This window comes from Polypterus senegalus, chromosome 3 (genome assembly GCF_016835505.1).
Source record: "Polypterus senegalus isolate Bchr_013 chromosome 3, ASM1683550v1, whole genome shotgun sequence".
Taxonomy (NCBI): Eukaryota; Metazoa; Chordata; class Cladistia; order Polypteriformes; family Polypteridae; genus Polypterus; species Polypterus senegalus.
The window spans coordinates 279,813,709-279,874,346 of record NC_053156.1 but is presented as its reverse complement, the minus strand read 5'-3'; the positions used below and the strand labels follow the sequence as shown (position 1 = coordinate 279,874,346).

The 60,638-nt window shown below is 36.8% G+C and overlaps 1 protein-coding gene across 2 annotated transcripts; it reads right to left on the bottom strand.

Annotated features, from left to right (window-relative positions):
• Positions 1-12,240: 12,240 nt before the first annotated feature.
• mapk14b (mitogen-activated protein kinase 14b) lies at positions 12,241-58,252 on the bottom strand. Of its 2 annotated transcripts, none has more exons than XM_039749289.1 (12): positions 57,920-58,252; positions 32,858-32,987; positions 30,588-30,646; positions 26,852-26,963; positions 26,708-26,737; positions 26,248-26,295; positions 25,855-25,969; positions 20,697-20,768; positions 17,279-17,358; positions 14,522-14,600; positions 14,138-14,311; positions 12,241-13,992 (listed from the first exon to the last, which is right to left on the bottom strand). In XM_039749289.1, the coding sequence occupies exons 1-12, from the start codon at positions 58,036-58,038 to the stop codon at positions 13,925-13,927; spliced, it is 1,086 nt and encodes a 361-aa protein (XP_039605223.1). In that variant the 5' UTR covers positions 58,039-58,252; the 3' UTR covers positions 12,241-13,924. The 2 variants fall into 2 exon arrangements, with proteins under 2 accessions (XP_039605223.1, XP_039605222.1); XM_039749288.1 differs by lacking the exon at positions 17,279-17,358 and adding an exon at positions 16,704-16,783 and having other exon boundaries at positions 57,920-58,251.
• Between the last annotated feature and the right edge of the window lie 2,386 nt (positions 58,253-60,638).

Here is a 60,638-nt window from a genome sequence, read left to right as displayed (position 1 = left end):
ACAAAAACTGACTTAATCGGTTTTAACGCGAAAAGATGCCGACGGAATAAGAGAGGAAGCGGGCTGCTAAAGTGGAGAAAACAAGAGCTGCTCATGAAGCAGCAAGCTCATCAACCTCTGAATGCTAAACGTACAGAGAAACAGTATGAAAACTATAAGTCAAGTGTATTCATGGCATGTTATTGTGCAGTCTGCCGTTACTGGTCATCAGATAATACAACATACCTTACAAAACCAGCAAGGAAACAAAAATAAGCAGACAAAATTGTTCAGACAATCCACCTCAATAAAAGGATAAGTGTATCACTCTGGTTGTTATGTCTGTATCATTCCTACAGATGGCACATCACAAACATTTGTAGTAATAAAATGCATTGCATTTGTCATCCTAACAGATGACACACTGCTTTTAGGAATCCCATACCAAATGCATATAACGGAGACATATTCATTGCATTTGTCTTTCCAACAGATGGCACATCATAAACATTTGTAGCCTTAAAATGCATTTCATTTGTCATTCCAACAGATTGTGCATCACATAAATTAACAATGCTGTTACATATTCAATACCAAATGGCATATAACAGAAACATATACATTACATTGTGCACTACAAACATTATTTGATGTCAACCCATCTTTGACGGGTAGCACAGCTAATATGTTAATAAATTATGTATCTCAAAAATTACTCATGCAAAAATTTTGTAAATCAAAAGGTCTGCTCCCATGAATAAATAGAACAGATTGCGAAAATCCCAGTTAAATTACATAATTTCTACAGCAGTTATCAGTGGACATACTGAAGGTCAAACCACTTTTGAAGGATATGGAAATTAGCACTGGAACACACTGGACCACAACCATTAGGCCTGAAACCTGTGACAAAACAGACAAGTGTCTATTTTTTTCAGAAGTTGTTCTACATGGGTTTCACCAGACACCCATTCACTCACACACACACACAATACTAAAATCAACTTTTTTCTTGACATTTCAAAAATCATTGAATCAGAATCTGAACCTAACTTGATAGCAAATTTTTGACCCTATTAACAATATTCCATTTACATGGAAGTAAAAAAAAACAACCAGTCAATACTTATAATAATTATATTTAAAAGTTTCATATGTTACTTATATTTTTTCCACAACTAAATAATTATTTTTAAAAATACTAGGGGGCTTTGCCCAGCTACTCACTTCGTTCGCCAATCCCCTAGCCTACACTAAATGATAGTCTCTTTGAGGTTCTGCTGCTCCTATATGGGGAAGCGGATGTACAATTTAAACATATTTTTATTGTCATGGGAATTGTTACATATGCATCAACGCAACGGATAACTGCCTGTGACTGAATTTTGTTTCTTTCTCTCTTATTAAATAAAATGACTTTTTCGAATGTTTGGGTCTGACATTTGTAAATTACCTTTGCTATTCTAATGGGAAATTGTTAACATTTTAATACAAATTGCATATCCAGATTTTCTTTGGTGTCTAATGTTATCCCCTGAAGATGTACTACATTACATTTCTTGAATACATCCTTCTTTCAACGGTAATTTGTGTGTTGTAAGACCGGACATTGTTAACAATTGTAGATATTCTTTGGGATATTGTAAATTGTTTTCATCTTCCACACGATCGCCACCAAATGTTTCATTATAGTCTATTGATACGCATTTAACCAACTTGCCGTATAACTGTTTGACATTTTTTGATGCATTTAACCAATTTGACGTGTAATCGATCAACGTTTTTGGTGTTAATTTGTTTGACTTTCTCGTTTCCCCATGCTAGGATTGTGCTGTACTCATTTTTGATGTTAATAACCCTTCGTGATGAAATTCTTCAATAAGATTTGGACATAATACGTCTTCTTTAATTGGGAACTTAAAGTGAGGAAAACGTATAAGAGCTGAAAGCCCAGGAGTTGTGTCTGACAAAAACATTCACACAAATGAGAGTTGAGGTCTTGTTTGAAAATGTTTGAGAGGAAGGCATGAGTTGAAAAATTCTCAAGGCAAAAGTCTCATCTTGCAGGACTTGAAAAAATCTCTCTTCCAAAAAATCTCGTCGCGTTGAAAGATTTTTTTTTATATAATTGATATTACTTTTTTTCTTTGAATTTTTTTTTTTGTCAATTTTAATCCTTCCTCTTGTAGAACTAGATTTGACTAAGTGTCTACTTAATGTAAGTAATCATTATATTTAAAACAAATATGTTATTTATATTTTTTCCACGTTTAAATAATTATTGTTAAAAATATATAACTCTTTTCTTCAAAATGGTGTTTTCAATTTTAAGTCTTCAAATCTTATAAACTGGACTTGATGGAGCAATTCAGTTGCCAGGATTGGATTCAGATACTCCGATCAACAAAGAATACCTAAGATTTTTGATGGAAGTGATTTTTTTTTTCAAACCACTGTAATTAAATTCCAGATTCATTAAAATGCCTACTGCCTTTAAATTAAAATCCTGGGTTTAAAAATAAAATGTCACTGAACTCTGCCTGCACTTCAGAAGAGGTCGTCCACCTGAAACTAAGTGTGTTTGGACCCGGGCAATACTTGGGTGGAAAAACAACCAGAAAAGGCTTGGGTTGTTGGTGAAGCCAGCAGGGGGTGCTTACCCAGTGGTTTGTGTGTGGATTCCAATACTCCTGTGCAGTAATGGGAGACACTCTGCTGTAAAAATGGTGCCTTCCTTCAGATGAGATGTAAAACCGAGGTCCTGACTCTCTGTGGCCATCATTCCCTGACTGCTTGGGCATCCATCATAAAAAGCAGGGTGTATCCTGATGTCCTGGCTAAATTGCCAACCACGACCTGGTCATTCAGGCCCCCCTAATCATCCCCTGTCTCTTATTAGCTCTTTATCTCACCACTTCACCACCTAACAGCTAACATGTGGCGAGTGTACTGGTGCAAAATGGCTGCTGTCACATCATCATGGTGGATGCTGCACATTGGTGGTGGTTGAAGTGGCTCCCCATTAAGTAAAGCACTTTGAGCAGTGAAAAAAGTGCTATATAAATCTAAAAAAATATTATTATTACAGGTGAGTATCTAAATAGTTTCTAGCGCAGGAGTGGGCACGGGGAAAAATCGGTCTTGGAGGTCTGCAGTGGTTGCAGGTTTTAAATCCAATCCAGTCGCTTAATTAGAAAACAATCCTTCCCAATAATTTAATTTCATGGCTTGTTCGTGCTTTAACTCTGCCATGTCAGGTCATGCTCATATCCTAGATTTTGTTTTCCTTTCTAAGGATATCATCCAAATGATCTGAAGTCTCAGTCCTTTACTTTTTTTTTCTCTTCACTTTCCTTCCAAGTATTTAATTAAACCAAATAGTACACAAATGTTTGTTTTCTTAATTAGTGACCTTTTCTTTTAATTGATTTAATAGATTTGTTCCCCTGAATGTCTTCACCGTTCCTCTGAATTGCTTAATTTCTTTCCTTAAATGGCAGCCAAACAGAAATGAAATGTGAAGTGAGGGAGCCAACAGAAGACCAACTAAGTCAGGGCCTCAAACTCCAACCAGTTGCTTCATTAGGCGCCGATTCTTGTCGTTAACTAAACCCGTTCTTTAATTCCATGGCTTGTTGCTGCTCTCATTGTGCAATAGCAGACATTTCTGAAATTGTTGATTTTCTCTTTTCTAAGAGCTCTGTTAAAATGTTTAGGGGACCTCAGCAGATCAACATTCCTGAGACCTTCATCTTTCTTTATTTTGAGATATTGTATGGTGGAAACAGTTTGCTGTTCATGTTTTGTATCTCATTATTGTTTGGCTGTTAAGGAAAAACAATTGAGGGGTCTGAGTCTTCAAGAGCAAGCCAGTTAAAATTAATTCAAAAGGAGTTAATTAGCAGCACAAACAGGTCACTAATTAAGGAAAGGGTTAGAATGAAAATCTGCAGCCACGGTGGCCCTCCAGGACCAGAGTTAGGGACACCTGTTGTAGAGTCTGTATCGAGCACAACGGCCGTGTTTGAAATTAATCTTAGTATTCCTGGGTCCCATCAAGTGCAGCAGAATTGGCTGAATACTGAAATCCAGTCTGGTGCTATGGAATTTACAATAAACAGCCACTTGTCAGGAGACACACATATACATTCAGAAGCTGTGTGTGCATTGTTAAACGGCTATTTCATCATGTGGATTAAGTTTTTTTTGTTTTTGACTTTCTCACTTACAATTGTAAGCTCCTCTGCTCTCAACTGACCATAGTTCATTCAATAAATTAATGGACAGATAGACACTTATTAAACATAAATAGAAATATCTTATTTTCTGTGTCTTTTAACAAATCTGTAATTTTATGTGCACAGGTTCTGTATTTAATCATTTGTAAAATCTAGACTTGTATTTTAGCTAAGAATTGTTCACAGCACTCTGTGAAAAGCACTATACAAAAAATAAGATGTAATTGTAAGGGAACAGCATAATTTGCAACCCTGCTACAGAAAAGCAAAGCAACTCAGGTTAGTTAGGATCACAGAGGGCAGAAGCGTAATGTTTTTCAAGGTTAAAGAGTGCAAGGTGAATGCTGTCGATACCCCAGTATTACCAACTTCCTTTTCTGCTATTCGCCGAGTTTAAGACAAGCACACTACTAAAGTCTGGATGAGACTTCTATTCACACTTTTCCTCTGAAAGCTCCACCCTCTTTCTCATATTCACTGATGTCACTCATCCATTTAGCCCCACCCTCTCCCTGAAGCCCTCCGCTCCATTAAGAGCGGTCAACTGTTACAATGATCACTTAGTGATTCATACTACACACCTAACACACCTCAATAATCTGTTACTATTGGGCTTCTTCGGGATCAGCCTCATACAGTAGGTGACAGTTACACCAAACATCTGTGCAAGTATCCTATAAAAATCCAACAGGCTTGGTACACCATCAGAATTCATCAGTATCAATTTGAAAGTCAACGTTCACAAGTAGGCAGTGGAATCAGTTGACATTATGGTCGAAGGCAGATGTCACCAAAAGGCCTGTCAGTGTTTGGTTAGGTCACACTCACTAAAGCCTCCCTCAGTCTGTCATTATCAGGCTTATACAGCAATGCAGACATGAACCATTTGTGCTGACACAAGGATTAAATATACTGTAGCAGTCACAACAGCTTGTAAAATGTGTACAAAATGACATTCAAAATCTGTCAGCACTGAATCAGCGGTAACTCATACAACACACATGTCACCAGGCTAAAGTGACACACATCCTGTGTTACAGTTGGATGACTGGAATTCACCAAGTTAGGGTTAGTCTACTCTTACACCCTAACCATTACACACAATCCACTTAAGCACAGATTACAAGTGATGCCTATGACCCATGATACTCATCATTACTCCACAATGAGACTCATTAGTGATGGTATGAACAACACATGGGTATCCCTGGATAAGTACCTTGATCTAAGGTTACCTTGGACCCAGAGAAAACTTAAGACAAATAAACGCTGACACACCATCACTGTGTCCTGAATACAACCTACACCTAAGGATATACAGTACATTTTGATCCCCAAGAGCACTATAGACACATTAACCCAATGTTACCTTGGCCCCCAAAAATACCCTAAACACATGAAGACTTGCACACTTTTACTTTGTTCCTGGAACTAACCAACAATAGACCTAGCGCTGACACACCTTGATCCCCGAGAATAACTTAGACACATAAAGGCTGACAACCTGTGTCCCCAGATATAACTTAGGCCTAAGACTGACAGACCTCGATTCCCGAGAATAACATAGCCAGGTCAGGTCAGATGGACTGCTACAGCTCGTTGCCCCACCCACCACATGGCGAAACCGCTCGGGATCCTGGTTGGCAATCCCCCAAGCAGACACATGGTCCAGTCCAACCTTCCAGAAATGACACTATCTGCTGCAGCCAGATGTTACATGGGTGTACCCTTGGCCTGATCCAGCCACTCAGGCCCTTAACAATGAGGATCCTACGAGTCGGAGCACCCTCGGGTAATCGCACCACTGACACTCCCTCACAATGCAGGTAATGAGCCTCATTTGGGACTCCATGAACAACAGCTCATTCAACACCAAGTCAAATCAGTGGTACCCAAGGATTCTCTGAAGAGACACAATACTGAAGGAGTCCAGTCTTCGGCTCAGGTCACCGTATAGCGTCCATGTCTCACAATATAGTAAGACAGGAAGCACCAGGTCTCTAAAGACTTGGACCTTTGTCCTTTTGCATTGATATCAGGAGCGCCACACACCCCTTTCCAGCGATCTCATGACCACCACCTAAACCCCCCCATGTTTCCCAATCTGTCTACTGACTTCATAGAAGTCACCAGAGACGTGAATGTCACTGCCAAAGTAATAATGAGGTCAACATTCTCTCCGCTGATCTGCTGACGGCTGTAACCAGGAGGTCATTAAAGGCCTGGATCTCGGTTTTTACCCTGGACACTCACAAGCCCAGACACTCAGACTCCTCGCTCAGTCTCTCAAGAGCCCCAATCAGAGCTTCCATTGACTCTGTGAAGATCACAGCATCGTCAGCAAAAAGCAGTGAATTGTTCTTCGCTAACAGATGCCCCACAACCGCTGTAAATGTCATACACTAGATCTCTATGAATAACAGACACTCTACGTTAAAAGAATTTACCAACCAATTCTTGCAAGGTTCACTCTTCTTGAGCCTTAGCCCTACCCTTAACCTGTGAGAAAGACAGCAGCAATCTTCTCACACTAGATGCCCCATGTTTACTTTATTGCTTCAGTCACTCTAGATATAATGGCCAAGTATAGAAATTTAAAAGTAAAATATTACTAATTAAAATAGAATAATAGCAGTAAAAGAAAATATAGTAAAATCTGGATATCTATAGCCTCTATTAGCAGCAGTATCAAAGGAGGATGTTGTTGTGGGTTGCTTTTGAAGAAGCAGTTGGGCTGATACACGAGTTGCGTTCTTCGATTTGCAAATGAAATTGTATCTCAGTCTTCAACGTCGCTCCTATCTTAGTTCCTCACAGGGGCCATTATTTATGTCAAAAATCCACATGGCACTCCGGACTTTTGTGATGCAGACAGGATTGGCTAGCTATCCTGGTGATGGATGGCTCGGCCAAAAAGCTTTAATCCTAGCCATGCAATACCTTGCTGTCTCCATTTTTCATTGTTGTTTGTTTGATTTGTAATTTTAAACTGTGGAGCAAAGGTGTAAATAAAGGAAAAATGTGTTAATAAAATCTCTCTATTATGATAAAAAAAAAATCCTGGGACAAGACAAGTCTCTTTAGCCTAGGATGAGACATGACTTTTTCAGAGAGATACTTTCATGGCCTGCGACACAAGACTTTGTGCCAAGAGATTTAATCACACTCAGAGCCAGAAATAAAAGACAAAGAGTAGATGACAAAGTAAAACTTCGCAAACAATTCAAAAACATTGGTGTGATACGCATGCAGAGCAGGTTAGAGATAATGAAAGTACTCAAATTTGAAAGTCTCAAAAAAATGATAGTAAGGATCGCATTAGCACAAACGGAAATTATTATTCAGTGAAATAACGGAACAGCAAAAAGAGATTGAATATATTGTTTGGATTTAAACTTTAAGTTGGAGACTTGTAGGTCATCTAATTTGTGTTGCTATTAGAGAAAAGTAGTGTTTCTTCCCAATGAAGAGGCGTATCCATGAGAATTTAAAAGATTTGTTGTTTGGTGAAAGTAAAATCCACGTACGCAAGCAGCAGAAACGTGAAGTGGCTGGCGTGTAGCACAGGCCAGGGGGTTGGCGAGCAAAGTCCCCATGTAAATACTTATAATAGAGTCAGTCTGCAGTTTCAAAAAAGGTGATTTTATCCTTCAGGACCAAGCTCACTGAAGTCTGTCTATATCAGGATCTAAGACAGCATACATAACAGTCATGTACGTGAGGCTGAGGCTCACACATGGCATTCAGAACTGGTGTTTGTGTTAATACCCTGCCTAAAGGTAACATACCAATGGAATCTGACAGTATCAGGCTCAAAAGATAACATTCACAAGCAGCTCTCAGACTCTGTCAGCATCAGGACTGAAGGTAGCAGATGTGGCAGTCCGCTAAAATCTATTATCAGACTAAGGTCTGGTAAACACTAACACCCGTACATTTCTTTTGTTTGTTTTGGCCTTCCATTCAAATAGAAACTGCATTTTCCATAATTGAGAGTTTTGAAATCCCTCTCCAAAGTGTAAAAATTTCAAAATGGCAGGTCTCAAGAGTTTTTTTTTTTAAATGGCGATGTATGATTGTCATGTGATTCAGGCACTGACTTTGGCCTTGTCCTGTGATTTGGATTTTTGATGGGGATAGTCTCTTGCTGTGGAACACTTGGATATCTCACTCTATTTACTTTGGCAAGACTCCCAGTGTATATTTTCCAAAACTATGACAACCTTATGCTCTTTTGTAATATTTAAAGCAAATGTACTTCAGCCTCTGTTCACACAAAGAAGCCACTATTTTCTCTTCTTTGTTCAGCATTTTAATTTAGTTTGGGTTTGCTCTGCTGAGACGTGCATGCCCCATAAGAAACATTTACATGTTTATGGAGTATTTTTTTTTTTTTTAAAAAAACAACAATTTTATTTAACTTGACTCCTCTATCTGTTTATTTGTCTGGGTCAAATCTTGCAACTGATTTTAAACCCACTTTTGCCAAAGGAAATTTCTTTAAATTTTGCATACATGTTCAGTATCGATGACAGTACAATAATCTGTCAAAACCAATGCAATTATGTAACAAATTTCACCATAATTAATGGTTATGCAATTCTAATTAATGCACAAACGATGACAGCGAGAGAATCTAGTGCGATACAGGAGTATACAAGTGAGAGATGCGTCAGATTGCCCCCACTTGCCTCTTCCAGTGAGTGGAATTGGTAAATACGTGTCCCGGACTTTACTCTTGTGAAGGAGTAGCCTTGATGATCACGGTGATGAAGTTTTGCCATAAGCTTGCTGTTCTGTTGTCGATTTTTTTTTCCCCACAGCAACTGAGTACAAATCCCGTAAGGGCCTAAACAGAAAAAAGAGACCAAAAAAAAAAAAATATTACATACTGTATATATAATAGAAATTTTTAAAGTAAAACTATTTTATTTACTTGATTTAAAGGGAAACATTTTTTCTTTAACCACAATTTTCGTGGTTACATGTAATTAAATAAAATAGTGGGCCATGCATAAATTAATTGATTCAAACAATTTTTGAACCTTGTTTAGTATGTTGGGGAATTATAGTGTTGACGTGTTTTTTTTTTTTTTAATAATTTATGATGAAAGTAGCTATTCTATTAATTGATTGAATGAATTAATTTATGTGCGGCCCACGATTTTATTTAGTCACATATAACCACGAGAATTGTGATTAAAGAAAAATGTATTTTTTTCCTTTCTAGTGCATTTATAAGTAAATAAAAGTTTTATTTAAAAAATATATATATATATATATATATATATTTTTTTTTATTTATTTATTTTATTATTTTTTTAAACCTGATCTTAAAATAAAAACAGAGCACTACAAAAACAACGGGCCTTGGAGCTATGTATATGAAAATCAGCCCCGGTCTTCTTTTTTAATAATACTTAGTCACAATACATATAGTGCCCTCCATAATATTTGGAACAAAGATACATTTCTCCTTTATTTACTCCTCTGCTCCACAGTTTATAATTACAATAATTCAGACATGATTAAAGTGCAAATTGCAGACTTTGCAGACATTTCAGTTATGGCATGTAGAAACTGCAAAACATTTTCTACTTGGTCCCCCAGTCCCCAATTTTTCAAGGCACCATAATGTTTTAAGACAATTGGCACCACAGGTGTTTGTGACTTCTCAGATGTATTTCATTGTTTCAAAAGATACCTAGGCCTGCTTCTACCCTTTGGAGTCTGTAGTTGCCATTGTTCAACATCAAGAGAAGAGCGGTGCCAATGACAAGTCAAAGAAGCCATTAAGCGGATGAAAAACAAGAATTAAACTATTTGAAACATCTGTAAAACCTTAGGATTACTTACCTGTATATCAACAGTTTGGTATATCATTAAGAAGAAAAAACACACTGGTGAGCTCAGTAATCACAAAGGGGCAGGTAGGCCAAGAAAGACCTCCACTGCTGATGACCAAAGAATCCTCATTTATGGAAAATTAAAAAGCCCTAAAAGATTGTCTGGCAGATCAGAAACAGTCTTCAAGAGGCAGATGTGGACATGTCAGAGGCGACTTTCCGCAAAAGACTTCATGAACAGAAATAGAGGCCATACTGCAAGATGCAGACCACTACTTATAAAATCAGGATGGCCAGATTACAGTTTGGGAAACAAGGATTTGAAAGAGCCTGCAGAATTCTGGAAGAAGGTCTTGTTGACAGACGAGACAAAGATGAACTTGTATCAGATTAATGGCAAGAGCAAAGTGTGGAGACAAAAACGAACTGCCCGAGATCCAAAGTGGACCACCTCATCTGTTAAACATGGTGTTGGGGGTGTTATGGCTTGGGCATGTATGGCTGCCACAGGTCCTGGTACACTTCTCTTCCATTGATGATGGAACTGCTGACAGAGGTAAACAGAAACATATGATCTGCTCAAGCTCAGTAAATGCCTCCAAACATAGTGGACGGCATTTATCCTAAAACAAGGTAATTATATAAACATACTGGTGAGGCAGCACAAAAGTTTTTCAAAACTTAAAAATGGAAAATTCTTGAATGACCATGCCAGTTGGTCAGCTTAAACCCAATTGAGCAGGCCTTCCATATACCAAAGAAAAAACACAACGGGACAATCCTCCGAAACAAGCAGAAGCTGAAGATGGCTGCATTAGAGGCTTGGTGGAGTATCACCGCGGAAGACCCTCGGCACCTGGTGATGCTGATGAATCAGACTTCAAGCAGTCATTGCATACAGGGGATATGCAACAAAGAACTAAATATGATGGCTTTAACAGACATGCCATTGCCATGTCCCATATATTATTGTGCCCTGAAATAGGGGGACCATGTAGAAAAAGTTATTTTTGCATGTGATTTGAATATATGCAAATATGCTTAAAAAGAAAATCTGCAATGTGTACTTTCCCAATATCTGAATGGTTTAATTAGTAATTTAAAATTCTGGAGCAGAGGGATAAATCAAAGAAAAATATGTCTTTGTCCCACACATTACAGAAGGTAATGTAAAACAGGTTTTTGCTATTTGACAACTTCAAACTTGTAATGCAAAAGAGACAAAGTACCTTGAAAAGATGTGAATACTGGATCAGAGACAAAACAGGGTTTTAAAATTTGACAGTATCAAGCTCTAAGGTGTCATTCCCAATTGTCTTCAATCCACTATGACAACATCAAGCCCAAATACAGAAGACAAAACAGGCTTCTGAAATCAATCAATATTGGAAGCAGTGACAAAAAATTGTCAAAATGAAGATTAAAAACTGCAGCACCACAGGTAGCACAAATACAAAAATTATACAACCTATAAAGGTATTTTATAAGTCACCTTTGAAAGTGATTACTGTCACAAGTTGGTTTAAACACTCACAATGAATGCTATATCTAAACAGACTTTACAGGCATCATAAATCTGCTTATACACAATATGTTTATAATTAATGCATAGGCATATCGGAGGCTTAATTGTGACACACATCAGCTTTAGAAAGTATTGAACATGTGATTTCCATTAGAGTTCGAGTTAAAGGCCAAAACAACTTTATAGCACACTAACAGCATCAAGTTCAACATAACAATGGCAGCATTAACCTCTGTTTGAAGACAGTGGCTGAGCTCTTGACAGGAGCCCACTTAATGAAGCCCAAAGTTGACACATTATTTCATTGTGAACCAGAACACGTTAATGGATGGTTTGAAGGTAGTTTAAACACATTTAACATGGAGCAAAAACCAAATTCAGATATCACCACTGTCTTCAGGGTTAAGATACAACTGAAAAATAGAAGCACCAAACACTTAAGAGCTCCAAGCAGTGGGCATGATCAGTCAGAGCACAATCTGAGGAAATAGATAATCTCCATAGCTGGTAGTTTGAGTTAGCAGTATTATGTTTGTTGGACACTAAGTCTTGACAGCAGTCCATATGCACAAATTGATGGCATAGTTTTCTCCTTTATCCCTCTGCTGTATTAAATTCCCAGCATGTCTAACAGAACAATGGACAAACAAAATGAAAAATAATTGGCTTTATTTTTTTTTTCTTGTAAGCAGTTGGACAATGGTGCCACTATACATTGCATTAACAGAGTGCAAGGGGCAAAATTCAATGAGTACAGAAAATAATGACATTTCTGGGTATATAGAAATGTATTTAAAAATCTACATTTAACTCTACAGTGTTGATGCACCCGTCTATAAATAGATTTTGCTAAAGAAAGCTTTTTTTTTATATCTTCCATTTGTGCTATAGCAACATTCCTGTTCCAATCCCCTTATCTGCAGACATTCAAGCTTGTTAGAGATATTGCTTTATGGAATCAAGTATTAAACTTATTCTAAAGAAAATAATAAAAGATAACACCCTAACATTGTATATATTTATGTACATCTTGGAAATATATAAAGGAAAATGATTCTTAAAGGATTTTTGCACAATTTGGCTGCAGTGTATCACATAAAATTAGCCAGACACATTGCCCAACATTCCCTGGGTAGGGCCACAAAGAGGAAGAAAGCTTAGAGATCTTAAAATCAAAAACAAACGGCAATGACAGTGTTACAGATTCTGAAACAATGCATTTACAGGAGACACACAAACTGGTATTAAATCACTAAAACACACCCTTAAGTTAGTTTAAACTCACACAGTTTTAAAAATTAAACAGATATTTTTGAGTTTCAGTAATTAACTGTGTCAAACATAACATTACTATCACTATGCTCCATGCTGAGGTGACATTCTACCGAACATACAGGATCCTGTACAACTATTTGCAGCTTGGCTCTTTAGTCCCCGAAGTGAGTGAATCTTATGTCCTGCACACATTACCTGGCCATTAATCTCCAAAGGATGGTCCTCAAACTGTGTGTGTGATGTTCAGCATGCAATACATAATGATAAGGCAAAATGTTAAAACATTAACTGACAAGTGCTTACACAACTTTGAGAAAGAAAATACTGGAAATCACAGTGAAGAGGAATTAATAAAAAAACAAACTTGAAACACTGGCAGGCAAGCCATAGGAATGCCCATCAGCTTAAAGCCTGAATACTGTAAAAAGGAAAATAGGACAGTCTTGATTAATTTGCAGCTTTTTAGTGCAAGGCAAATCTGGTGGTAGAAGAAGCAGACAAATTTCAAACACTCCAGACCTCAACAGTTAAATTCTCATTAGATGGAGGGCTATGTCTACACTGACCATTTTTCAAAATCTCACAACACTGTTCGTTACGACATCCATTCATAAAACAGTAGATCTGATCAGTCCACGGAGGAGAAGGTTTACTGAACTTTTTTTTGGAAAACCTAAGTGAAATATATAAATATGACTGACACACCAATTCTTAGTTAAGGTGCACCTTGGCATTCCAGTGTCAATATCCAGGAGATAGCACAGGCTGCAAAAGCTGAAGTAAATGCTGATAGGAAAGATTACTGCCGACTTAGCCACATGCAACACTGGCAAATTTATTAATATGGCTGAATCGGTCCCTGTCCCAAGTTTTATCCAAATTCAACCCCACCATATCACGCAATGTTGTACAAAAGGTCTGAAAGTCCATCTGTATTCATCCTCCAGGTAACCTCCTTCTTTGAGACATAACAGGCACTTGAATAACTTTGAAAAAAAGAGGGCCACTGATGATGCAATTCCTAACAATTTTGAAAGAAATCACAGCAAGAAGTATGGTCCTCAAGATTCCATTTCATCTGGATCAGAATGTGGTGGCACAAAACTAAGCACTTCTTCATAAGTTAACCCTGAGAGAACAAAAAAAAAGGTGATAAGCATAAGCAACACTATCAGAATTTGACTGAAAAATATTAAAACAATCACATTTACAGTACAAAGCAACATGTTGCTACAAGCATATGACGGCTCAGAACTCCGTATAAAAACACTCACTCTTCCATTCATCAATAACCAAATCCCTGCTTTCAAACGACTGGTCATAGGGTTCTGCCTCTGGCTCATCTTCTGGATCATGGTACTGCGCAAAGTATGAATGTGCAAGAGCTTCAGCTGCGGTAATCCTTTTATCCGTGTCCAGGACCAACATCTTTTCCAAAAGGTCAACAGCTGCGTAATATAACCCACAGAATTACAATGCTCAGTTTTTATAAGATCCTATTAATATTTTTATACGGTTCAAAAAAAAAAAAAAAAACTATAATCATTGGAAAGCTTACAGTCTGGGTGAAGTATGAATGCTTGCAAATGCAAAAGCTCTTTCATAGAACTGCCAGACAAACCAAAAATAAAGCTTAAGACAGCTCTACCTCTGCTTACCTAATGGATTAGCTCCAATAAACACATCTGCAAAGTTCCTCTTTTTCATAGTGGGAAGAGAATTAATGTAATTTCTAGCCTAAAAACAGGGAAAATTAAATTTAAAAATGAAAAACATTCAGAGAATTATGCCAGCTCAGTCTTTTCCAAACATTGTTCTTTGTGCTAAATTTGTATTGGTATAGGGTCTAATATTCTGTTATCTAGACAAGACATACAAAAAACCTCTCCTAGTTTTATTTGATACTAGGATAAAAAGTAATGACAATTTTTTGTTAAATGTTCCTCAATGGCAATGTAGCCTTCCACTCTCAAATTCAAGTTGTAAAAGACTTCTGTGTTTCCCAACCTCGGTCCTGTGGCCCCCTGTCGCTGCAGGTTTTTGTTCCAACCAGCTTCTGTTTTTAATTGGACTACTGGGCTAATTAAGTGATGTGTTATTTCCCAAGTTCTGTGTTTGGGAACAATAAAGAAATTAGAAAACCAAGTTTGGTTAAAAAAAAAAAAATATATATATATATATATATATATATATATATATATATATATATATATATATATATATATATATATATATATATATATATATATACATACATACATACACACACACACACAAAGTAGTTATATGGGGATAATGTATTTTTTCTTTTTAACAATATTTCATCTTGATTTTTATTCTACTTTTCTAGGTGTTCTAATTGTTTAATTAATCTTTTTTTACTAATTAGTGAGTCTGATGCTAAAGTAGTTGCAGCCTTTGATTATTCAGTGTTTGTCAGCGTGTCTGCTCTGCTCATTTTTAATTGTCATTAATAAGATACAAAGGGGAAAAACTGCACAGAGAAAGGGCAAAATATAATGAAATCAGCAAAAGAGAGTTAAGCATTTAAATCTATAACGAAAGCAGAAATATTTTTATATGTCTTATAAAATGTTAAAATCATGCTGCTGTGCTTTTCTGAATGTAGAAGAAAAATAATGCCAGCTAATTAAATGAGATCAATGCTATCAGGTGTTGTCACTGATTAGGAATCTGGTTGGAACAAAAACCTGCAGCCACAGTGTGCCTCTAGGATCGAGGTTGGGAAACACTGAGTGACTGCATATCTGATAAGCAGCTTTAGAAGTAGCAGATAAAAAGCAAGAGAAAGGCACAAATAGGGGCAGAAACAGCATCTGTTAAAGCCACAATAGGTAGCAAAAAGCCTGGGCACTTTAAATTCAGAAACTGACCAAACCACAGAGGGGGAAAAAAGAAAGCCAGGTTCACTACTGCACTTCTAAACACATCAATCAGCCCTCTTTAATAATAATTAATTCACACATCAGCATTTCCAGGAATACAAATGAAGCATAGTTTCTAATAATCCATGTGAGCTAAAGGATTGTGGCACACAAACCTGAAAATCCTAAACATTTCTAAAATATGACTGACCGACCATGTTTATATGACAGTCAGACACAGGATAGCCTAGAGGCTGTGGAACTGTTTCTAGAAACAAGAATGTTGCCAGTTCAGTCCCTACCAAGACTGTTTGCTACTGAGCAAGTACTTTAGTCATCTTTGTAAAGACAAATGCAACTATAACACCTATGACATTTACAAGGTACTTTAGGTAAAAGCTTCATCTAAATAATTGCAATCTAGTAAGACTTTTAACCCTGCATTGCCAATCAATCCAAACTTTTGAAGCTTGTCACTATAAAAGTCTATATTGTACAACAGCTTTTCAGGTAATATAATTAAGCAGTTTGTTCTAAAAACTTACTAAGAAATGTAGTAGTTTTCAGACAACTCAAATGTACGTCTAAGTGTGCGCAACAAATAGTGATCATAATGACACACAGTAATTAAGGGACTGAGGCATACTCAAAAGCATTCCTCATGCATGCTGTTAGCTGTCAGTTCATATTACTGATTGTTCAACACACTATCATTCAAAACTGAAGTGTTCTGAACTCTTTAGAAACCCATAACCCAACCTTATTGCTTTTCTGGGAACAAATCCAAAATGGTCTTGGACTGACTCAGATATACAATTTTGGGCTCTTTTTGAGCATACAACACTTGTCCCCAAGGATCAAACAATTCCTGTAAATAAAGGGGAAACACTGAAATAACCCTAACAAATTATTGGCCACTGTTCCTTTTAAACAAAGTTTACATAATCTGGCTCACCTCATGACTGGGCATCCTGCTAATTAGAGAGGCAGGGGGTGTTCCTGTCAGCCGCATAATCTGCTGAAGTTGGTTAATATCTTATTCACACCCGGTCAAGGGGATTGTAATTACACACAAAAAGCAGCTAAAACCATAACACATTGCTTTTAGTAATATTCTCTTTGCATTTTATATTTTTTGGAAGAAAACAACACCCAAACACTCTGCAGCTTTCAAAGAGAAAAATGTAGGAAGCATGCAAGGAGTAAATTTCCGTTAGTGAACAGATATACTTAGTGATTAATATTAGTCCCACCATTTATAGGCACAATACCTTCAAAATAATTTTTAGACAGATGAGGTAGGCCTACATTCATAGACCCAGGTCTGCCATAGCAATGCAGCAATAAAATAGCAGGCACCTTTTAAAATACCAAACTAGTTCAAGTGCAGCAGCATCAACACAGATGCACAGAAGCATAGTGACAAGTAGGTTTCATGCTGCACAGGCAAACAAACACAAGTATAGGAAAGCACCACCAGGCGGGCAATTTCAAATGCCACCAGAAAGACAGGCAGAACAGGGAACTCACAGAATCTGAAGATATTTTCAGCAACAACTCAGCATCTGGATTTCCGACGAGCATCAATATTAACTTCAACTGATCAATATCTAATTGAACAACATAAAGGAAAACGTTGTGGAGCCCTCAAAAAAATTAATAAACAAACACGCAGCTTGCAGCACTCTGAACTGTAATAAGGAAACAGACTACTATCAGTTCTGCCCATAAATGGAATGTCAATCTGCTCCTGAGCAGGCTCACACTTTCAGCCTCCACAAGCTGGAAGATGTTTTTCTATAATAAACAAAAAATAATTAATTACAAGAAAGGTCTGGCAGTTGACTTGTGTTCCCAAGTGATAATCCACAGCAGGGAACCATGGGCCACCACAGAGTACTGGTAAAATGTGTTTTGTGAAACAAATGAAACAAAAAGTACACTCCTATTTGTAGGGTAACAGTAGTCACAAATAAACGATGCGTAAATCATCTAGTTTATACTAAGAAAAATTAACAGTAGCAATAGCTTTCTAATGCATATATGACTGGATTATCAATGACTGTGCTGAGCTTTTAGCAACAGCTCTGCTGAATTCACACAATTGAGGGCAGTGACAATTCATTACAGAAAGCAGCAAGCATGCAAACATATACACAGAGCACAAACAATTATGGTTACAAAAAGACCAAACTGTGGTATAATGAGGAGACAGCAAGATGCCAGAAAAACGAACAAACCTAAGCAGAACAATAAGCAATAACTCACAAAGAAAAGTCCAGCAAGATAAGGAAATGTGTGACATTTTGATTATTTGAGATCAGCTTTGCTATACAGCCAGGTTTCAAGCAAGAGCTCATGCAAGTTACTTGTCTTTATTGAGAAGGCACATGCAAAGCAGTCCGAGCTCAGCCCGGTCAAAGCAAGGCAAACTCCACATATAAGGTGCATGTCTTACTTCTCGCTTGCTCCTTTTAGAAAGTTATGCAGTAGGCGGTGTATCTGCAATTTACTAAAGATGCTTTGTAATCTCCAAATTTGCAAATGAAAGTTATCTGTGATTTATGCTGAAAGCTTTCCTTTTGATGCAAGTACCAATCAACTTGAGACAGAGGTTGATTTAGAAAATACTCACCTGAGAAATTTGTGGGACTGGTACCAGGCAGCTTAACAGACATCCATATATGCACAATCATTTTATACTAAATGGTCTGTCATCTGGCATTTACCATCAGTTGATTAAGTGTTTTGTTTGCATCACACCAACTAATAGCTGTAGGCAAGTTCCACCATGTTGGAAAAACCTGTCTTGATCCACTATAAGATAATTCACCCCGCAGCATAACAAGTTAGATGTCATTCATCTAGTTTTACTTGCCATAGTGCTCTATAAACACTTATTCATGTATCAATACATCAATTCATGTTTGATTTCATTTCAATTTCCTCCCACTTGCCCTATACAGTATTGTGAAAACGTATTTGCTCCCTTCCTGATTTTCTCCGTTTTAACTTATTCCTAACACTTAATTGTTTCTGATCTCCAAATAAATTTAGTAGAATACAAAAGAAAACCTGAGTAAACACAATACAGTTTTTATATAAGTACTGTATTTGATTTACTGAAGGATAAAAGTTCACCAATATCTATATCACCCATGTGAAAAAGTAATTCTCCCCTTCGCAAATCAAGAAACCAATACACCATACTTAAATAATGACTTAAGTAAGACTAGACACCAAACTTGATTGCTACCAGTACTATTGACTCTAAACATCACTCAAGGAGAACCTTTCCAACAAAGTGAAGTTGGCTAAAAGGTCTCAATAACCAGCACACCATACATCAAAAAAAAGAAATTCCAGAAGACCTAATAAAAAAAGTTACTGAAGGGTTACAAAGCAATCTCTAAAACCATGGGACTCTAGTGAACAACCGTGAGAGCAATCATCTTCAAACAGAGAAAATTTGGATCAGTGGTAAATCTGCCCAGAAGTGGCAGGCACAGATAAATTATCTGAACAGCGCATGATAGAAAATTCATTCAGGCAAAGTGGTACCCAGACAAACATTTAAGGAACTGCAGGCCTCTCTCAACTCTATTTAATGTCAGCATTCCCAGATTCACCACTGGGCCTAAATAGTATTCACAAGAGAGTTGCATGGTGAAAACTACTGCTAAACAAAAGAAACAAAAGACTTTTCTAACATTTGTCAAAAAACATTTTGATTACATTTGGGATAATGTTCTGTACACTAATGAGTCAAAAATTGAACTTTTTGAAAGTACCTTTACATCTGGCATAAAGCTAACACAGCTTTCCACAATAACAGCATTGTGGTAGTAGTGTAAAGGTGTGGGGTTGCTTTGCTGCTTCAAAGCCTGGTGTCTTGTCATAATTGAGGGAAGCATGAATTCAGCCCTATGCCAGAAAGTACAGAAGAAAAAGGTCCAATCTTCTGTCCATGATGTAAAGCTCAAGTGCATTTAGGTTATGCAGCAAGACAATCAGAAGCACAAGATCAAGTGCATCTCTGAAAGGGCAAAAAAAAAAAAAATTAAGGTTTTGGAATGGACGAGTCAAAGTCCTGACTCGTACCCGACTGAGATGTTGTGGCAGGACCTTAAATGGACAGTGCATACCTTCCAATGTGGCAGAATTAAAACAATTTTGCAGAGAGGAGTTGGCCACAATTTCTCCACAGTGATGCCAAAAACTGGTGTCCAGATACTGCGAGTGTTTCATTGCAATTGTTGCTGATAAAGGTGACAATTACTTTATTAGATGGATGATACAGGTGGTGAACTTTTTTCCTTTAATAAATCAAATGATCATTTAAAAGCTGTGCATTGTGTTTACTCAGGCAATCTTCAGTATTGTAATAAATATGTTTGGAGATCTGAAATAATTGTTATGACTTGGCAAAAAAAAAAAAATATTTTAAAAAAATGCTGAAATCAGGAAGGGTGCAAGGGCACGGTATGTACCCAAATAATATGGTCCAAGCTTTTGATTCTCTTATTGCAGTCCCATGTTTTTTTCCTTAGAATAAAATTACAAAATCAGAAGAAAAACTGGACTGAAAATTTCCTTTAAATTACGTAATATTGTTAACTAGCATCCTATCACAAAAGTTCTACACATCTGGATTTCTGTACACCTTGCTTTTCAGAGGCTTATATTCAACAAGGGGAGCACTAGGGTTTCTTCACAGTCCAAAATGTCTCCCTCACATGTGGAGGGGCTGCACTTCACTCTCTGTATTGTCTGAAGGTACCAGACAACATTACACTCTTACAAGATTTTTTCTTTATTCTTTATAAGACTTGGACATACAGAAATGAAGATATATGTCCAAAATAGGAGCCTACAATAGACATGTACTGCACTCATTTAATGGAGAAACCATAAAGATGTGTAATACAAATATCCAGAGAAAGGATACGATCCGTTCCAGGAAACAGTGTTCTCCCAGTGAGTAGTTCAGCCATGATGCATCCAACTGACCAAATGTCCACTGTAAAACAAACCAGAAAAGAAAGTGGTCAGTCTTTGTTATGTGAACAAAGGTACTAAAACGGCTGTTAATGGATGCAGTCGTTTATACTTGCAAGACAGAGATCCTATGATAGGTTGTGATCAGAGCAAGCACACAGAATAGGTATAGGTATAGTCTTAACTGGTTAAAACTGGGCTAATCACAATTCAACAAATAAACTTTCTGAAATTATTATGGTGCTCTATATGAAATGGAGAATTGGAAGGGATGTATTTTCTACATGATAACCTGCTCTCATTGGGGGTTAAATCAGGTTCAAGTTCAAAATTACAGTCCAGTAAAAATGTACAATAAAATTCTTAATCCCACTGATTAGTGATAGAACAATACCAACAACAGTCAAGGAGAAAAAAAAAAACCCTACATTAAATGCAACATCAGGTGATAGATACGAGAAACTCTCATGTATATTTCAGTAGGTGTGTCTGCTGAGTAGCCCAATAACACATGGGTCAATATATATGTAATCAGTTATTTTGTGTTTTATATTTGTAATGAATTTAAACCACTTTGCAGATATTTGTTTGCACTTTAGACACCAAGGAGTCCTTTGCTGTTGATCAATACCAAAAAAGTCAAATTAAACCCACTGTGATTCTATGTTGTATTCGAATAAAATGTGAAAATATTTTTATAGGCACAGTAGAGAGGATCAACCAGTTTTATTGTTAAGAAAGCATACGTTTCCTACTTCAGATGTTCAAGAAAAGCCTAGACTGTCTTCATTTATGCTCACCAGCTATTATGTGGATCACTCAGGACAGCCAGGTAACCCACATACTGGTTTCTACTTTCTGAAGTCTTGGGCTTCTTTAATGAAATGACTGACTGACTGCAAACACCTCCATTAGCAACTTTCCTGTTTAGTCTCTGACCTCACGTCCACTATCTCCATCATAGCAAACCTCTTCATTCAACGTTTCTCCATTTTTCATTATACGCTTAATCAATGTAAAATATTTATCTTCATCACTTAATTTTTTGGCTCCACACTAATGTTGGATTGGTACTAAAATGTGGTGGGAGACTCCAATGCATTTATATAAATAAAAACGTTTGAAAAATTCTTCCCCCTTCTTTAATTGAGCTTGATGTATTTAAATGCAAGAATCTATTGGTGGGGGAACACCCATAGGAGTTCCGAACCTGCTAATAAATGACTAAGTATGGGAGGTGCTTGGAAACTACTATTTATTCCTGGTATTGAAATTAATGAAATGCTGGTACCATACAATTTTAAAAGATGGGTTTACCACACAACCTTACTCCACACTAGTCCTATTGTGTCTTTTGCATTGTTTCCAAGGATTAAAATGTGCTCAGTTATTTATTGGCAAGCACTCCAACTAAAAAAATGCTTTCCAGTACTTAATTTCTATTAAACTCCTCCCCAATCCCATGCAGAAGAGGACTGCTCTATCTACAAGAGAAACATCAAAAGGGATCATACTATACTATCTTTCACCTTTTTTCAGACATCTATGCTGGATGCCCATTACATTTAGGCATGACAGTAATGTCAAATATTATTTTCACTGAACTCACAAAACTATTAAAATGGTTTTAGGAATACTAATTCAAATGAACCTTTGTAGAGAGCAACTTCATTAAAAGTATGGGTGAATTTCCATGGGTTTACATTAGTAACCAGACAGAGGCCTCTAGAAAACAGAAAATAAAAAATACTACACTACTGAAAACAGTATTTTTTTTTAATGGATTTTGCTGGAAAATGTGGACAATTGCTGATAATAATTTAACTGTTGTACATTTATAAGGACACAAACAACAAATTGATAATGAATAGGCATGTTTAATGTCATGTATGCCTCACGAGCTAACCACAGACAACCTTTACTGTTGCCTTTACAAATGAATGGCTTTAGTTAGGATACTGAAATGTGTACTAGGCTTAAGCACAGATAACTAATTTTCAGTATTGACATAAAAAATTTAATTTTTTCATATTTTTATATATATATATATATATATCTAATATGCTTATTTATTGTATAAACAAAAGACGTGTGTGTGTGTGTGTGGAGCAGTCCACTCTGCTCATGCTCAACCACAGCCACTAGATGGCACATGCATGCACTTTTACATTTTTTCGGAGGTTACATGCACCTCATTATGAAAGATCTGTGTACAGCAAATGCAGCCATGCAACAACGACATTGTGCTAATGACGCAGATGAAGACACACAACTTTAAAATGAAGCAAAGGCTGCAGCTCAACAACGTGCAAGTGAAACTACTCAGCAATGGAGGGCAAGGCTTGAAGTTTTTACTAAAAGCCTTGTCGATCTGGAGGTATTTTCTTGAGACCAAATTTAATAGGACTCGTATGCCAGTGATGCGGCTACGATATGGCATCGCCTGTGTCTTGTTACAAAGGTCAGTCGGGCAGCAAGCACTGGTGGGTCCATGTTCTCTGCCCTGGGTTATTCTTAAGAGTTAGCCGATGCCTCCCCAAGTTCATGAATATAGTAAAGCTGCTAGGGAGTCTTCAGGTTGTTTTTTTTGTCCCTGAAGACCACATACAGCTAGTATCAAACATAATGCACATCTTTGCTATGAATTATATTAGACTCAAATTTTACTTTGTTACAGACAAAGGCACTTTCTTGAATGTAATAATGCAACATGATCAGTGTACAGCTCTGATATATCTCATGTCACTTAAGAAGCACCATGGATGGTTATTATAACACAACAGCTGCTTCTCCCTTCTCCTATGGCTGATTTAACAACAGATCACTTGCATGCAAACAAACATTCAGAGGAAAAAGGGGGAAGTGTCATGAGTAAGCACAATTAGCAAAGGCAATGTAATATCCTGAATATAGGACTTCTTTCTGTGCTGATTGTTTTTGTTTCTAGAATTTTATTAACACTATATATAAATCACATAAACCGATGAACAAATTACAGAGGTGCATAGCAAAGATTAAAAGATAAAGTAGTCGCATTAAAGGGATGAAAATAATCACAGGGAATAACTTTCCAGTCATAAATGAAAATTAGCTAATTTCTTGCCAAGTACTGCTTTTTCTTCTTGCCTGCACGGTGTGGGTTGTATTTTTGTACACTTGGGCATTTACCTGGAAACATATTTCTTTTAGGGTAAGAATAAAGGATATTACTTTAATACATTACTTTACAAGATATTTTATTAGTATACTAGCCATGTGCGCCCAACTACGTTGCGCATGTTAAAGTTGTCTGTTATGGGCTACCTGTTTAAACGCGGCTGCCAGACGTGAACTGGGCCCTTCATCGCACAGCATTATGATTTTTTATAAGGGAAACAAAATTAAAAAAGAAAACCCTTGGATATTGATTCGATAGGAACAGCCAACTCGGAATCACTGTCCGAATAGTAATTATGTGGTGGTGTAGGAGCATTTCTGCTTCTGTCCGTTCACAGTCCATCTCGTTTTCACGACGCTATCGTTTCCTCTCATGATTGTCTTCTCAACCTTTCTCCAATCTCGTAGGTTGCTTTGTGGCAATCCAAAGAGTAAGGCAATATACACGGAGCAATGGTTATTAAAGGGGGACACATAGTTATCCAGGCATGTTAGCATGTACAACTGTGAGACGCGCAGCACTCGCCGGCTACAACGTAACAATAATAATTTCCAGAACGTGCTGTTAAGTTGTCATTCATTTTACCCACTGTCTTTCTTTCAATCATATGTTACGTAGGCACGTACCTTTTATCTTCAGCAATCTCATTCTCTAACCAGGCCTCAGGAGCTAACCAGCGTAACACTGTCCACCACCCCTTTCGTTATTTCGGCACATTGTTGACATCCGTGAGTAACAACAACGTCCTAAACTGGAAGGTGGTCGACGCATGCGTGGAATTCGCGGACAAAGATCAAGATCTAAATGAAGATCTCTTTAGTTAATTCAAAGCACAACAATTTGTTTAGTTGGAATGTCTGCGTTTTGAGGTGTGACTGGAGTACTACAGTCTTTAGTAGTATAAGCCTGGAGGAGATTCTTAATGCAATGCCTATGTTTTAGCTGTCTCTCTACTGCCATCTAGTGCTTCTTCTAATTCATTCGTGGACAAACAAAGATCAAGACCCAAATGAAGATTATATACAGATGCTATGCAACTGCTAAGAGATTTCTGCAGAATGTGATGTATTATTTACCTGAAAAACACTTAACATGATTTACTTTATGATGTTTGCTTTTTAATTATTTTCCAAATATATCACAACTACACTTAAAGGATGATCGAGAAATACACTATCTGAACACACACATTACTAAAAGAGGTATTCAAGCAGGAGAAAGAATGGGTGGTTTCTATACTCCGAAATAAACAGGCACATTTAATCTAGTATTGGACTTTGCTTTGCATCTGTTGCTGTCCCTTTCAGAAGAATTTTCAGTTTTCCATGACTTGGTGCAGAAAAAAGTGAGTTCAGAAAATAGTGTTTGAATCTTGAAAAAAGAAGCAACAGAAATACACTCCAAATGGGTTAGCAGCAGCCTCTTACTGGATTCATAATTTGGTAAAACGGAACACACAGGGAAAGAAACACTTTCTGCATCTACTGGAGTTCCTCAATAGAACAAATACCACTGACAGCACTCCATCAGAAGAATTTCAACATTCCACAAAAAGCTTTTTATAAGGCAATACATGAACAACTTTCACATACAGTAAAATAATTAAAAAATGTCTATCCCTAAAATAAAAACACAGAAGAGAACTTCAACATGCAGCTTCTCCAGTGTTTGGCAGGTCTCAGATACTGGAACATTAAATCAACCAATATAATGAAATATACAGGAACATGATGAGAATGGACAGGAAAAATAATGGTGAACAGAAAGTCAGCACCCATTCACAAAACCTTATTTCCTGCCACAATCTACTGTGAAATCTTCATGTAAAAGCCACAAATGTAGAAATGTTTTCTAGGAGATTAGAGCGAGAGGACAATAAAGATGCAGACATGGCCAATAGTCGATTTACAGAAAGATACCAAAGCATAATCAGGCTAGTATTAAAGCTTACCTGTCATGTTGTAGTGCATCCAGTTAAGCATTATTTCAGGTGCTCTGTACCATCGTGTGGCTACATAACCAGTCATTTCCTCATCAGTAAGCCGTGCCAGGCCAAAGTCAAGGATCTATTAGGAAGACATTGTGTGAATGTGTGTAACTTAACTGTACCGAACGGAGAGACCTTTTACGGTAAATACACCTTAGAGGACTTCATCTTCATTTTATTTTAAACTAGTAATTCTTAACCAAGGGCAAAAATTCAATTATCCGAGACTTTACAAGACTTATCTGAACAGTTTTTTTATCTGTCACTTTATATTAGGGTGGAAACTGCTTTTACATCAAATTCTATATACAGTATCTATCTCTGAAATAATTATTATGAAGTGCAAAAACAGCTCACCTTTAATTCACAATCTTCATTCACTGCCAAGTTACTTGGCTTGAGGTCCTGAAACAAGGGGAAAGCTTTGAATATTCCAGGAAAGCAATTTTTTTTCTTTTGCTCAAAGTTTACAGCATAAAACAGAAGGCTGAAGAGCAGGTAAGTGTTTAATGATCAGTTTAACATGTTATTTTAATTATTTACACAAGCAAGACAAAGAGAGAAGCACATTGGTTTTCCAGTTCTAACCAGATAAAGAAGCAACAAGATCACTTAAAGCCCTGCAAGTATAAACACATTAGCAAATAACCCTAAGAGCACAATTAAAGCTGCATGGAAAGTAGCTTTAATGTGGCAGAGAAACTCTATATTGACCATTCCATTTGATGTGACCAGATTTGTGTTGCTTCATTTGAAGAGCAGAACATTCAATTTTAACAGAGAAAATAAACATACCATGATTCAATCACATACTTACTCGATGAATAATGTCAGCTGAATGAATATACTACCAAAAAAAAAAAAAAAAAAAACAAAGTACAATTGATGAAATGTAATAAAGCATAATAAACAGAATAAAGAAACAACAAATAGAGAAAATATTCTAAGAATAGCTGTTTACCTTTAATCCACGGAGGATCTGATAGATTAAAAACTGTACATGGTCATCTGTGAGTTTTTGGCACTTGACAATGTTGTTCAGGTCTGCACCCATCAGGTGAGTAACTAAATATCTTTATATTGGAAACAAAAAGGTGAAATTAAAGTTAATGTCTCATTATATTAGATTTTTAAGATTTTTAACAGAAAATACTCATAATCAAGAACTCTGGACAGATACTAATATTAAACAAAGTAAAGATTTTATTTTTTAGGAAAGCAAATAAGTTACATTATAAGCACAAAGAGAATCTGGCTTTAAATAACATTTTTGCCCAAGATGAGCAACCTGCCCACAGTTCTCTAAATATAAAGTAAGAGAGGAAGTACATCCTTCTGGTTAAATGCAGTCTTACGTTTTTGATAAACATATCTTCTGGCACGGTGGCCAAATAACTCTATTGTTGCTTTGTCTGTCCAAAACCCATAGTTCCAGAAATCTTGGTCTTTGCATAGGTGTTCGTGGGCAATTTTTAATCTTGTCCTCATGCTTTTTTTTTTTTGGACAGCAAAGGTTTCCTCCTGGCACACTTCCCATACAGATCTAAATTATGCAGCCTCTTTATAATGGTAGACTCATGCACTCTGACATCAACAGTGGGAAGAGTTACCTGAAGATTTCATGGTAACATTTTAGGGTTCTTGGAGACTTCTTTCAACATCCTGCATTGTACTCTTGTCCCTAACCTGGACAAGCTGGCAGTTGTCTCAAATGTTCACCATTTGTAAATGATTTTCCAGAGGGTGAAATGGTTGATTTTTAATTGTTTGCAGTCCTTTATAAATCCTTTCCCAGTCTTACAGGCATCTATAACATTCATTCTGAGGGCCTCAGAGTTCCTTCAGTCTCAACACAGTGATAGCACACATCTGATCAAGAAAAACTGGTAACACAAAACTAAACATCGTAAGTATAAATAAGACAGTCCAGGATCCTCTCTAATAATACTCTAAAAGTTTGCACCCAATTGCTTTTACCGGTATGTTTATTTAAAATATGCAATAGAATACAAAATGTAAATGTGTTAAATTTGTTATATTGTATCACCTTTCTCTATAGATATTTAAATGAAGATGTTTAAATGAAGATCAAATCTTTATAGGTTTTTAATCATTTAAAAACATTTCATTTGGCGCACTCTTCGTTTGTTTATAACCAGAGCACTTAGTGACTTGGTTAGGGTTTAACTGCAGCCAAAAACAGAATAAGAACTTAAACTAAGCCCTTGCAAAAACTCTTTAAGTGGGAATTTAATGGGTCAGAACAGTGTGTTCTGCTTTTACCAGTAAACCCATGATTCTCTAAAGAATCGCAAATCCAAGAATGGCAATCACTTTCTTTTCCCTCCGATCTTTGGAGGGATGAAAAATGATGGATGGTGGGAGCGTCCTGGGAAAGTTTTCATTTAATTAAATAAATATATTTGTACTAAAATTTACCAATTTATTAAAACTAAAATTGAAATGTAATTGTTATATTATTTAAGTCCAAAATGTCTTTGAGTTGCTGCACTTATAAGTAAAACAAATATCGGAGTGCAAAGGTTTAAATGAAGTAAATTTGAAAAAACAAAAAATTCATAAAATGGTAAATTCAAAATAGCTAATCAAAAATGTCCTTATAAACAACATTTTTGGTAAAGATGGTTTCCTGTCCTTGAATTAGCATTCCCTGGTATGGAGTAGTTAAAACATTCACTTTAACGTCACATGAACGCCGGACTCTTGAAAAGGCAACATAAAGTTGTCCATGCCCAAATACAGGCTCAGATAGGTAAATCCTTACTTTGTCCATGGTTTGTCTTTGGGATTTGTTGATCGTCATGTCAAATGCAGCCCTAATGGGAAATTGGTGTCGTTTAAGTTTAAAAGGTAATTTCGTCCCAACTTCAAGGTTTAGATTGTGTTGTGGTAATCCAGCCAAGCTAATAGTATATTAATATTCTAATGGGAAATTAAGATGCTCAGTTATGTTCAGTATCAACACTGTCAGTACTTAGAAAGACGTGGCTTTCTCCAGGAAGCAATCCAATTACTTGGTTATTTATCTGGTTAACATCAATAGGTTGTATATGCGGTGGTGTGCGCGTTCACGTTCGGGCGGCGGTTGTATTGTGCACAGCTTGCTTCTGGCCTCTGCCATCCGTGCAAATTTACAAACAATACTAAACGAAGGTTGTATATGCAGTGGTGTGCACATTCGTGTTCAGGCGGCAGTTGTATTGTGACCTGAAGTTTAGTTTATAGGTTAGGTTGTGTTGTTTGGGCGGCACCTACTGACTCTGCGAAGCCTCTGGGTTTGAGTCTGGGGCACTCAGGTGCTGTGTGCATGTGCTTTCGGTGCTGCTGGCCTCTGGCATCCGTGCATATATACAACCTTCGTTTAGTAATATAGATCATATGTACAAAATTCTGGAATGAATAACATTATTTCAAAGGATGTGTTTTAAGAAAGTGTAACCTAAATCAGAGATCCCTGTACCTAAATTAGAATGCTTATTACATCAGCATAAAGTTTGTCTACCTTTCTTCTTTGTTGTAGAACTATCACGGTTTTAAAGTGATTGCTTACTTCAGTATAATTGGAAATTCATAAAATACAGCCTACACAGTGCTAATAAAGGACAGTCACTGGCCTTCTGCAGCATAACCTTGTAGTTTTCTTTGCCATTGAAAACTCTGAAAATGTATGTGTGATTGTTCTAGATTACACCTTTTTCCATGGGCAAACTACAGCAGTATGTTTTATGCTAAATCACTTCACTCAATGGCAGCTACTTCCAGTTGGATCAGAAAAAAACAGAAGTGTGGAAAGACCCATTCTTACACAATCAATGAGCAGATTTAATTATAAAAGAGAACAGTTTATTTTAACTTACTTTCAGCAACACCACTGACATTTTCTCAACTCTAATGTGAGCAAGATTCAATATAATGACAAGTGCTTCCACGACTTTACAAAATATTACAAAAATTGTATCATACCACAGAGGAAAATCCATGCAGACACAAGGTGGTCATTTAGTACATGGACTAGCACAATCCAACTGAAAGCACTGCTCTAGCATTCCTTGTCTCCATTTATTTAGCACAGTTTCTGATTCCATGCACTTTGGGCTCTGCTCCAGTTTTCTAGTTGTGCAACACTCCCCGAAGACCAGATCCTCTCTCATAGTACAGCTTAACAAACAGGATTTCCTGCTCAGTTGAATGACAGATCAAACCAAGCTGAACACAGTATATGAAGAGTATAAACTCAAGTCAGAAAAAAAAATTATAGACATCCCAATCAAAAGTTGGTATTCAGTAGCCATTGAACAATAACAATGTGCTCCTAAGTTGAAAAAACAAACATATTTCGTCAGACGCTGTGATACATCTTTGCACACAACTCTTGCTACTGATAAACACATTTTCAAGGGCAAAGTTCTGATACACACCCATGTAGCTGAAGTATAATGGCAGGTGAAGATATTCAGCTCTTCTAGGCATCTGTGTCACTGCCCAGCATTATAGATTTATTGTAGCTGTCTCCATTAAACTCAATGTAAAAACAATTACTGTATACATCTTCTTTAAAACTTCATTAAAAGCTGTACAATGTTAACTACTCATTATATTTAGCTCATTTGCCCTCAAAAAAAATTATAATGAAACATCTTGAAAAACAAACATTGTAGTTTATATCTGGCACTTACACATCGTTGAACTCTTCAAGGTTATTGGCTGGGGTGAACACATCAAGCAACCCAATCACCTGTTGAGAAGGAGACATATTTTAGTGCACTACTGGCGTCAATCCAAATACATTTTGATTTAGCAAGGCCGTAGACAGAGCAGTTAACAGATTCCTAATACTTGAATTTCAAACAAAGGCAGCAGAGAGTTGATACAATTCCCAAAATTGCAAAGACTAACAGTCCTCTGACAAGTCCTAAAATTCCTAATTATAGACCATGTCAGTCTGCTCCTAAAAGACTCTGCTCGGTAAACATTAAGATATTGCATGTGTATAGGTTTACTGGGTCAGTTTTGTCATGCGTACAGAGTACACTGGAAATTAACCAATTAGAAAATAGTCTAGGTAGACAATTTTTACATTTCATGCTAATATATTGTTTAGTGACAACCCTTGAACATGTTTTAATTTTACTCACTGTCTTTTGTTTATGTAAACCTTAATTAAAAGACCTGATTACATACACAAGAAAAAACGACTACTGTAACATCATAAAAGGATTGTCCAACTTCCACCAAATTAAACTGTTAAAAGTATCACCTTAAATTAAAGGTTAGCACAATGTTCAGTAAACTCTGGTAGGGGACTTGAGGATGCTCTATACTGAAAAACAAACCTTTAACTCGAGCTCAGTTCATTCATTTATATTGTACATTTTTTACCTTAAGAGATCACAGACAGAAGATAAGACAATGGGATTGTTTAGATAACTGCTAAACTTTCAGAGTGCACATTAGTGATAAGGGTGGCATATGTATCCAAAATATTCCACCGTCATTAACAGTGAATGCGTTCAATATATACAATGTCACATCAGTAGGTTACTAAAGAGACAAACATCAACGTGCTAAAGGACTATAGACAGGACTGACTGCTTTAAAAATAAGCTACAGAGGAAAAATCATGCTACCTCATAATCCACCTTCTAATATACTGTTTATTTTCAATATATAAACCTGGGAATGTGTTTGTATAGTATGAAAATAAACAGCACTGAACCTCTCTAGCAAATTTTGCACAGATTCACTATTTGAACCAGAGAAGGCTGTATGTAATGTTTCTCTCCAAAAATATTCTCCATTGGGAATTTAATGGCAACCCCTGCACTTTACTCTGGAGTAAATATCACTTGAGCCACAGTTTGCATGACACTAACCTACAATCAGAAGTTTCAATGAAAAGTCTTTCCGAAACAAACAAAGAAAGGAATATTTCATCAAAATCTGGCCTCACAGTATGAGGTGCTACAGCATGGCAGCAGATGCCACTCGATAGCACTATGACTATTCAAAAGGGAAGTGAATCCTATTGTCACCCACTTCACGGACATCATCATCAACACTATATTCTAAACAAATAATGAATAACCACATTCTTCTGCCATTACCAACAAAGTTCTTTGAAACATCAGAATTACTGAGTGCGTATATTATCTTATGACCTGAATTGTTGCAAGATTCTTTCCATAACCTAGCTATTATTATAGCTGACCATGAAAATGGAACAGGTATAGCATTAGTACTACACAAAAGAAAACAACCCTGTACTGCCATTTATTTCTAAGCATGTTGCTAAGTTAGTAGTTAATAAAACACAGCTCTCTTGCAATTAAACTTTGATAAACTGTACCAGTGCTTTATTTCCTTCTAATATCAGTATCAATGTATACACAAAACTCAGAGGCACACAATTCCTTTCAAAAAGAATTTCTTTTAAAGACACAGCTTATCCTGGAGAAGGTCCATTGTTTCTTTGACTTGCCCATACTTCTAAAGACTTATGGCAGCTATGCCAAGTTTAATATTTGTCCATGACTATTTATATGTCAAGTTGTACACTTGTAGTTATGGTAAGTAACTTAAATTACAATTTTTATGTTCATGAAGGTGTATATTTCATTTAAAAATGAAAGACTGGTATATATGGAAAGTTACAATTGCTTTAGGTCTGGCTATTGTTGTAATATAATACAATATTGCAAAAATAACACATCTGACAGAAAACTCTTTTTCTGAAGCTTATTTCATACCCTATTTGGTTGGTGAGTAATGGAGCACAGACAAATTCAGCATGGGGCTGAACATATTTAAATAGCATCATGAATGCCATTCAACTCAAAGGCAGACCAACAAAATTCATAAAAATCATACATTTCTCATGGCACTTTTCGCAAACCCGATATTGTTTTGCTCACTGACTGATTGTAACATTCCAGCTACTTTCACTCACATTCTCATGCTTCATGTGCTTTAGCAGCCGTAACTCCCGATAGGTTCTCTTGGCATGGATGATGGACTGAAATGGTCTGGACAGCTTCTTGACAGCCACTTTAATTTGCAATTTTACATCATAGGCTGAACTGAAATGGAGAAAAAGATACCAAATATTACTGAAAAGTCTGAAAGCAAGTATTTGGACACTCCCTCATTATATGAATACCTCAGAAATCCACCCACCTAACCCATATCCAAAACATTAAAAGGACCAAAAAAATGTCCTTTTTCCTTTTATTATTATTATATTTTGCTTGTTGTTTTTTACAATGTGCAGACAACAGCAGTTATATTATGACTGCTAAATAAAAAGTCAACTGAAGAACTCAATTAGAACATTTCTCTTCAATAAGAACATTTAAAAAAAAATTAAGCTAATTTGAAATACATGTTTCAACCTTTTCATTTTTGCAAAACAATAATTATCTGGATAAAATAAATGAATATATATTTTAGTGATTTTTTTTTGTTAATTATTACACATTCTTTCACTGTATCCCCAATAATAAAGAAAAACTCTAAACTTTCACTGTTCTGGAATCTGAAAAATCTCCATATACTGAAACACATCTTTCCACAAAGGTTTCAGATAAGGAAATGGAAACCCTTATCCGGTGCTGCTATAGTAAATCATTTTTACTTGGCATGCCATTTTCTTATAAATCCAATCTATTCATATCAAGCACACACGCAAAGCACACTATACAATAATTATAAATATAGCAATAAAAAAAGTGCAGTGTAAAAACAAACATGATGCTGAAACAAAAAAACATGCAAAAATTCAATTCAACAAAAAAGGTAGCATTATTTGCCACAGAAACTCATTAAATAGAAGGGAAATAATCCATTTAAATATATTCACTTTTCATATTCTGAAAATTTACAGATACCATTTCCATAGCACACATTTCCTAAATTTTCACATCATATGTTATACTCATTCAAAAAACCATTGGATGGAAAATACACTAATGAGAAGGAGACAAGTTCCTGGTTTGTGGGGACAGATTTGCTTTGGCAATGTTACTGCAGGTAGCAGAATAGTCCATAAGTCTCTCAATGCCTTGTGCAATGCTCCAAAATCTGATTAACATAAAGTCCCAATATCTCCTGAGTTTGCACTAGTAAATAGAGTCAAATACACCAAACTAAACATAAAACTATAAAATGGCTATGCATCCATAACTTACATAAATGACAGAAATTAGCAAAATAAAGTGGTAGACAAAATTCAGTAAAGGATAATGGCCCATAACTGAAATTAATAACTCTGAATTCCTAGGGCTGTTAAAATACTACCAGGAACAGCTTTCGGTTCAGAATATCCTGATGTAGTCAAAATGCATGCCTTAACACAATTTCAGGGGCCACTTCTCATATCAAAGTGTAATATTATTGTAACTTTCTAACTGTTTATCTACTTCATAAAATATTTACTACTTTCTAAATGTACAAGAACAGCTTTCAATTTAATTTCTTTTATGGGTGTTCTAAATGGTCATTTCAAATACATTTTCTCAAAACACTACATTTCAAGCTAGTTAATGGGCCTAAGTAAAAATCTATTATGATTTCTCTAAATTGCAACAACTACATCAATGGCACTCCTCAGAGATCTGCCTTAGGACTGTTACATTTTATATAAATTATTTAAATTATAATATATAAAAATGAATGTTTGCTTGTCCAGTACATACATTGTTGAATCGTTCTCTGCCAAATTTTGCACATATTGCCCATTTGCACAGGTTAACGCCACAGGCAAGATTTCATTAAAAATTTAGCTGGTGGCCCCACCCTGGACAGCGCCAGGTACTTCTAGCTTGCATATATTCAGCATTCAAATACACACTGTTGAACCTATCTCCACTAAACTTTTCAGACTCTCCTGCATTACAAGACAACACGACAGGTTCATCACTGCTTTTCCCTGACCAAAGGCCACAAACACCCAAGCAAATCAGTGTAATCTTGAAAGTTTAAAAGGACCAACAGGGATTACAAAAAATTGTGCACATGACCTTGCTGACACTAGCTTTGATTGTGAATTTCTTTTAATATATGTTTGGACTCTTGAGTCACAGTTATGTTATTAAAGCTTCATCTTAACTAATGAAACGCTTCTTAAATTTCTTCAGCTCTGGATTTATTAGTTCAATATTCTTTTTGCAGTACTAGTAACTATGCTGATCCATTTCAGGCACACAACAAGCACAGAACTTGTTCATGCTTAATTTTTCATAAACAACTGATTCAACTGACCAATAACTAATCCCTATATTACTGGCTATCTTACACTCCATTACTTCTTAATTATCAATTACAATTCATTGCACAGTGCCAAATATTTTTCTGCTAACCAGACCTTAGAATATCTACAAGACACAACCTGTCAAAAAGGAATTGTAAAGCCCATCTCTTGCCTGTGTAATTTTAAGAGGACAGGCCCTTCTGCACATTGACTACGTAGAATCTCCACATTCGTATTTATATCTAAGATTAGAACTTCAAAGATTGTATAATAGATGTTTTTGCTGCTTTGGATTCCATCTATGATTCCATGTTGACTAGGTTCTGAAAAATGAAATACACACACTAGAAACTAGAGATACACCAACACTTGGGGTGGATGACAAACCAGCGGATCCAGTATACTGGGTGAAATACTTCTTGTAGTATGATTTCATAAAAAATATTTTGTCAATATGTTAAGTTTTTTCAAAAACCTGCAAATACATTTGAACATAAAATACAAAACATGCGTGAAAAAGAAATGGGAAATATGACTTTTTGTTCATTTATTGCTACTCTAAAGGCAATGACTTTGTGTACAAACTTATATGAACTGTGTAATAATTGAACTGCTTTCTTTAAAAATATTACCCAAAGTGTTATGCAGTTCAAACTGATGAGTTGACGCCAACAGTAAGATAGGACAGAAATAAACCATGTCTTGTGCTGTGTTTGCTTGGCAGAAGTTGCAGCAGCCTACTAGGTCTAACTGAAGAGCTGTGCTTTGTCAGGGAGCCAATCAAATCACACATATTGGATGATGTTTAGTGGCCTTTGTATTGCAAGTCGGCCATATTATATGATATGACCAGTCAACTGTGTCTTTTTCAATATGCCCATTTCAAGGCATACCTCACACTTTGTTCTCATAACACATCTTTAAAATACGGTTAAGATACTAGAGTTGACAGAGAGTTACCTTACACATATGTAATGACAACTATCAAGTAGGTGTGTTATGTAGTAGAACTCTTTCTCCGGTGGTGACATTCTCATGTAGTGAGGCAGGCTTCTGCTAGAACACGCAACTCGATTGGTTGTGAAGTAAAGCTCTTGAATCGCAGAACACCAGAGGTCTACAATTAAACCTTTCTCGCAGCAGCAGTATAAATGAGTGAGCGAGCAAGCGAATAACTAAGGAAAAAAACAGCTCTTACTGACTGAAAAGAAGGGAGTAATTGCTTCGAATATGAAGCTAGCATTTCATTAGACAAGAGTTGCACTAATATGCATAGTTAGTCTTAAGTAGGTTAGTTGTTTGTTTGAAAAATTTTTCAGTCTGAAAAGTATATACAAATACATTTTACCTAAAACTGTCAAGACTTTTATATTACTGTATACTGTGATATGCATTTTTGGCTATACTGCCTACTGCCAATCTGCATTATTCTTCAGCACTTCTAACAATGCAATATCACACCCTAACTACTTGTACTCTGTATTGGCTTTTTCCCCAAGTATTAAATGTGTACTGAACTCCAAGACCAGGCAACAGAAAATGTAAAGAGGCACTGTGCTAAAATACAAAAAGCTGCAAAACAGTAGGGGGAAACAAGGACATTGGTTATGCAAAACAACTACCATTAAACATCTCTCTCTCTTGTACCCGTTAAATTTCCTTATGTGTATCATACCTTTGTTCATGTAGATAGCCCAAGAACAAATTTCCACTAGAGCTGCTAATTTGAAGTTAGAATTTATCTGAATTTACTTTACAAACCCCATTTAATATTTGAAGTAAAATAACATTTTTTTAAATTTCTCTCAGCTATGAGTTTTTGCATTTAACATCCTGTGTCATTTGCTAGACCACCCTGTGCAGCGAGATGCAAAATCATGTTTGGGCTGCAGCCAAGATATACAAGAAGTATGATGTTTTCAGATAAAAACACAGTAATCAACAACACTAAAAGCAATTTACTGTATGTGATGGGAGAAATTTCAAGTTGAGGTGTGAATTCTATAAATGTTAACGTTAGTAGTAAACAAATTATGTATTATATTAAAAAAATCTTGGGTCGAGACGTGATCATCTCGGAGAGACACTTTGAAGTTCCACGAGACTACTTGCACATCATGCCCTACTTACAAACAATTTCTCAGAGACACTTTAACATCCCACTAGACAAGGAAGTAAGACAAAAGGACAGCTGCTGTACAGGATTTTAAATGATCATCGCACAGCGCGACATGCAGATAATGCAGCACAGCAGCTTCTGTACATGCTTTTAAATGATCTGCGTGCAATGCAATACATCACACAGCACAGCAGCAGAAGCTGCTGGCTTAAAGGACAGCTGCTGTACAGGTTTTTAAATGATCGTTGCTCAGCGTGACATGCAGATCTCGCAGCATGGCAGCAGCTTCTGTACAGGCTTTTAAATGATTGACACAGAGCGCAACATGCAGAACACACAGCTCAGTAGCAGCAGCTGATCTGTCCGTATCTCCTTTGTGTGCGTTCAGTGCCGTGCCCCCATACATCATCATAACGCGAGCGGCAGAGACACAAAGTGGCGAAAAAAATCCAAACCTACATGGCCCTGTGTGAAAAAGTAATTGCCCCCTTGTTAAAAAATAACCTAACTGTGGTGTATCACACCTAAATTCAATTTCCGTAGCCACCCCCAGGCCTGATTACTGCCACACCTGTTTCAATCAAGAAATCACTTAAATAGGAGCTGCCTGACACAGAGAAGTAGACCAAAAGCACCTCAAAAGCTAGACATCATGCCAAGATCCAAAGAAATTCAGGAACAAATGAGAACAGAAGTAATTGAGATCTATCAGTCTGGTAAAGGTTTTAAAGCCATTTCTAAAGCTTTGGGACTCCAGCGAACCACAATGAGAGCCATTATCCACAAATGGCAAAAACATGGAACAGTGGTGAACCTTCCCAGGAGTGGCCGGCCGACCAAAATTACCCCAAGAGCGCAGAGACGACTCATCCGAGAGGTCACAAAAGACCCCAGGACAACGTCTAAAGAACTGCAGGCCTCACTTGCCTCAATTAAGGTCAGTGATCACGACTCCACCATAAGAAAGAGACTGGGCAAAAACGGCCTGCATAGCAGATTTCCAAGACGCAAACCACTGTTAAGCAAAAAAAACATTAGGGCTCGTCTCAATTTTGCTAAGAAACATCTCAATGATTGCCAAGACTTTTGGGGAAATACCTTGTGGACTGATGAGACAAAAGTTGAACTCTTTGGAAGGCAAATGTCCGTTACATCTGGCGAAAAGGAACACAGCATTTCAGAAAAGAACATCATACCAACAGTAAAATATGGTGGTGGTAGTGTGATGGTCTGGGGTTGTTTTGCTGCTTCAGGACCTGGAAGGCTTGCTGTGATAGATGGAACCATGAATTCTACTGTCTACCAAAAAATCCTGAAGGAGAATGTCCGGCCATCTGTTCATCAACTCAAGCTGAAGCGATCTTGGGTGCTGCAACAGGATAATGACCCAAAACACACCAGCAAATCCACCTCTGAATGGCCGAAGAAAAATAAAATGAAGACTTTGGAGTGGCCTAGTCAAAGTCCTCACCTGAATCCAATTGAGATGCTATGGCATGACCTTAAAAAGGCGGTTCATGCTAGAAAACCCTCAAATAAAGCTGAATTACAACAATTCTGCAAAGATGAGTGGGCCAAAATTCCTCCAGAGCGCTGTAAAAGACTCATTGCAAGTTATCGCAAACGCTTGATTGCAGTTATTGCTGCTAAGGGTGGCCCAACCAGTTGTTAGGTTCAGGGGCAATTACTTTTTCACACAGGGCCATGTAGGTTTGGATTTTTTTCTCCTTAAATAATAAAAACCATCATTTAAAAACTGCATTTTGTGTTTACTTGTGTTATATTTGACTAATGGTTAAATGTGTTTGATGATCAGAAACATTTTGTGTGACAAACATGCAAAAGAATAAGAAATCAGGAAGGGGGCAAATAGTTTTTCACACCACTGTATGTATATATATCTTAGAATATTCATTACTTCTAGATTAAATCTATTCGTATTTGAAATAGTTAACTTGTATCATCATTTACAATATGATGAAGAACTACTTATAGAAAGTCTCAATTCAACCTTAAGTATTATTTAATTTGTAAAGTATGTAAAGATTGTTTGTCTTTATTATCGGAGCCTACTTAATGAAACAACCTACTCTCACTGCCTGCACACATTCAACACTTCTGATCCATATGCATCTGATACAAATTAACAACAAAAAACGTGTTCTCTCATGGCATAGATATCAAAATCTGACGCGCTGTGTAATTATATTTGGCCCACAAGAAAATACCAAATGTTTACTACAGCAGGCCCGTCGGTAGACAGCGCATGCACTGCTAATACTACAAATCCCAGAATGCTCTGCTGGTGCGTTGGCACATCAATTAGGACCCACAAGCGCCCCCTCCTCTTTTGACATTCATTAGCGACCTCTTGCTACCAGTCACTTCGGGCCACCCCTCCCAAAAACAGCCAAACAAAAGGTGGAAAACAGAAGCTTTCTAGAAAAGTGGGAAGCAGAATATCTGCTCATAAATGTTAAGGACAGACATATTTGTCTTGTGTGTGGAGCCAACACAGCTGAAACCAAAGAAAATATCAAAATAAGACACTATGAAACTAAACACCACAACAAGTACAAGGAGCTGGACATAGTGCAAAGTGCCAGAAAGTAGATTAGATGAAAAGAAGTTTGGTTTTGCAAACTATGTTCATAAAAAGCCATATCACAAAATGAGGCTCCTGTAAAGGCTAGTTTTATTGTGGCAGCAGAGATTCAGCCCAACCCTTTAATTAGGAAGAGTTTGTCAAAAAGTAGATGATCAAAGTTTGCGACTTCGTGTACCCAGATAAAAGGCAAGCATGTTTAAATGCGAGTCTGAGCAGAAACACAGTAGCTGATCGTGCATGTGATCTTGCCACAAACCTACATGAACAGCTGATGGAATAGGGAAAAGATTTCATTGCATTCTCCCTTGCTGTAGATGAGAGCAGCAACACATCTCATATTGCCCAGCTGTCTTCATCTGTGGAGCGGATTCAAATTTGTGCATTACAGAGGAACTTCTGGGATTAGAATCAATGCATGGCACAACCACAGCAAAATAAATCTTTGAAGAGGTTTCCAAATGTGTAACTCAAATGAGGCTACCTTGGGATAAACTTGTGGGACTAACGACAGATTGTGTGCATGCCATGTGCGGTCAAAAGAGTGGATTGGTGGCTGGGATTCGGGAGAAGATGCGAGGGAAGAACTGTGTAAGTGAGCCAACGGTTTATCACTGCATCATACATCAGGAGTCGTTATGTGGCAAGGCCCTGAAGATGGAACATGTTATGAGCACCATAACAAGTAATTAACTTTATAAGAGCTAAAGTTTGAATCACTGACAGTTCAAGCCTTTTCTGGAGGAGTGTTGTTTGGAATACACAGCTATGCCGTATCACACAGAGGTAAGATGGTTAAGCAGAGGAAAAGTGCTGAACAGATGTTTCGAGCTGCGTGAGAAAATTTGTCAGTTTCTAGAAAGCAAAGGGAAAGGACACAGCAGAGCTCCAGGATAAAGAGATTCTGTCTGTGCTGGCATTTCGCTGTGACATCACGAGCCATCTCGATGTGCTGAACCTGCAGTTTCAGGGGCAGGAAAGTGTCATCATAGACATGTACACTGCAGTGAGGGCTTTTAAAACAAAACTGTGCCTGTGGGAGACTCAGATGCTGCAAGGAAACCTGGGCCATTTTCCTTGCTGCCAAACCATAAAAACACAGATCTCTTCCGCCGTGTTCCCAAGTGCACAGTTTGATGAAAAACTTGGCTTACTCAGCGCCAAGTTTACCCAGCGATTTGCCAACTTTTATGCCCAGAAATGTAGGTTTGAACTGCTTAGTAATCCATTTGCAGTTGACGTGGAAAGCACACCAACTAACCTCCAAATGGAGCTGATTGAACTCCAGTGTAGAGACACGCTGACTTCAAAGTACGACGCTGTGGGCACTGCACAATTTCTTTGTTACATCCCTGACACAATGCCCCAGCTCCGTACCCAAACTGCCCAAATGCTCACTATGTTCGTCAGCACATATCAGTGTGAGCAACTATTATCCTTGATGAAGATGAACAAAACATCACACAGGTCTTCTCACTGATGAACACCTTCACTCAATCCTGAGGATTTCCTCAGGTCATAGCCTGACCCCAAACATTGATGAACTAGCATCCAAGAAGAGATGCCAGGTATTTGGCTTAGACCAGTGTGCATCAGAGTAGATCCGAGTGTAGCAAACTGAGCTTGAATGAATGTTTTCGTTATGCAATTTTCCTTGCTAATTCAAGACATGGACTTGAATGGTTGGATTTTCATTGAAGGAAATAATTATTATTCTTGTTAGCCTGTAAAAAAGGTTACCATTGAAATGTAACTCAGAAGGCTACAAATAGAGAAAGAGGCATAAGATTTTTTTTAAATTTTATTTAAGAAATGAATGCCACAGATGTGTCTTTTATTTGACATTTGATTTCACATGTGTTTATAGTATTAAACTTTACTTCAATGTTCAAGCAAAACTTAAGTTTGTTTCCATATGAAAAGGTTTATTGTTATATCTGATGAGCAGGAAAAACTTCCTCAATTGTAGAAATGTTTTCAATAAACATCAAGGTTGGCCCACGACTTTGTCCAAGTTTCTAATTTTGGCCCACTGTGTATTTGAGTTTGACACCCCTGTCCTGTGGTAAATCTAACAATTTGAGAACAGGACAAACACATAATGTATGATAAAATACATAAACACTTTATCTTTAAGTCATTTTGTGTTCACAGAGATTACCATTTTTGTGTTTTCAAGTGTCACCTTCATTAAACTACTTTTCCTTTGTATGTAGTTGTCATGACATGTCCTGTTTTACAAATGTACTGCCAAAAAAAAAAAAAACAAACACAAATAGTACAAAGTTCATGTGCGGATCTTTGCTTGGTACAGTACTGGGGTCAGTATTGTAATCTGAACCCTAGGATCAGACAATGTTCTCCACTCCAGGGCAAGCAATATTGTATGACAGCATAAAAGCATCGGTGTATACAGTGCTGCCAGAAGCTTTCATGCTATCACACACTACTGTGGACAGTGAATGGCTTTTAAGTGCAGCTTCATGATCTGTACAGAAGACATTAAAAAGACTGATGTATCATGGAGCTGAACATTAAAAAAATAAATAAATAAATAAATAAAATAAAGAGCCTGTCTCTAGAATTTGAATGCTTAGTTTGGCTAGATATGTATTTAAGTTGCCAGAAATTATAATTGGAGTGAGGGTTTTGTTTTAATTTAAATTATTATTTTTTGAAGAGTTTCTTCTTAGTGTTGGCAAAATATTAAAAACATAAACAAGAGTTATCATTAAACTTAGTAAAGATAACTAAAATATATATTTTTAAACTGCAAGCTTTATGCACTGAATTAAAAATGGTATTGTTTACATATATTTCTTTTTAAATGTAGCAGTGTTCATTTCTTTCTAATGAAAGTACTCAATCAGTACTCCAAATCAGTCTAGAGTTCATTAAGTACTTGCAATTTTTTGGTAGCCGATACCAATACCATCATTGCATCTCTACTATAAACTACAAGTGTCAGACACTTGTAATTCACTTATTTTAATAAATGTTTGCTCAGTTACAAACACTGCAACACAAAAAACTCTTATCAGGTTCAGGTCCAAAACACTGATCATGCTTTTGTAAATTCATTACAAAATGTAAAAAGAAACTAGATAAAGGTTAATATAAATAGCGAAAAATTAAGATATAAAAGTTGAAGGTTCATTTCTAAAATAAAAATTTATGGAAGAAAACTATTTACATGTAATAAAATGAGCAAAGCTACAATGTGGGTGCACAGTGCAGTAATAATCAATATGTAAAGAATTTTAAACTGAAGATTAGTAATGCTAAACAGGAACTAATCTTCAGTAGATCCAAGTTCCGCTTTCCAATAACACAGTTGTGTGGCTTTGACATCCACTTCCCAAAATAAAAAACAAAAATGTAGAAACTGAGAGGTAAGAAAAAACAGTGGAAACTAAGAGAAAGAGGTAAGAAAAAACAGTGGAAACTAAGAGAAAAGGCAAATATCAACAGAAAGGGAAAGCAGCAACAGTTACTCGAATGAACCAATTGTTCATAATTTGTTTTGCAACATAAAAAAGTAGAAACATATCTCCAAGATGAGACAAAAGGAAGGCCATTCTCAAAAGAGCCACAGTTACTCATCACCTCTCTTAGAAAATATATACTCATAACTTTGAATGAGGAACTAAATTGACATCTCACAGATCTCCTCCTGGCAATCAAACCAAAAAACACAATTAGTTAAACTACAGCAATCATTAGCAAATAGGAATCTGAACTGCTAGTTGTCAGAGGGATTGCATCAACTTCCTCAATTTAATATTAGGAAACACTGAAACTACTCACTGAAGCGTAAGAAAAAGGACCACAAATGTTTAGGCATCTCTGCTTCCTCTGAAGATCTCATGTGTCTGCTAGTTAAGTCTGCCACTATCAATCATCGGCACTTCATTTTGGAAATGTACTGTCATTAAAATTGGTAACTCCAAACTACTCTATATCCACTATCTGCTTTTTCCTACTGTTCACCGCCTTCTAAAAAGAAACATGTGCAAAAAATAAAATTTTCACACCCATCCCAGCATGAACCAAAACTAGGTCACGGAAACCCACTAATTTTAAACAAAAAAATTCTATTTCCTCAGTACCTTAAAATGAATCAGAGCACAATGACAAAGTCATCAGTAAAGTGCAGTTGTGTTTTTAAATTACTTTTCAACACTTCAACACAGTTAAGATTAAAATTTTAAATGTTTCTAAGAGCAATGGTTAGACCATATATAGCACAGTGTCTTTATATATATATATATATATATATATATATATATATATATATATATATATATATATATATATATAAAAAATGCAACACTTTGGGGGTTGGGCAAGGTACTGACAAAGCACTGAATGTGCACAGCATGAAGAGCATTTTTTAAAACTCAAAACTCAGGTCTGCTGCGGTAAGAGCACCAAATTACACTTGAAAACCAAAGCATTATTCAGGCCACATTAAGGACTCTGACAGGGCTCTGATGGGCTTATACTAGGTCAATACTTTCTAAATATTTACATAACCAATTCCATGACGTTAATTATATGAAATTAAACTAATCTGCTAAATTAGACATTAGACTACTGGATAAAAACTAAGCCTTGCCTCTTGAAACTGTAAACATTTTGGAGATGGGAGAATTTTTAAAACAACGGAAATAAAACTGGAACATGATGTTAATGCAAGCCATAATCCACTGTAAACACTACTTTGTTTCACTCCACGTACTACAAAACAAAAAACACAATAACCATCTGCTTCTCTCCATTTTTCAGGTATTATCACATTGCAAGAGAATGGGGAGAGGTAAGAGGTCTTCTACTAAGATTGTATCAAATAAACACAAAAACAAGTAACTTACTCCATTTATAGCTGTATGAAAATACAACTATGTTTTAAGAAAACGTTTTAACTCTCATCATAAAACTAATAATGCACATATATATACAATCACATGCCTGCTATAGATACAACTGATTAAAAACTATTAGTCTCACTTTTTTTTTTAACACTTTATCTGGGTTTGAATTTAATGTGTTTGGGTGTGATTTTGGCATAGGGTTTTTAATGTATGGACTACCTCATTTATGCTGTTCAGGAACTGAAATAAATGAATACTGCACAAAATCAGTACTAAAAATGTAAATGTTAGTATATTATTTCCACATGAATTTGTGAATAGATAACTCAGAATATTTTTATTTTCATTACCTCATCACTGTCACTTTTATAACCATACACTTTTCAAATGAGGTTTCTAAAAAAAAAAAATCACTTTGTGAGGTTAGCAGCATTTGCTGTGGTGAAATTTATGTTTGCAAAAGCATATGGAGGACACATTACTTGGATAATAACATTTACTTAAGAGTAATATCAAAAACAAATCAAATTCATTAAAATTTCACAAACTACCAATGTTATTTTACAAATCTCTCCCTCCTTTTATAGATTTTTCCTACCTCTATTGCCACCCTTGTAAAATTAAACCTGTCAGCTGAATATTAATTAGATCTCTCAGAATTCCCATAAAACGGCCTTTGTGGTGTTTTTCAGAAAATCACAGAATGAATACAAAACCTCCGATTCTTTACCAGGACGGTGTAGGACAGCAAATAATAAAAATTAAATTTGGAATGATTTCATCACCTCTTACAAATTTGTGACACTGCGAGTTAAACAATTACAACTTTCATCTGATTGGTCACATCACTGCACTAAGAAAGCATGCACAAATCTATTTCTGAATAAACTCTATTATGGGATAAAGGTGACAATAACAAAAAACTGTGTGTATGCTTTTTGGTTTTGTTTTTAAAAATAAGCACAATTCCCACAAGTGTTTGCTGAAATACTCCTGCCCTGCCCACAAAGGACACGTGTTAAAGTGGTGCTATATCATCATTTTTTCACATAATATTTTACCTTAAAAAGTAATCTGTGTACCTGCAGTCAAGCATGAGTGCAGTACAAACTTCCAATTGGTACTACAGATACTGTAAAAAGCTGGTACTGATTAGACTTTGATATTCTGGCATCAAACTGGCACCAAAGCATCGATTCTTGCGACATCCCTACTGTAGTGGGTGGTGAAGGCTGAATTGAGCTCAGATACATCCTGTTTCCCCTGATCATCCTTGAGATGTTTCTGCAGCTTAATTGGAGTCCACCTGTGGTAAATTCAGTTGATTGGACATGATTTGGAAAGGCACACACCTGTCTATATAAGATCCCACAGTTGACAGTTCATGTCAGAGCACAAACCAAGCATGAAGTCAAAGGAATTCTCTGTAGACCTCCAAGACAGGATTGTCTGGAGGCACAAATCTGGGGAAGGTTACAGAAAAAATTTTGCTGCTTTGAAGGTCCCAATGAGCACAGTGGCCTCCATCATCCGTAAGTGGAAGAAGTTTGATACCACCCGGACTCTTCCTAGAGCTGGCTGGCCATCAAAACTGAGTGATCGGGGGAAAGGGCCTTAGTCAGGGAGGTGGCCAAGAACCCGATGGTCACTCTGTCAGAGCTCCAGATGTCCTCTGTGGAGAGAGGAGAACCTTCCAGAAGGACAACCATCTCTGTAGCAATCCACCAATCAGGCCTGTATGGTAGAGTGGTCAGACAGAAGCCACTCCTTAGTAAAAGGCACATGGCAGTCCGCCTGGAGTTTGCCAAAAGGCACCTGAAGGACTCTCAGACCACGAGAAATAAAATTCTCTGGTCTGATGAGACAAAGATTGAACTCTTTGGTGTGAATACCCGGTGTCACGTTTGGAGGAAACCAGGCAGTGATCATCACCAGGCCAATACCATCCCTACAGTGAAGCATGGTGGTGGCAGCATCATGCTGTGGGGATGTTTTTCAGCGGCAGGAACTGGGAGACTAGTCAGGATAAAGGGAAAGATGACTGCAACAATGTACACGGACATCCTGGATGAAAACCTGCTCCATTGCGCTCTTGACCTCAAACTGGGGCGATGGTTCATCTTTCAGCAGGACAACGACCCTAAGCACACAGCCAAGATATCAAAGGAGTCGCTTCAGGACAACTCTGTGAATGTCCTTGAGTGACCCAGCCAGAGCCCAGACTTGAATTCAATTGAACATCTCTGGAGAGATCTTAAAATGGCTGTGCACCGACGCTTCCCATCCAACCTGATGGAGCTTGAGAGGTGCTGCAAAGAGGAATGGGCGAAACTGGCCAAGGATAGGTGTGCCAAGCTTGTGGCATCATATTCAAAAAGACTTGAGGCTGTAATTGCTGCCAAAGGTGCATCGACAAAGTATTGAGCAAAGGCTGAGAATACTTATGTGCATGGGATTTCTCAGTTTTTTTATTTTTAATAAATTTTCAAAAACCGCAAGTAAACTTTTTTCATGTTGTCATTATAGGGTGCTGTGTGTAGAATTCTGAGGAAAAAAATGTATTTAATCCATTTTGGAATAAGGCTGTAACATAACAAAATGTGGAAAAAGTGATGCGCTGTGAATACTTTCCGGATGCACTGTGTGTGTGTGTGTGTGTGTGTGTGTGTATATATATTATACATCTTTTCCGGATGCACTGTGTGTGTGTGTGTGTATATATATATTATACATCTATCGATCGATATGATGCAGGAAATATTATTAAAGACCTTAACCATCCTGCATACAATTCACCATTAGATTCATGAACAGTTTCTACACACAGATGGTAAGGTTACTGGAAAACCAATTACAATAAGAAATATTGGAAAATAAAAATCTTTGTGTGTGTATGTGTGTGTGTGTGTGAGTGCATATACGTACAAATATAAATATTTGCATATATTAACTCATTCTATATAAAATTGTGTGTTTGCAAGCTTGTTATTGTATTATTATCACTGTTCTAATAAGATTTGTAAATAAGAATTTCATTGTACTATGTACACTACATTATGTTCTATGTACTGCAACAGTAGTAATTACTGGATATTGCCCGCCATTCATACCCATACCATTATACTGTATGAGTTTTCAAAATGCTCATCAAATTTTAGGTGTTCTACTAATAAACGTTACTTTCACCTTCAAATACTCAACGAAATGAAAAAATTGTGTTTGGCCGTTAATTTTCAGCAATGAAGTATGCTATTTTAGCAATCCTTCTAAATGCATGTCCCTATAATTATACACTTCTGTTAACACATTGTATGTCATACAAATAATAGATACTTGCCTCATGCTTAACAAGCTGATCCACACAAATATCTGGTCAATGTGGAGGTTTTCAAACACCAACTAAGTACATTTTACTTTTGAATGAACATAAGAAGCAGCTCATTCCGTCACTGTTCTGATGGACTTGTTTACTTATCCAAGTTTAGCACTCAAAGCAAGGGTGGTTCCTGCCCTGCAGCCAGCGTGTCTGAACAGGACAAACTGGTTAGAAAATGAATGAATGGTTGGATGGTCAATTGTTGATATTACAATCAGAGGATTGCTGCAAAGTCTTCATTTCTTTATGTTAAGAATATACAGTAAGATTAATTTAATTTGTAAACTTATGTCATAAAGGTTGAAGGTGCAAGAATGTTTACTGATTGAAAAATGATCAGGATTAGATATTATAAAGTACTGCATAAACGTTTTACTTAAAGCAGATTATTTTTGTTTCTGTTTAATAAACAAGCACCATACAAAATTCAAATGCAAAGTGAATGGATTTGATGAACAACGTTTTCAACATAATCTGTAATTTCCATGTACCTCTTTACATGGCCACCTAGAAGACATTATATTTACAAACATTAATTTGTATCTACTTAGCAGATACATTTGCCCAAGATGATCTGAAAACTGTGAAGAAACCATAAAATATGGATGGTATGTAAATTTACTCCTAATAAAAATACCAGTGTGAGAATATAAATGTGATGGAACCACACAAGTACTAAAACACAGAGGTATGTTAATTTATTTTTTGAAACGCTAGTCAATAAAAACTGTGTACATAACACACCGAGGTACACCTAAGGAACAGACTGTATTATTTACAAAAACACAATGCGATCTTTATTAGGATCTTCCTGTTTACTCATTAAAGCCTTGTTCTTTTAAACTACTTTTCAACTCATAGTCTTTCTGGTGGTTACTTCCTATGACCCAAGGTTACACCTCTAAAATTTAGCACAGCAACCGGCCAATGTGGGTGAACCCAAAAAATGTCTATTAAACCAGCAGAGAGAATCATTCTGACAGTGTAACCAAAGTGGTGGGAGATGCCAATAAACAATGCTAAATTTTTTAGAGCGCTAAAATACTGAATACGTTTTATAACGCAAATCACAATTCAGTTATATGCAAGCTATAAATGACTGAATCCCAAAGACATGCAGCGGGCTAAGGGGAGGGGGTGGGGCCCTCCTCAACCTTGCGCCAGCCTCGGGGCATACCGCACCTTCGCTTAGTTAGCAAGCGAGAAAACTACTTAACAGACTTAGATCGGTATTTTTCTATAATTTGTTTGAATATTCCGGTTGATTTTGCGACTTCTCATCATGTCAAGAATCATAGTTTGCTTGCAGGAGCGATATATTCGAGCTAATCCAAGACAGAGGCTGGGGCCAAAGGGAGGGGGGGGAAGCGTGATGTCAGGAAGGGGTAGCCAGGCAGGGCCCTCCTCACTGTACTGTTTCACTACTATGCAAACAGAGCCGCGTGACATGGCTAGTTTTTAATATATTTGTGTATATAATAGAATCACTGCCAGGCTAAATGTACAGTATATAAATATACAGAGATATACAATGAGTCAGTGATGGAGAATGAATCTGCAGCACTGTAATTAGGCTTTCCAACTTTTTTTTTTTTAATCTATGATCACAAGGAGCCGGAGTTCACAAAATGAGTTCAGTAAAGGCACTAAAGGCAACATTTTGTGCCTTCTCAGCCACTGTAGCCAATGATTTAACAATTACTGGACAAGACTCATGATCAATGAATGAAGGAGAGGCAGGTCTTCAATTCATGATCTCAATTGAACTTGCTCCCGTCATCCATGAGAGTATTTTCTGGAGGTGGCTTATTTAACCATATTTTATTCAAAATACATAATCCGTGACACAGTCAGCATATGACTAGATTCCTGGACATGTCGATTATGTGACATAAATAATTTTACATTTTTTCTTCATGGATGTTTCGATTTTGTTGGCTGTAGTGTAAAGTAGGCCACCACTGAAGCCTGTTATACCTGGAATTTTGTTAACTTCACTCTCCATGAAAATATGATATTACATGTTTTCCTCTGTCATTAATAGAAACTATACCAGGTAAGTAATAAATATCACTTTTGATTTTAGTATTCTTTTAAACTACCTCTCAAATACTACAAACAAGGTCAGCTACCTGCTTGAAAATTTTCTTCCTAAGACTCACATCTCAACTTAAACATCAAAATATTTATTAGAAAGTGCTGTGCCATTTGTGTAAATCTGCATCTGAATATGCAAATACAGTACAAATAGCATGATTCATTCCTTTATTAAAAAAAGGAACAGACTATACTCTGTCATGTCATTACGCATGCATGCATACATGCATACACACACACACACACTCACTACCTGGCAGGTAGAAAATTCTTTGTGAATTGTGGTAATCACATCTCAAAGACACATGATATCCGATATGGTGTTCCACAAGGCTCTATCCTGGGTCCGCTGTTATTCTCAATCTATATGCTTCCGTTAGGTCAGATTATCTCAGTTTACAACATGAGTTACCACAGCTATGCTGATGACACACAGCTGTACTTATCAATAGCACCTGATGACTCCGACTCTTTCGATACAATAACACAATGTCTTACTGGTATTTCTGAATGGATGAATAGTAATTTTCTCAAACTAAATAAAGAGAAAACTGAAATCTTAGTAATTGGCAATAATGGATTCAATGACGTTATCAGAAATAAACTTGATGCACTAGGATTAAAAGTTAAGACGGAAGTAAAAAACTTAGGGGTAACCGTTGACTGTAATCTGAATTTTAAATCACATATTCAACAGACCACTAGGACAGCATTTTTTCACTTAAGAAACATAGCAAAAGTTAGACCTCTTATATCATTGAAAGATGCTGAGAAATTAATTCATGCTTTTGTTTTCAGTAGACTAGATTACTGTAACGCACTCCTCTCAGAACTACCCAAAAAAGACATAAATCATTTGCAACGAGTGCAGAATGCAGCTGCTAGAATCCTAACTGGGAAAAGAAAATCCGAACACATTTCTCCAGTTTTGATGTCACTACACTGGTTGCCTGTGTCATTCAGGATTGACTTTAAAATACTGCTTATGGTTTATAAAGCCTTAAATAATCTCGCTCAATCTCATATATCGGAATGCCTGACACATTATATTCCAAATCGTAACATAAGATCTTCAAATGAGTGTCTCCTTATAATTCCAAAAGCTAAACTTAAAAGAAGTGGTGAGGCGGCCTTCTGCTGTTATGCACCTAAAATCTGGAATAGCCTGCCAATAGGAATTCGCCAGGCAAATACAGTGGAGCACTTTAAAACACTGCTGAAAACACATTACTTTAACATGGCCTTCTCATAACTTCACTTTAACTTAATACTGATACTCTGCATGTTCAATTCATTATAATAACTATTAATGGTGGCTCTAAAATTCGCACTGACCCCAACTCTTTCTTCTGTTTCTTTTTCCGTTTTTTTTGTGGTGGTGGTGCAGCTCAAAGCATCATGATGTACCAACATTGATAGACTGAAAGCCAGAAGTCTACATGGCTATCATCATCAGGTTCTTCCATGAAAACCATAAATACAAAGAGGACTGTTTGACTTATGCTAGGTAGATTGCCCAGAGGGGACTGGGCGGTCTTGTGGTCTGGAACCCCAACAGATTTTATTTTTTTTCTCCAGCTTTTGGAATTTTTTTTTGTTTTTTCTGTCCACCCTGGCCATCAGACCTTACTTATTCTATGTTAATTAATGTTGACTTATGTTTATTTTTTATTGTGTCTTCTATTTTTCTATTCATTTTGTAAAGCACTTTGAGCTACATTTTTTTGTATGATTATGTGCTATATAAATAAATGTTGATTGACATACACACATACATATACTGTACATACATATCTCTCTCTCTCTATATATATATATATATATATATATATATATATATATATATATATATATATATATATATATATATATATATATATATATATATATATATATATATATATATATATATATATATATATATATATATATATATATATATATACAGTGGAGGAAATAATTATTTGACCCCTCACTGATTTTGTAAGTTTGTCCAATGACAAAGAAATGAAAAGTCTCAGAACAGTATCATTTCAATGGTAGGTTTATTTCAACAGTGGCAGATTGCACATCAAAAGGAAAATCGAAAAATAACTTTAAATAAAAGATAGAAATTGATTTGCATTTCATTGAGGGAAATAAGTTTTGAACCCCTACCAACCATTAAGAGTTCTGGCTCCCACAGAGTGGTTAGACACTTCTACTCAATTAGTCACCCTCATTAAGGACACCTGTCTTAACTAGTCACCTGTATAAAAGACACCTGTCCACAGAATCAATCAATCAAGCAGACTCCACACTCTACAACATGGGAAAGACCAAAGAGCTGTCCAAGGATGTCAGAGACAAAATTGTAGACCTGCACAAGGCTGGAATGGGCTACAAAACCATTAGCAAGAAGCTGGGAGAGAAGGTGACAACTGTTGGTGCGATTGTTCAAAATGGAAGGAGCACAAAATGACCATCAATCGACCTCGCTCTGGGGCTCCACGCAAGATCTCACCTCGTGGGGTGTCAATGGTTCTGAGAAAGGTGAAAAGAATCCTAGAACTACACGGGAGGAGTTAGTTAATGACCTCAAATTAGCAGGGACCACAGTCACCAAGAAAACCATTGGAAACACATTACACCGCAATGGATTAAAATCCTGCAGGGCTGCAAGGTCCCCTGCTCAAGAAGGCACATGTGCAGGCCCGTCTGAAGTTTGCCAATGAACACCTGAATGATTCAGAGAGTGACTGGGAGAAGGTGCTGTGGTCTGATGAGACCAAAATAGAGCTCTTTGGCATTAACTCAACTCGCTGTGTTTGGAGGAAGAAAAATGCTGCCTATGACCCCAAAACACCGTCCCCACCGTCAAGCATGGGGGTGGAAACATTTTGCTTTGGGGTGTTTTTCTGCTAAGGGCACAGGACAACTTAATCGCATTAACGGAAAATGGACGGAGCCATGTATCGTGAAATCCTGAGTGACAATCTCCTTCCCTCTGCCAGGAAACTGAAAATGGGTCGTGGATGGGTGTTCCAGCACGACAATGACCCAAAACATACAGCAAAGGCAACAAAGGAGTGGCTCAAGAAGAAGCACATTAAGGTCATGGAGAGGCCTAGTCAGTCTCCGGACCTTAATCCAATAGAAAACCTATGGAGGGAGCTCAAGCTCAGAGTAGCACAGAGACAGCCTCAAACCTTAGGGATTTAGAGATGATCTGCAAAGAGGAGTGGACCAACATTCCTCCTAAAATGTGCGCAAACTTGGTCATCAATTACAAGAAACGTTTGACCTCTGTGCTTGCAAACAAGGGTTTTTCCACTAAGTATTAAGTCTTTTTTTGTTAGAGGGTTCAAAACTTATTTCCCTCAATGAAATGCAAATCAATTTCTATCTTTTATTTAAAGTTATTTTTTCGATTTTCCTTTTGATGTGCAATCTGCCACTGTTGAAATAAACCTACCATTGAAATGATACTGTTCTGAGACTTTTCATTTCTTTGTCATTGGACAAACTTACAAAATCAGTGAGGGGTCAAATAATTATTTCCTCCACTGTGTATATATATATATATATATATATATATAAACACACACATATACACAGGGCTGTGGAGTCAGTAGATAAATGCTCCGGCTCCTCAGTTTCTAAATCTTCCGACTCCTCTGTATGTATATACTATGCTAATGTATTTTCTACATCCATTGAAGGAAAGGAAGGCAACATACATGTCATTTCACCACAGAACTACTGGCTAGGAAGCCAACACTCTACTATAATGCCAGATTAAAGACAAACACAATGAAAACAAGGGTTTATATTTTTTTTTTTTTTAAAAACAAGTGTCTGGAATCAGGAACAGGAAATGTATTGGTTCAAAAATACAAACCACATTCTTTGGTAGTTTTAACTTTTAAAACAAAAAAAAGCTTAACTATATGAACTAAAAACAATATCTGGAAAACCTATATTAAACTTGGAATACAGTTATAGTTAAAGGAAAGAAAATAAATATGGCAGCCTCCATATTCCTCTGACCTCGGGTTCCCTTTAAATGCAATCTAAAATCAGTGGGCTTTAGGCTAGGTTCACAGTTCCCTGTAACAGTGGAACACGACACAATGGAAAGCGGTGCCGCACCTTACCTGTGCATTACATCCCATATAGTGACGCATACAGTCAATGAAAAGCATGCTTCATGGTTACTTGACATGTTCGTTTTGTGGTAACATTATGCACTGCATGCATTGAGCTTTATTCTTACAGCAGAGAAGTAGTTCATTATGACTGTTTGTGAATTGGGACATTTCAACTTACTTTTTTAATTCCCATTTAAATTTAGTAGGAGTCGTTTAACTTTTTGCCGACTCCAGGTACCCAAAATTGTCTCCGACTCCTCAGCCCTGCATACATATATACATATATACATACACATATATATATACATATATATATATATATATATATATATATATATATATATATATATATATATATATATATATATATATATACATACACACATACATACACACATACATACATACACACATACAATATATATACACACATACAATATATATACACATATACATACATACAATATATATATATATACATATATATGATGCAAATATTTAGATAATGATTACAAATACTACAGTAATAAGTCATCAGCAAACTACTACTACATTTTTAACACTGAAACAAACTTACTGTCAGTGACAGGGCTGTGGATTTGGGAGACACAAACCTCCGACAGCAACTCCTCAATTTCTGGTACCTCTTGACTCCTATTCCTCTCATTGTAATTAGGCTAATATAATTTACTAGGTTGATTGAAAGCATGCAATATACAAGACACTTCATTGCTGCCAATGGAATCATCGGGATATGTTTCAGCACTCAAACCTATTAAAGTTTGGGTTTAAAGGCCATGACAATGTTGGTGCGGCTAATAATCACTGAGTAACATTAAATATAAGACTAAACTTAGAAAATTAAAAAGCAGCTCATTTTTATCAAAAGTCTGAAAGAAAAAATAATGTAATCAAATCAGTATATGTGAAATTGGAAAATTTAACACATTACAATTTACATTTTTACCGACTCCAACAATTACTTCCAGTTCCACAGCCCTGGTCAATTAAGCAGAATAACTTTTAAAAATCACATTTGAATAGATTAATTGAACAATATCTTTACATGAAATAACCGCAGGTATACACTGAAAAATATTCTTTTGATCATTTAATGTGATTTTTGTACATATTTTTGAACACTTAATTAAAAAAATAAAACCTTTTTGCTTCATTATGTAACATTTATTTACAACACATTACTCCTAGCTGTCAATTATAGAGCAGAAACAATAAAAAACTATCTGTTAATTTATTTGAATTTAATATTTTATCATATTCAAATGTTTAAAGCAAAACAGTTATCCTATTTGATAAGGTCAGAATATAGTTAGAACTGAACACTGTAATGAGCAGAAGAAAAGAATGGCCTGCTAAAATAAAACTACAGCTTGGTGCCAGAAACAACATTAGACCTAGCTTGGCTGATCCCAATAACGTACTGCTACCATCACTTCATTTTAAGCAATGAAACTGTTTGTTAAAGTTCTAGAAAAAGAACAAACCTGATTTATGTGTTTGTGTCAAAGGTTTATCAAAGGTAAGTGGAATGGGGACATTTTTGCCAGACCTGATATTAGAAAACTGATTTCTAGAGCAGAATTTGGTGTTGCAATTTACAACCTAGAATGACAGAATTTACTTCTTTGAATGATCTCCAACCTAAGTTTTTTAGGAAGCAATAACAATCCAAATTACATGGAAATTGTGGAAAATGGATTAGTTAAGTTTAAGGAATTAGGTGGCAACTCAAACTTCACTTTTTGGATTCACATTTTGAATTTTTCCCTGAAAATCTTGGAGTACAGAGTGAAAAGCAGAATGAAAGATTCCATCAATATAACAAAGACATGGAAAGTCAATGAATGTGTTTGGTTTTCTTTAAATATTTGATTTAAAAAATTACATTGACTAAAAGTTTTTTTTACATTAAACACATTCAGAACAATGAACATAATTTGTTACATTTCTTTTCAGTTTTGTACTTAAATGTGATGTGATTTAAACATTCTAATTATACTTTTATAGTTTCATGAATGCAAATAAAAATAATTGCAACTCAACAAATTTTTATGAGTTTAATTTTGCAGACCTGCGATAATCAATCAAAACTTTCCCAGTGGAGAAGATGAAACCTCAGCCACATAACATGCAGATCTAATTTGGCAGATTCTCCATTTATCAAAGTTGAACAAAATACAGTGAAAAAAGCAATTATGAAAACGTCAAGATCAAGATTAATTTTACTCCAGGAATGGCTCTTTAGCAAGCTACGACTAAATCGTAGAAAAACGTACTGTCAGTAGGCAGAACATAAATATCACATTTCCATAAATATAATGGGTGAGATTTTTACATGACTTAGATTAATGTTACAACTACTGACTAATACTTTCAAGAGTTGGAGCACTCAAGTTGGAGGTGGGGAGTAATACAGCAACCAGTTCGTTTAGTTATGCAATACCAGCACAGATATGATGAATAAAATCCTTTTAAAGTTTTTTTTTTTTTTATGATGGCCATCTTGAAACCGCTGCTAGTTTGTGAGTGTCTAAACAAGTTATGCAACAAGACTCACTCCAGCAGCGATAACAAACCACTAGTAACCAGGTTTAAATATGAGCACTGACTGAATGCCAAATTGCGTTGCTCGGATACCCTTCACCTTATCGTATTATTAACATAGTACACTTAACGCGCCTACGGATAATCAGTACCAGAATGTAGAATAAACTGGGAAGTTCTGTGAACACCAAGGCATGATCTGTGCAAGCAACTAACAAAAGCCAGGCCACGGTATGATGTCATCTTTAACGAAGAAGGGGAGAGGCGAGTTTGCAAACGTCTCAAGACACTGTTTTTCACCTCACTATCTACAATGAATGTCCTGATTCGTAAAACCTTACATCGTGTTTATCGCATTAACCACAGCCGTCATTAGTGAGTAAATGGCCCAAGTTGAAGGGTACAGCACCTATCGAAACTATAAGTTAAAAGACGGAATAAATCTAAAATACCTGAATGCGTACCACAGGTTTATGTTATAAATTTAAAACACTTGGAAAAATTAGTATTTTACCATTTGAAAAATGCAGATGGAGCTAACAGAGACAACGGAAAAAATGCAATCTAAATATTGCGCGACAACCTGTGCTGTCAAGCAGCGTGACACGAAACAAAATTAAAAAGTGGATGCCGTTTTTATACCCCACGTCTCCATGGAAATAACAACCATGCGATGATTAAAAGTAATGTATGCGCAAGACTACATTGCAATTGCACACGAATAATCGCTTTTTCAGAGATAAGCACACCGCAACAACGTGTTATACTTCGGTCGTTTTCCGATAATCTGGAGAAGCAGAAACGCGACCTGGCTTCAATAAATGAAGTGCGTTACTAAAAATACTAAGTGCGCCGCCTCTGGACATCCCCCCTTTTGCCTCCCAGCGAGGCCTCTGGTTGAGCGAGAGCCTGCTGGTTGCAGTTAGGTATGCGCGCTCGGGCCTGCATATCTCCGCCTCTCACCGAGAACTCTGTGCAAGTTACTGGACGTTTCTTACCACACTGATCCGTAGGCCCCTGATCCCACAGGAGTGATGTTCTGGTAACGTTCCGGAACCTCCCAGATCGTTTTATTGAGTTCCTGTCGATAAAAAGTAGGTCTCTCTCTCTGCGACATTCCTGCAGAAGACACCCCCTCCCCAGCGGTAGGACGCGTGCACTTATTTGCCAATCTCCTTCACGTTCCGTTGTATCTTAAATGTGAACAAATAACACGACGAACTCCTGCAGTTTCACCTCTCGCCCCAGCTCCGCACACTCAGGTTGCTTGGCACTGCCCGACTGTCTGCAGCCCAGCTGCGCGCGCGATCTCGTGCCGAAGCCACAAGTGTTCTCGCGATAGAAGGCGCCAAACTACGGCAACGAGGGAATCGCGCATGCGTAGAGATAATCCACTTTTAAACTGTTCGCATACTTTTCTAATGGTAGAAGAGGCGCGTTCCAACCTGCACGGGTGAGTGTTAACACTTGCGGACAAAGAAAATATCCTCATCAATCTACTTTGTGAATAACTGAGTGACATGAAACCTTTTTCAGTAGTATGAGACGTTTGGCAGGGACACATTTTGATCAGGATTCCTTTCAGCCGGAGACACAGGCGGACTTAAAATAGTAACAATAACCAGCGGGAAGACGCGGACCGGTGCATAAATAAAAAGTAAAAAATTATAATGCCATGTGAAAGTCCAAAGCGAAGAACATTTTTTAGTGAAAAATTGAACATAGAGTGGAAAACATCAACAAGAACACATACCCGAATTAAAGAAACATTAAAGCTGAAAAGACAAATAGTAGGTGATAAGAAATCATGTAAGGCAAAGTACACAGAAGACAGTAAGGTTTACAAGACTTCTTTGTTGGACTTATTAGTAGTGTAAAAATGGCGATGTACTTTTCCTTGAAGAGAAGTGTGTTGTATCATGATTTTAATGTTTTCCTATCTAGAGACTCTTGAAAATGCAACATAGACTTAACTTGTCCATAAGAAAAAAACAGGCAAGTCCAGGTATAAGGCCAGCTTTATTGAATGTCTGTTCTGGAGCTTTATTAATGGTCATCACAAAGGCTGGGTAAATGGAAAATTGTCTGCATTTGAATTGGAAAAGGCATAGTGTGGTATACTCTGTACAAAGATCCAGACAAAGATAATAAAAAAAAAACATTTCTCCAATAGAAAGATTCTGTGGTGACTTCAAACTTAATCATGTCCAATCCTCATCACTCTGGTGGGGTACCGCTGCACCTTTTTTGTAAAGCCAAAGCACCCAACAATTTCTTTGGATTTAGGAGGGTTTAACTAGATGTTTGTGATAAAGATGATCTACTTCGTCTTCTGTCTTGTAAGTCAGGCAAACACTCATCATGTTCTTCAGGCAATTCTCATGAAGCACAGCACCCCTGGTCACTCTGCTGAGGTTACTGAAATACTATTCTGTCACTGAGCTTATTTTTGTGTTAGAGTAGCTGCCAATTGCTCCTATACATTTCTTGTCAAACTATGTGTGATGCTGCATCTCCACCTGCCATGATACAGAGATGTAGCCTAATTTGGGGTCTGCCATGGCATAGTCATCTAAATCATTGGTAAGATTGCACATCTCATGGCATAAGCTGTCAATTGAGTCAAAGGTAAAATACCAAGGACCAGTCACCATGCAGGTTTGCATTTCCTGTCAGTTGGTTAAATACTGCCATCTCCCTGCCTGCCACGAGACAGAGTCAAAGTCTCATTTTGAGACCACCATAAACACGATTATCCAAGTCATAGGTCATGCTACATGTGTCTTGGCACTAGCTGTTGATTGAGACTAATATGAAGTGTCAAGGAACATGAGCGAATGAGTTTATACACAATAAATAGAAAACCCTTAGCACTTTATATATACAGATATATTTCATTATATTGCACCTTTCCCATACTCAAAACACTTAGGAGGGAGGGGCCCCTCCCCAACATCCCAACATGGTAAAATGTATTAATATTATTTTAGTGCAAAGTCTTAATTAGTATGCTGTCTCAAATTATGAGAACTTTACTCTCATTCTCAATAGACTTGCTGCCTGGTCCAAATTGGTCACCTAGCTTTCGATGGTCTAAATTTTAATTTCTTTGACTCCAGTGCCGCTGTTTTTAGCCATGCAGTGACTACAGTGGGGCCTTGAGACACTAAAGCAGAATGAGATATAGCTGAATTGCCTAAACAAGCTGAGTATGTACAATTGTTGGACTGACTAATCGCTAACAGGTTCCTAATGTGGTCCTCCAAAGTGTATATTTTCCTGACCAACTGTAAGTTAACTATATACTCCTATAGGCGAAACTGTCTGTACTCCTACCTGGAAAACGTAAACTGTATTTGCTGCAGAACACACAACTTATTGTCACACGTGCACATTTGAGACAGCTTAAGGGCTTTGGTGATTGTAACTACCTGCCGGACCAGGGCTTGGCACTTTATACTAATGCCTTCACTTCTACTCCCTCTGCAGAACAGAAGATTGACAACCACTCCAGTTCTGACATCACTTCTGTGTCTGTCCACCTGGACCCTCCCCTTCCTTCCTCATGACCACATAACCTGGAAATCGTCCATCTTGAGTCAGTTCTGTTATGAACTCGCCTCTGAAAAGACATTCCCACAATTGTTGCATTTTTATTTTTGTTTTAAGCCTTCCAGTTATACGGTATCACCAAGGTGGTGTCCCACTTCTTTATTG

What these genes read in the sequence shown, in the direction of transcription:
- mapk14b (XM_039749289.1), bottom strand. Translation starts at nt 58,038, where the DNA reads ATGTCGCAGAGAGAGAGACCTACTTTTTATCGACAGGAACTCAATAAA. An exon ending in ATGAAGATTGTGAATTAAAG is followed by an intron (nt 25,970 to 26,247) that starts GTGAGCTGTTTT and finishes TCTTCCTAATAG; the next exon opens with ATCCTTGACTTTGGCCTGGC. An exon ending in GATGCACTACAACATGACAG is followed by an intron (nt 20,769 to 25,854) that starts GTAAGCTTTAAT and finishes TTTGTTTTACAG; the next exon opens with TGGACATTTGGTCAGTTGGA.